This window comes from Barbus barbus, assembly GCF_936440315.1.
Source record: "Barbus barbus genome assembly, chromosome: 2".
In the NCBI taxonomy this organism is placed as follows: domain Eukaryota; kingdom Metazoa; phylum Chordata; class Actinopteri; order Cypriniformes; family Cyprinidae; genus Barbus; species Barbus barbus.
Window position 1 is genome coordinate 22,947,347 of NC_136730.1, and position 67,803 is coordinate 23,015,149.

The following is a 67,803-nucleotide window of genomic DNA, read 5'->3' on the forward strand; positions in this document are numbered from 1 at the left end:
CAAGTCAAATCAGAGTTACAGACCAATTGTTTGTCTGCTTTAAGACAGAGAAGCTTGGTCACCCTCTGTCAAAGGCTAGGCTTTCTCATTGGATAGTTGATACAATATGGCAGGTATATGATGGAGCTGGATTGCCTGCTCCCTCCCACCCTCACACACGCTCTACACGCAGTGTGCTCGCTTCATGGGCTCTGTTTAGGAGGGCATCCATGGGTGATATTTGTGTAGCAGCTTCATGGGCTGCTCCGTCCACCTTTACACGGTACTACAGGGTAAATGTGGCAGCAAGTACATACTTTTCTAAGTCTGTGCTAGGACTGGCTAAGGAATGATGCTTATGGCAGGAGAAGACAGCTGCCATGATAGCATCTGGTAGATAATTTACTTAGATTGGGTATGCATGTTCTCAGTGATTTGTTCAATACTCTTGATTGTTTTCCACATATATCTATGTTGGTGTACAAATTTATTTAATAAAGTTATACACCTCCTCTTCCCGACGTGTCTTACAGTCCCATACGTATGTATTCTGGTGGAGAGCTAGTCTCGATACGATAGAGAACGTGGGGAACCTTGGTTCTCTGAGTGAGAACCAAGTTCTCTCTCCACCGAACTGTCACTCAGAGACGCGTTCATTTAGAGGAAGTAATGCTCTATGATCATCCCTTATATACACAGGTGGGTACGATCTGCGTATGGGCATAATTAATGTTTTACAGATAATCCACGTCACATGCCACGGGTGGTGTCATAGTCCCATACGTATGTATTCTGGTGGAGAGATAGTCTCTCACTCAGAGAACCAAGGTTACACTGTAACCCCACGTTTTTTTTTTCCAAAGTATCATAGATGAACTCTTCGTTTCATCTATGAAATAAATGATTTCATAAATGACCCAAGAAATAAGCTTGGTAGGCTATAGCCTAGCCAATAAAGTTGCTTAGATAAGATAAAAACTCACAAGAATTTGTTCTAAATCATAAAATTGTATTTTATGGTGCTGTTGAATAACTATAGCTTAGGTTATCTCTGAAACTCTCAAAACAAGTAGTCAACATGTTCATTATCAATTATTAGCAATATAACATCATGCTGATATAAAAAAATTTGGTTTCAGTTTTTTGTTGTTGTTTTTTGTTTGTTTTTACTTATCTTTGTTTACGAGCATATCCTATTTCAAGAAAATTAAACAGAAAATGGAAAATACCTTGCATGACTTAAAACTTCAAATTTTTCTGTGCAAAGAACTTAGGAAAAGGGAATTTCCTCCTTTCTTTTTGTGGCTAACTCGTGATACAGCACTTTTGTCTCCCAATCAAGCAACAAGTGTTTCAGACCACAAGCCTTGGAGTTTGCTCAGTGATGTATGTTTTCCACAACAACAGCTCTGTGTCTACTGACCAAACCATGTGAAACTCTTGCTTACTTTCTCTGCTTTTCTTCAGTTTTAATTCAGAACATGAAGGATATTTTATCTTGAGACCAACAAGTTGGTCTCAAGATAAAAAATATCCTATGAGTTTTTAAATTACATTGATTATTGCTTGTATGTGTTTCAAACAGCCATTGTCAATCCAAAGGAAACCAAACTGCTGAAAAAGTAAAATAATTTGATGATATTTCATACAGACAGACAACAATAGTCAACACAGGCATATATAAAAATGCAGACAGTTATCTAGAAACAGAATAAATAAACAGAATAGAATAGAATAAGGGAGGTAGTTGATACAACATTGTATGAATAGTAGTAAAATATTTTAATGGATTCAGACCAATGTAGATGTATTGGTGAGATTAATCTATGATGTGTAAGACCACAAAAGTTATATAAGGGATGTGGTGATTTTTGAAGCAGCCAGAAGATTATTTCAGCCACTGAAATAATTTCAGTCCTTCATGTTGCACAATCAATACAGTGAGTCTGCATATAATGCAGTTGCAGACAGTGTCCCACACTGTTGGAAATGGGCCATATCAAGTACTGCCGTTTGTCTCATTTATTTTATGGAGGCTTATATATACATATATCACGCTTTTGTTTGCACAGTATGGACAGTAGGACAGTTGGTGATTGGAGGTTACAAGATGTATGTTTTATCAGAGAATTTTATTTTACAGTGGATCATAATTTGGCAAATGCACTATAAAAACACATAAAACAGCTTTTTAAGTACTGATTGTGTCAGGAAATGTGACAGTTTAAAGCATTTTTCTCAAGAACTGTTCATGTTTTCTGTTAGTTTAGATAAATATCAAACTGGTGTTGCTCGAGAACATCAGTATTAATATGCATTAATTGCTACACATAGTATAATGGTGGTATTTTTATTTAGCAATTAAACAGACCTTTTATAAGCTGTTATTTGAGGAATAACATTGATGCATGCTGAGACCATTATTTATACAAAATATAAAAATGAATCTGAATCTTAAACATTAGCTTAATTTGACCACTTGAGGACGCTGTAAAACAAAAGGCTTCTGATTTTAGCCCTATTATTATTGTATTTCTACCCAAGTTGCAGGTGTTCATAAGTGCCTTAATATAAATTTCTAATTTACAGAATTACCTAATTTTGCCATAAGTTAAATATATTAAGGTTCTGCAATATATAAATATATTGTGGAAACTTAATTTCCCGTAGAGCTGCTTTGCAACGATTTGTATCGTAAAAAGCGCTATACAAATAAACTTGAACTTAATTTAGATAACGGGTTCGCATGACATTATGTTTCACAGTAATATGAAAATATTTGAAGTAAACATAAACTGTTTATATTGTGATGAATTTAACATTGAGACATTATGCAAAGCAGTAGCCTGGAGAGAGAGCAAGAGCAAGGCAGGAAATCTAAGAAACAATATTCTCAGCCATTTCTAGTAGAGACATTAGCTTACACAAAAGATTAGGGGCCATACTGTATCTGCCAAACTCATTTTAGCAACAGTCACAAGACAGGAAGCATGTTGTGTAATGGTCTGCAAATGAAACAAACAGATAAGCACTGGTTTCAGTATTTATCACCAGTAAGGCTCTTCTGTGAAACAATACTTTGAAAAACAGTAGTAATGAATGCTGTGTGTTGAGAAATGTTCAGTCTTTGTGGATTTTGCCCTTTGTTTATCATTCATAGTTAATTTATTACTCTGTGGTTCAAGGGTGTGTTATACAGTCCCCTCATTTTGCAGACATTCTTTCTGAGTATTGCGCTTCCTTCAGCTCTCACTGGATTCATCTTAAGGGTAGGATTTTTTAAATTCTAAAGAATTTTCTTTATTGATTGTTGTATATTCGGTATAGGCTACTTTTGCCATTGAGATGACTGGGAAAATGTCCCAATTAAGCTGAATTCACCCTGTTATGTCTCAAAACAGAGCTTGAAACTAAATTACCTGCATGGCAAATATATATATATATATACTGTATATACTGTATAATTATCATTATGTTTAATATATACAAAAAGGCAAAACATAAGCTGATATAGATTTTTCAATATATTTTAGTTGCCTAAGATGTACAGTTAATTAAAGAATTTCATAAGTCTGAAATGTATTTTTAGATTTAAAAAATATTATCTTGCTCCTATATATATTATGCCATTTGAAAGATTGCATGTGAAAATAACAATAAAAAATGTATTTCCTTGAGCCACCATTTAACTTGCTTGTAAGTCCTGAAATTATATATTTTCATATACTGTATAACCATATAAAATAACTAGATATTTTATGTTAAAACTTTGTACATTGTTGCTTGTAGGGATATAATGGACCTGAGGGAGTACTTGAACAGGATTGGGTTTACTGGCCAATATGACAAAGCCGACCTGGACAATTTTTTCACCATCCACAAGCTGCATGTTATGAATATTCCATTTGAGAACCTCAGCATCCATTCTGGCGAGAAGAACACTATGGACCTGCACATCATCTATGATAAAATAGTCAAAAGCAACCGGGGAGGCTGGTGTTGTGAAAACAACCTCCTGTTCTCATGGGTCCTGAAGGAGATGGGGTACAAATTCACCATATTAGGCTCCAAAGTGTTCAACTCACAGGAACAGGAGTTCCTTCCCACGGACTCTCATCTCATCAATCTGGTGGAGATTGATGGGAAGCAATACATTGCAGATGTGAGCTTTGGAGTGTCATGCCAAATCTGGCATCCCTTAGAGTTGATCTCAGGTAAAGACCAGCCACAGCCTCCAGGCATATTCCGCCTCCTAAATAATGGGATGCAGTGGGTTTTGGAGAGGACCAGAAGGAAGCAATTGGTCCAAGATAAGGCCTTTGCTAATTCTAGCCTTGTTGATAAATGGCTCACCAAAAAATTGTACTTCTTCACATTAACACCCCGTGATGCAGATCATTTCCAAGAGACATCAGAATCCCTGCAGACTAGTCCAGACTCTCTGTTCATGCTCAAATCCATTTGCTCCCTTCAGACGCCCACAGGCTTCAGAGCTCTGATTGGTTGGACGTACAGCGAGGTCACATTCAAAGAGGACTCAGACTTGGTGGGCATGAAAGAAATCCCCGACTGTGAGATAGGGGCTTTACTGAGGGAAAAGTTTAACCTGGTGTTAGTAAATAAATTCATACCCAAAAACAACAAAGCTGATTATTGCATCTAGTACTCAGCTCATCTAATAATTTTAGTTTGCTTGAATATTGAGATAAAATGGTATTCTCTGAAGGCTCTGCTTCTTTGTCTTTTATTATGTTGTTGATGCTCTCTATTATATATTTAATCATTTTTAAATATTTTTGTTAGTTAGGCTGTGAAACCATGTCTCCATTTTAAGGTTACAAATGTCATAGGATGATGTGGAGGAATAATTTTCCATTGCATTTGTTTGACATAACAATACTCATTCACAGTCGTTGGATTTGTATTTGTCAGATTAACTACACCGAGAAGGACGCAATTAGCATATTCAGTAAACTGTGCTCATTATTACCTTTGTCTACTGCTTTCAGCTCTTTCCTTGCATATATTCTGCTTCACTGCTGGGCAGGTATAAATGATAAAACGATAAATGTTTGAATATCAGATCAAATTTTATATTTAATGATGGAAAGAGGACTAAAAAGAGAGGAAAATACGGAATCTAACATACGTGTGAAATTTTCTTAGTCCACAAACAAATAAACAAATAAATAATATATATGATGTCAGATCCATTTCTCATGCTGATCTCACAAGCCACATGACTGTAAAAGAGAAAGATGGGGAGATAAAAACTTGTAGAAGAGAGAAAGAAACACACACAGGTTTTTTCTCAAGTTTTTTTTTTCTTCCAAGACTAATACAAGGGGAATAATTAAGGGGAAAACCCCATCAGCACATCATAATAAGAAACTCAAAATCTTAAGCTTACAGATGTTGAATTGCTGGAGATGTAATTTTGTTTTCAACAATATACTTTTGGTATAAAATTTCCTTTGAACACAGAAGACATGCATTGTAAAAAAAATCGACCCACTTCAGCTTGAAAAAGTAAGTTGAGTTGCATTACAGTTTTAAGTATAATCAGATTGGCTGTCCTTGTAACAATAAAAGTAAGCAAGTAAACCGTCTTGACAGCTTTTGAATTTATTTAAATAAATTAATGCATCTGATTACTGAATATTCTTAGCTGAAAAATAGTAGACAACTAAATATCGAAGCATCTACTTAACAAAATAAGTGAACCTATTTCCTTAAGATGACGCCCTCTTTTCTAGGAGCCAATGAGAAGAGAGCTTCCGCGATTGTGTGTTTGCAGGCCTACACTCGGCGACTTCAGCACTTGGGGGAAGAGCAATGAATTCATTAGAACAAGCCGAAGGTATTTTTCAATAAATCGATTCTCAGTTTAGTGTTCTCATCTCCAAGTGTCATATCCAAATATTAGCGCAGCGTCCATGTGTTTGTTATGGCAAGTTAGATGTAAAGTGTTGACACAGGGCTGCTAGCATCTAAGCTAAGATTCTAAGACCCTTCAGTTGTTAAAAGCGTGGTTTATTTTATTGAAATGCACTGCAGCAACATTATGAACGTAAGTATGTGAAACGAAATCTCGCAAAACTGGTGCCTCAACAAGGAGTGCAGCTCCTCTGTCATTGCAAAACCCGGTCTTGGTTTTTAAACATCGTGTTGGCCAATCATACTGCCAGCATATCAGACACTGACGTGTAATGCATGCAAAGTAGTGCACATTTTCCCGAAAATATAAAAGCTATAAAGCTGCCTCTGCATTGATATGCCTGGTACAGCTGATGTTTCTGACCATATAAACTCAAATCAGTGTATTTGCCCATCTATATTTTTAGCTTTTCTTCATTATGCGTTTTTCAGAGTGATGTGAAACACAGCAGCGTGGTGTCTCAAAGGGGTGATTCACCGCTTACAATATGGTGTTTAAATAACACTTGGCTGTCTATACAGTAGAAAGGCGAAATGTTTTTGAAAGAGGTGTTAAATGACTGAAAAACGGAGAAAAGGTTTGTGGCGTTCACTTTCGCTAGAAATATAGGAAAACTCCAACACCCATAATGCTCTGGGCTCGATTCAACTGCTCATAGTCGGGAATACAAAATTGCGGAAGTTCCATCTGTAGTTTTAATAAAAGCCCTGCAGCTGTCAGAAAATCACTTTAGTTGATAAATAAATTGGGAGATCTGGGTACAGGTCACATGGGGGAAAAAAATACACATTGTACATTTATGTGTACTACCAACATTGTAATGATACAAAACTGTCTTTGAACTTGTCCTGGTGTTCGAATTCTTTGTAAATTAAAACTAAAATGTGTTCAAATTAGAAAACAGATGTTGCTTACCTCACTGTAAGTCCTGTGCTGATACAGTTGTTTTGCTCCTTCGCAGACCTGAAGGCTTTTGAGAGGAGACTGACGGATTATGTGTCTTGTTTGCAGCCGGCTACAGGTCGTTGGCGCAGTAAGTCAGTCCAGCTTGTCTGGTCAGATCTTTATTGAATCGTTTCAAGCAGTTTAAAACCTGGACTATGTGTCTGGTCTGAGCCAAGATCTGTAAATGCTTTCCACGTGTCCATAACATGTTAATAAACAAGGACTGAAATTAAGCATATTGTGCCTTTTGTGTTTTAATTAATCAATTCTGCCTTCTTTTTGCAGTGATTCTGATTGTGGTGTCTGTGTGCACAGCCACAGGCGCCTGGAACTGGCTGATAGATCCAGACACTCAGAAAGTATGTCAAATTTGGAGGTGTCAGATTAGCATCAAATGCCACACTCTGCCTGTTTGCCCTTATAGTTGTTAGTCTATCTTGTTCTCTTTTTCCACAGGTTTCTTTCTTCTCATCTTTATGGAATCATCCATTTTTCACAATCAGCTGTGTGACTCTGATTGGGCTTTTCTTTGCTGGAATACACAAACGAGTTGTTGCACCTTCTATGTATCCTTTTTAATACAATAAATTTGTACTGTCTTCATTGTATTCAGCCAGTCTGTTGACTATTGACAATTACAAAACTGCAAATGATCAGTGACTACTAAATCTCTCCTTAACCTCTTGCAGTATTGCAGCACGCTGTCGGACAGTACTAGCGGAATATAACATGTCCTGTGATGATGTGAGTACTCGTGTCCTCTGAATTGCCCTTTTGATCTCTCAGTTTCACTGGTTTATGAATGCAAAGTAATTTTTCTTGTGCAAACATTTCCATTTTTCCCTCTCTCCTACTAGACGGGGAAACTTATACTGAAACCACGGCCTCATATCCAATAGCACCTTGAAGAGACAGAAGTGGAGAGTATTTCATATTATCATATTATTCATCAAGATTGCACATAGGCCTCAATGCCGGGAGATTATCCAAAGTGTGTGAAGGTCGACCTCCCTAATAGGACTCTAACTTCCCTCTGCAATTTATGAAGAAGCAATGGGAGCTCAAACGGAAATGCCCATTTTGAAGAAAAACATAGTTTCTTCTATTTTTAGATAACATCCTTATATTTCTTTTGGAAAATTTGAGTTTTATTTGATTGTGGATTTTGATATCCTCATTTGTAAAGCTGTTGTCCTATTTTAGATGCATACGGTGTATGTATTTTTAAGTAAATTGCTGAACACATCATAAACGTTAAAGTGCAGATATTTGTTCACCTTAAGCTGACCTTTATATATGTAGGTAACATTTGTATAATGTCAATGCCTATGACATGATACGCTGCTTTTTGTTGTTTTTAAAAAGTACTTTTATGCGACCAAAGGCTGCACTAGATGTTTAACATATAAGGGAAACAGGCAAATGCATCTTTAATGAGTGTCATGGCAGGCTGAGATTTTATTTACTTTCACTCGAGAGTAAAAGTCTACAAGAAAATCTTTAAATAAGCTTGGCAATAATAAAAGATGTTTGTTGTACATTGTTTCTTGCCATTTATTATTATTAATGTCTCTTAACCTGAAAACCAGTTAACAAGACAGACAATGTGTCTGCTTATCAAATTCCTATAGCCCAAATGGTACAGCATTGTGCTAGCAATACAAAGCTCATGGCGGGTTCTGTTTCCAGGCAATGCATGTAATGATGAAATGTAAACCTTGAATGTAAGTCGATTTGGATAAAAGTGACTACCAAATGCATAAATGTGAAGGTATTATGTCAAATTTACACTGCAAATGTGCTTCCCCTGATAGCACAAGTACATCTCGGAGACGTCTATCTGACATCTGCAAGACGTATTTTTTAGAGTGTTTGCTCATCTGCAATACGTCTATAGGACGTTTCCTTTTAGATGTCAAATAGATGTCTATTAGATGTCTTTAAGATATTTATGATTTAGAATGTATGTAAAACTGACAAATGAAAGACGTCTGTCAGATGTTTGAAGACAGCAGATGCTTTCCAGATCAAGAGATCTTTCCCAGATAGCACACGTACGTCTGCTAGATTTCTTGATCTGGAAAGCTGTCTACAGACGTCTTTCAGATGTCAGTTTTACATACATTCTAAATCATAAACATCTTAAAGACATCTAATAGACGTTTATTTGACATCTAAAAGGAAACGTCCTATAGACGTATTGCAGATGAGCAAACACCCTAAAAAATACATCTTGCTGATGTAAATGCAGACATCAAATAGACATCTCCGAGATGTACGTGTGCTATCAGGGTTATAGCTGTCTTAACATTGCTGCTCAAAGATGGTATAAATGCACGTACACAGCAATTACAACTGTATAATTTGATACTGAGGGCTAAGGTGGGTCTGGCTTTTATGCAGCATTTTACACTGTATTTTGAGCAGACACAAAGCAACCTTATTTCGCGTAAAGACATCTTAAAAGTGATTTGAAGTCTGAGCCATTTCAGCAAATCGGTTCTTTCGAACTTAGTTGTGTCGTCTTCCTTTACATATTTAAAAAACGATTCGAAAATCCACATTTATATACATATTTATGTTACAATAACAATAAGGTTTATAAAACGGATAGTAGAGGTTTTATTGCAATTTCGTGTTTTCCAACCAGGATAATGCTAATAAAAAAACCGCAAATACTATATCAAAACGCAATTACACACCATTCCAATATTTTTTTTTTATTTACACTATTAGTCAAACGTCTTATCAATTCAAATTCTCTTTCTATCGGCACATTGTGAATCATTGTGAGGTGAGAACCGCTCGGACCGATTCAGTCAGACTCGTGATACAACTGTTCAGAATCAGACCGGTGAACCGGTTCAACTGATTCATTGAAAAGATCCGAACCAAAAGAGCGATTGGTTCACGAATCAGACATCGCAGGAGCTCATGCGGCCACCGTACGTCTTGTAAACATGGCGTCCGACGAAGATAGCGATGAGGACTTCGTGAGTTATGGAACTCCTTTAGAGCCTCTGGAAGAAGGTACTAAAATGTGTGCAATGAAGCTGTCATTTGTGTGAATTTGCTGGTTTTTGACACATAGGAGCTGGGAATGTTTTAATAAAAATGCAGGCGTAGAAAGCGCACACTTCTCTACGCAAATCCACGGTGTTCGTATAACGTTATGTGTATTTCAGATGAACCCATCAGAAAGCCGGTGCCTGTGCACGAACAGACGGTTAAGGATGAGAAGGGCCGCTACAAGAGATTTCACGGGGCTTTCACTGGTGGCTTCTCCGCTGGTTACTTCAACACAGTTGGCACTAAAGAAGGTCAGTGGCAGCCTTGCTCAGTGCACTGATGCTTTAATTCTGTTAACCGGGTCTTGTCGCAGTTTAACTAGTCTGCTGTGTTCTTTAGGCTGGGCTCCATCAACATTTGTATCATCTCGACAGCAAAAGGCAGAGAGACCGAATGCTAGACCAGAGGACTTCATGGATGAGGAGGTTTGTGTGTGGATCTCGGTTCTCCACTTCAATAATACTGTGCTACCTGTGAAGTTCTTGACATGTTATATCTAATAAAGAATATGCTTACTTGAAGGATTTTAGTGAGCATGGTATTGCCCCTCAAGAGATTATCACTACAGATGATTTTGCATCTGAGAGGAAGGATCAGTTAAAGGACAAGGCAAGAGCAGTCAGCTCTCTTGCTGCTTTGATACCTGGAGACACTGGACTGCTGGAAGAGCTTATTGCCCCTGCAAGGTACTCATCACTCTCTAACTATATTTATTATCTAACAAAAATGTAGTTGTAAACTGAAGTTTTGTGTAATTCCAGGTCATCCACTGGTGTGGAGCTGCTGAGAAAAATGGGCTGGAAAGATGGCCAGGGAGTCGGACCAAGACTGAAGAGAAAGCAACGCAAGCAAAACACTGGTAATGAGACAAAATATGATAAATGTTTTGTTTTAAATGTAGTGCCATTTTTAGGTTTTGATTTGGAAAGGCTACATGTTAACATTTGCTCTTTCTCATCTTTCAGATGCGGTTAAACTTTATGGCTGTGCGTTGCCGCCCAATGGATCAGAGGAGTCAGAGGTGGGCATTGTTTAGTGTATGGGTTTTCATCAGATTCATTTGAAGCTTATTATGGCTGTGTCTGGAATCATATACTTTCATGACTGTTTAAAAAGTCTGTTCTGGATAGTATAAATGTAATCTGGATGTACTACATTTGCTATGGTGTCGTCATTGTTATGTGACTTACCAGGTCATTTGCATGACTTCCATTCACAAATCCCCTCCCGTGTCTGGGTGTCATGGCATAATAAAGTGTCCACTGGATGCGCAATTTAGAAAGTAGTAGATCACCTGAGTACTTTTCATCTACTGTCTTATGAATAATGTGAATTCAGATACACTACTCTTTTTACACACTGTTTTTCATCTACCGTTTAGTAGGGAAGTATAGATATTCGGATGCAGCCTATGTGATTATAATGTGAAGAATAGACTTACTGCTGAACTTGCTTTAGTCAGACTGAAAAACATATACCCAATTTTTTTAAAGGAGGATGATGATGAATTCGCTCCAGAGAATGTGACCTTTGCCCCCAAAGATGTGGTCCCAGTGGACTTCACCCCTAAAGTCGACTCCCATGGTCTGGGTTACCAAGGGCTGAACCCACTTCAGGCCTTGGGTGGCGGATCAGAATCAGCACATTTAAACCTCTTCACGCTTCAGTCTGACAGAACAAGCAGCTTATTTGGAGGCAGAAATTCAGGACAGCAAGGCAGGGGTGGGATTGCAGGACAGGTAAGGCCAAAGTACAATCAGTAATGGCCTAAAAAAATAAATTTGAGCACTTATATTAGAAGATACATGCTGACATTAGTGTATACATGTGTGTAGGCGTTTGGTGTTGGTGCAATGGAGAACGAAGACGCCGATATTTATCATAAAGACTCCATGTCCAACTATGATACTTTTCTGGGAGGAGAAGAACCAGGGGATGGACTCTACGGATGGACCGCTCCCCAGCAGTACACCAGGAAGAAGAATGGTTGGTGACAGGAAGTACTCTTCTGTGTTCTTATAATGTCATGATACTTCCAATCACTTTAGTTGCTTCAGGATGTCAGAAAAGAATGCTATTTGAGTGTTTTAGCAGGAAAAATGGTTTCGTCATGACAAATGCATTTGTTTTTGTTCTAGACTCAAAAAGAGATGTGGTATATTTGGGCAAGATTCTGGATGGGTTTACACTGGCCTCCCAAGTCACAGAGATTAAAATAGTAATACACTCGTTATTCACAATAACAGTGCTAGGCTTGTAAGTTGTGCAGTTAAAATAGGCTAATTGGTTTTGTTTTCTAGGTCTATCCTCCCCCTGATTTGCCCCGTGATTATCGGCCCGTACATTACTTCCGTCCTGTGGTTGATTCATCCACCGTCAGCCCCATCGTTGCCCAGGCACTGCAGACTTCACGTGGACACCTATCACAGGAAGCACCGCAGCAGGGCCGTCACAGCTTAGACTCTTCTCTGAGACGTGACATGCTGGGAGAAATGCCTCTACAGGGTAATGATGTCCCTGCGTATGTGTTGAGATTGTTTAAAAATAATTTAAATGATAGATTTGTAATTGCAATTGAATTCAGATTAAGGCTGATTTTCAATACAAGATTATCAAGAGTGAAGTAATTCAGAATCAGAATCAGAATGAGCTTTATTGGCCAAGTATGTTTACATATACAAGGAATTTGTTGTAGTGACAGAAGCTCCACAGTGCAACAGAAAGACAGTAACAGGACAGGACACAGGTAATAAAAACAAAATAACATGAAATAGACAATAACCAATGTACAAAGCAACAAAAACAAAACAAGAAAAAAAACACAATATATAATATAGGCGACTATGTATGTACAGGTCAAGTATGTGCAAATTAGAAATGAGAAAAATAAAAATGAAATAAGTGAGTGTGGTGAATGGATAATGTATTAGTTGTGTGTTCCACGTTTATTGTTGAGTGTTCATGAGATGTATTGACTGAGGGAAGAAACTGTTCCTGTGTCTGGTCGTTCTGGTGCTCAGAGCTCTGTAGCGTCGACCAGACAGTAACAGTTCAAAGAGGGAGTGTGCTGGATGTGAGGGGTCCAGAGTTATTTTGCCAGCCCCTTTGCTCACTCTGGATAAGTAATTCATGATAATACTATTATTGTGATATCTATAGAAATATTGCAATCAGTCAAATTGATCTTTTGTGTTTTCTCTCTTTTTGGCTGATTTTCTCTTTTTGAAAGAATGTAGGTAGGCAGAGAGAGTTAGTAACCATAACTTTACAAAAGAACTTGCTGTACTTATTGCACTCCCCAACTTTTTACCAGAATCCAAAAAGCTCCCAGACTGGGAAACTTACTTTATTTTGAAAGTGGGTGGAGTGGCTCGCTTTCATCTATCATCTCCTCCATCATGATTTTGTTCAGCAGTAGAAGCTACACACTGTTGTCATCTTTTTTTTTCTGTTTTATCACTAGTGACAACCGGCGTCAAGGTGCAATACTGTGTTGAAGTGTCAACCAGATAGTTACAGGCATTTGATGATATTATTGTAAGTTTAGTATTAGCATGCTATAAAGATTTCATTTGTCAAATATCACGATTATTGTCAATACTGGTATATTATGAGAGAGCCACACAACCCCTTCTGTGAATTAAAATGTAATCTATATCTAAAATATGTTGTACAAAATCAAGGTCTGTTTGTTATGAATGTGAATAAATTACAAATTTCCATTTGTTTTGAATGTGAGAGAATCTTAATGAATGCACTTTTTTAACCCAATAATGTATTATGGGCAATTTTTAACCCAAACTTAATTTAAAATCTGTTTGTTTTGTAGGCCCAAGCTCTGTGTTTGAGCTGCTTGCCAGTAAGGACAGAGAGCGGCTGAATGAGATCCGCAGAGCAGCCGAGGAGCAGAATAAGTCCGTGAGAAACCTTTCCTCAGCTGAAGATCGAGCTGCTGTGGTGGCTTCGGCTAAAGCTGCCGCTCTACAGGCCCTGTCCTGCCGTTTCCAGTCAACCACCCCACAGACCAATTCTCTAACCTCTCAGGTTTCCTCTGAAACACAGATGGTTTTGAATGCTTGGTCCGGTCCCACTGCAGATGCTAGCAAAACCTTTAAACCTTTTGCAAATAATCCTCAGAAACAGGCTCGCTATGATCTGTACATCAACAAACTCAAAAAGGGCGATAAAGGTGAATTTGATCAGTTATGGTTGGTGTGATTTATCCTAGACTTTGCTAATTTGGATTTAGCTAAATATCTGATTTCCACTCTGTGGCGGTGATTTGTAGATGCCCTGGAGTCAAGTCTGGACTGTTCCATGACGGAGTGGGAGAGAGGGAGAGAAAGGGAGGAATTTGTGCGTTCTGCATTACTCTATAAGCCCAGCAACTCTTCTCTCTCTTCACGTTTCACACGTAGCAAACATGAGGAGGATACAGACAGTGTTGAGGTCACACGAGATCAAGAGGTATGGAGTTACCTTCAGTTCAATCAGTTAACTTTTCACATTAAACTTTAGTAATAAGTTTAGGTAATTTGTTCGGTTAAAATGGAACTAAAAGGCACTTATGGTTCAAGAATGGTCCACTGTTTATTATAATTGTACTTTAATATTCACTTTATTTTTTTTTAGAATGATGTGGATGACAAGCAGGCCGCTGTGAAGATGAAGATGTTTGGAAAGCTGACCAGAGAAACATATGAGTGGCACCCTGATAAACTATTGTGTAAAAGGTTCAACGTTCCAAACCCTTATCCAGGGTAAGACAGACTTTCAGTTTTGGTGGATCAAATCATATGCTGTATCTGAAGATATTCCTTTACTATTTGAGTATATTAAGGACAAAGATTGTGCAAATCAACATTGTGATTTGCACTAATTGAAAGAATACACAATGCAATTATGATCATTTTCAGGCTCAAAGAAAATACAGGTACTTGTTAATGCAATGTGTGTTAAGTAATGTGTACTTTCCACCAACTTTTAAATAAAATTAAAATAGTTAAAAATTTTATCAAAATTACTACATTTAAATTTACATTGTCACTTTTATTGCTTAGATATTTGTTTTTCATTTTTCTTTTCATGCTAACAATATTGTAGTAAAATTAAATAAAAATAGAACTATCATTTGTATTGTATTTTTTATTGACATTGATGCAGTGTCACTGTAAAATTTACAATTTTATTTTTGCTAATATTTTGTGAACACTTGTCAATGAAAAATGTAACTGGATTTTTGTCGTTCTAAAAATGTATTTCAAATTGGAAGAAAATGTGTGGGGGGGTTTTCTCCACTTGTTCCATTTATCTTGTCTGGCTTTTGCAGGTCCAGTACTGTTGGAATGCCTAAAATAAAGAGAGATAAGTACTCTGTCTTTAACTTCCTGACAATAACGGATAGCAGCCAGGTGAGCAGGGAGGCCCAGAGTGCTTCCAAACCTCCCAGCTCCAGCACAACCCTTCCCCATTTGACTCCAGAAGTCAATAAGAAATCCAGATGGGACATAGCAGGGCAGGTATCTGAACCTAAAGACCCACTTAGTGCGTTCCTCAGTGAAACGCGCAGTGAGGTTTCAGTGGCCAAGCAAATCGAAGCTGGGGAAAAGAACCAGACCGACTCTTCACATGCTTCTGCCAGTCCAGAGGTACCAGTGGATACTTGACTGTATTAATTTAACTCTAATTATTAAAAAGCCTCCTAAAGAATACATTTTGAAAATTTGTCTTTTACAGAAATAAATGTTACGCTAAAGTATTTTTAATTTAGTACTGTATACAACGTAATCTCAATGTTACAATCCCACTTTTATGCAGGTAAAAGTGGCACAGTCTGATGGGAAGCAGACTGAGCCAAAGACTGAAGAGGAGGAAAAGGAAGAGGATGAAGAAGAAGTGAGGCCTCCTATGGATCTCTTTAAAGCCATCTTTGCCAGCTCGTCAGATCAGAAGAGCTCATCTTCATCTGAAGAGGATAGTGAAGAAGAAAAAGAGGTGCCCCCTCCAACATCTGAACCAATCCAGATCAGTGCAGAGACACTCAACCCACCCATCTCTGCTCAGATCACTCCTGCTCCTGACATTAGCAAAGTGCCAGGTATATTCTGAAGATAAGCTGTTCCACAAAAATCTTTCATTGATTCAGATGTCATTGTCAAATTATCATAATCATTTATTGACTGTTTTCTCTTCCCCTCAGATTTAAAGCATCTTACAGTCCAGAGCAAGCCATCTGCTGAAACAACTACAGCACAAAATACCCAGTCCTCCTCATACAGTGCTCCTGATGAATCACAAGGCCTGGATGAAGAGGAGTTTGGCCCCAGACTGCCACCTCCTGGTCAGTCACTATAACCACTGCAGTCACCATCCCCCTCAATTTATCATGTGAACACGTGTTAAACCAATGATAATAACTTGCATTGGAGTAAATGAATGTCTAAAGCATAAATGTCACTTGAGATCCTAAAATTATGGAATTGATTCCAGCTAAAGTCTTGAATGCACTACACGATTTTTACTCCAAATTTACAGTCTGGAGTAGTTGACGCTAGTTGATGAAAGTCGAAGCCAGTCTGCATATTTGAGTTGACAGATTCAATACAATTTCACGGTGTATAATGGTCAGAGACTCATTATACACCATTAGACTCATTTTTTATTTTTAAGCTTTAGTCTATAATTCCATCCAGTCGGTTAGAATTTGTTTGATATTTTCAGCCGATTTTAGAACACATCGTTTTCATTTGTCAATCGTCTCGTAGCAACAGTGCGCTTGTTTCTGCGTGAGTTTGTTGTGATTGGAACAACTTTACAGTCTGGTAATGATCCTCAGTCGTTTAGTGTATGATGGCCAGTTTTCCTTCCTCTGTCACTATTTACAAAGTCAGTAAGTGTATGATGCCTAGTGTTTTAAAAACATCTGTTCAGAATTTAAAAGTCGTGTAGTGTATTCCATCCTTTAATCACACAAGACATAGTTTCTTTAATATCTAAGACTTCTGAATATACAGGTGCAGTAATATAGTTAATATTTTTCTCTTTTCACTAGCCTTTCTTTTATATTAACATGACATTTTACATTGAGTGTCTCTTTACCAGGGTTTATTCCATCTGCACACTCGCCGCAGCAAAAGAAACAAAAGAAGAAAGATAAAGAGAAACACAAAGCCAAGAAACACAAAAAAGAGAAAAAGGTGGGGTCTTCTGGAGCAGATGAACCCAGTCTGAGTCCCAGACATCTTTGCAAAATTTGATAATACATTTAATTTAACTTTTCTTCTTTTTTTCCAGAAGAAAAAGAACAAGAAACATAAGCATAAAGGGAAACAGAAGAAGAGGGTAGAGGAGTCTAATAGCAGCTCAGACGACACAGACTCCAACAGTGAAGATGAAAATAGAGTTGTGTCTACTAGTGAACTGCTCCAGAGGTCAGAGCTCATTTTTAATCGTATAGATTTTTATAATGCATTTTGTAAATGGTAAGGTTATCTTGGTATACATATTAGTCATTTATATGCTTGAAATATGATTATTTCTCTCTCTCTCTCTGTCTTAGGTTAAAAAACATCAGAAACAAGAGATAGAATGTGTCTGAAGAACTGAGAGTGTGAAGATTTTGTCTTACAGAAACTTCAAGATGAATACTAATTTTGTGTGCGTGAGAGTGTGCGTGTGTTTTGTGTGTGTGTGTGTATACGCACATGCGTGTGTGTGTGTGTTGGTGCATTTAAGTGTACCTGATGGCGAAAGTGTTATGATTGCAGATATTTTTTTCAATAACAAATTCATAAAAACAAAAAGATGAGTGATTATTATAATAAAATGTCAACCAACTGTACTCTAATTCTGTACTCTGTTTCATTAATTGAATTGAAAAGTTGCTGACAGTTTAGGTGCCCAGATGAATAAAAATATTCCTCACCCATACAGTACACCCGACCTCGCCGAGATGTTAATTCTCTATTAACATCTGAATCCGAATCAGAAAAGACAAGTGTTTACACAAGGAATTTGTCTTGGTTGACAGTAGTTTGTAGAGCTAAAAAAAAAAGTACAGACAGTCCAGACTTACATGTAATCAAATTAAATATAACACAAATAATAAAGAGAATAGATAATAAATGTTATATATATATATAATAGCTATATATATAATTGCACTTTTCTTGGGGTTTATTCTTCAGGATTAAAAAACAATCTACCTGATGAGATATGTGAAATTATTTGAAATCTCTCAACAGATTTGGTCACGATCTGCTTTGTGTTCTGTCAGGACGCACACTGCAAAAGTGACAAGGATAGGTCGGGCACAGACAGTCAGCAGCTCTTGTGTCTTAAAGGGATAGAGCTGACAAAAAATGACTGTCATCACATTTGTACAGTGTACTGTCTGAGCATCAATCTACACCAGATCATAGCGCGCATTTTGATCTGCAAAAATGTTGTGGGAAAAAAAAATAAGCGAAACCTATACAACCTACACAAATAACCAAAATGTGTCAGTACTATGATGTTTCTTCGCGCTGTATTTAGTTCAGTAACAGATTCGTAACCGTTCTGTCCTTTATAAATATACTGTACTTCGTTTTGGATTAAGTAGCCTATATATACATTGAGTAGTGACCAATCACACAGTGGCGCCGTGGCTTAGTTGGTTAAAGCGCCTGTCTAGTAAACAGGAGATCCTGGGTTCGAATCCCAGCGGTGCCTTTTCCACCATACAGGCACAACAATACTTTTAAGTACATAAAACAACAATGTAATAAAACATTGCATTCAAAATGGACTAATGCGACTGGACATGTATCGCCAAGACATTCTAGTCGCATGTACGGTATAGAAACTCAGCAAAAACTGTTGAATTTTGAAACCAGTCGGTCCATAAATCATTCAAAATGACTCTAACACGGTATTGTATTGCTAAGCATGTAAATAATAAAATGGTGCACACGCCATGATTTCCAGCGATGCGTCCCTCCGTCCACAAGAGTGCAGGCTTTCACTGCCAGCTGCGAAGTCTCCTCCAGACAAACCATGAAAACAAACCAAGGCAAATTCTATGAAAAAAAAACTGTTTACATAAATTCATCATAAGATCTTGCACGAATGCATCCAGTCTTTTGTATGAAGATGTAAAATTTAAGTTTAACACTGGCGTTTACATCAGCATCATGTTATCTTGGTGTTTTGAATAATGATCTCAGCGTTATTTTGCAAGAGATGCGCTCCAGTAGTCTGCGATGGACAGATGAAGTCTGCATTGCCGCTATTACTTCACCATACATCTTATTACATTATTGGCACACTGTGCAACTCTATGGAAGTAGTGGAACGATATTATAACTCGTAAAGATATATTGCGAAAAGAAAAAAGCCGTAGTGATTAATAAGTAAATGAAACAGGCTTAGTGATCGCCTTAAGAAGAATTGTGTGTCCTGTGCTGTCCCCATCTCCTCTGAAGGTCTCCAGACAGCGCAACCAGTCTCTCGGAGAGAGGGAGAGACGCTGCCTTTGATGCTCGAGCACCGACACGAGATGCTGCGAAATCAGTCTGGATTGTGAGGAAATGAGCTGAGCTGCGAGAAGAAAATGATGGAGAGGATCGGGGCGATTCGGCTTTACCTTATGAGATGGATTTGTCTACGCTGGGCTTGGGTTTGTGTGGGTAAGTAGACTTCTTAAGGATTGTGATATTATAATTTGTCATGTATTTAATAGAACAAAAGGTACACGGTTAATTTAAATTAGAGCACTTTTTAGTGCATTTTACCTTTTTCAGCCCACGTGTCAGAATAATATTAAATATTTAATTCAGAGCATAGGCAGGTGATTGCATGTTGAAGCGATGACGAAGAAAGGTTTTGCAGCATTCATACCGGGAGAACCGAGGAGGACAGATCCGCGTTTGGCTTGTTGCCATGGCAGTTATAAACACGGCAGTATCAGCCTCATCTCCAAGACCCACTGACTGATTGTGTGTTTTTCTACAAAAAAAAGAAAGAAAGAAAGAAAGTGCATTATTGTGCAGCTTTTCGAGGATATAAAGCAAGTGGAGTTGTTCACGTGCAATTTCTCCTGCACACCTTCTCGTAATTAAAATGTAAACATTACCACTTACCAATTTTGATAAAATGGTTTGCTGGTTTCCCTAGACTGGTCTATCAGTTGGTTTTAGAAATGTTTGGGACACTTTTCAGTAGGTCAGACTGGTAGCGCACCTAAACCTACTGAGCACCAGCATCTTTCAGGTTTAGACATCAGTTTAAACCAGTCCAACAAAACATAACTGGCTACTAGATCTGATCATGTGTTGTATACTTTTTCGACCTCCTCAGCATTGGTTCTTTTGAGCATAAAATCTATGTTCACCACTAGACAGCAATGCTTTCACGATCTGCCAAGCATTGGGCATCTGATCTCTAGATAGCACTCTAGGCTTGTTTGAGTAACACATGATCTGTTGAGGTCAGCTAAATGCTCAACAAACAACCGCAGATAAAAGAGAGTGAGAAAGAGACGCCTGCTTTTGCTCGAGCAGAAGCTCTCGTACCAGAGACAGAAGCACAGAAAGGGAACGAATGGCTGTGGTATATTGGGGGTGGTATCCAGTGAAGGGGTGGTGACAAAAGAGGGTTTGGTTGGGGGTGGGGGCATGTTGATAGTACCAATAACACCTAGAGCTCTTCATCTCTCACACATGAGACAGACAAAGGGACCTTCTTCTCTGTTTCTTTAGCACTCGCACACACCCAAAAACAAGCCTTTCCCTTTGACTATGGATATTCCATGTTCAGACATGTTTTCCTCACTAAATGAGTGTGAATCACTGATATTTACACAGTGTTTCCCTGTTGAGGATGTCCCATCTGGTAGATGAAGACAATGAGGATGTTCATTATATTCAGCTGTAATAGTTTGCAATGGTTCTGAAATTAAAAACAACAAATCCAGGTATCTCAATAACAGCACAATGTTCTCCTTTGTGTAGAGGTGATTTGATAGGATTTCATTTAGGGAAAGTAACAAAAGCAGACACAGAAAGAAAATGGGGAAGACTGTTTTGAGTTCAGGTCATTTAAGCCTCACTGCCTTATTTTCATCTGTGTAAAATTTGATGCGTTGCCCAGATTAAGGTTATAGTGTTTGCTGTATGTACCTCGGAAAGTAAAAAGGATGTCAGTGAGCCTTGAGACTCAACATCATAAAATGATTTGTGCTCATATGCTGGGATTCCCCTGATCTCTGTCCTGTTCTCTCACACGGAGAACAGGATATTATTAGCTGCTTCTTTTCAGCTTTGCCTAAGATATTCAGACGCTCCTAGACATCATCATATTATAGAGTAAAAGCAGTCACTGGGTGTGTGAGAGATGTGTTCATCCTGGAGGGTAGTTAGTAAGTAAGTAAGCTGAGGAGAGAGTTACATCACAACATCCGCTGCCATCTATATTCAGGGATCTCATGTCATGCAAAACATAGAAATATCAGGGAATTTTATAATTGTGCTTTCTAGTTCTTAAAAGGTCATGGAACTATTAAAGAGAATATTTTTGTTGTTGTTCAGCTCTAAATGCATTACATATTTTAATATATATTATTATATAAAACCCTTTAATCCCTAATGACCTGAAAAGTCAAGGACTATTATTATTAATAATGATAGATTATATTTTGATATTTGTATATATATATATATATATATATATATATATATTAGTATAAAATATTTTTAAATCCAGTAATCACAAGATTAAGTCAAAGATTATTATTATTATTATTATTATTATTATCTTAAAATCCAGAAATAACAAATGATTGGAAAAGTCTTGGAAATTCATGTGTCCAAAGGTCCATAAATAGACAGTTCTTTACTGTTGTTTTTTTCTCTTTCAAGAGACTTTAGTATAAATAAAAGGAGAGAGAAAATGCTATAGAAAACAGTTAATAGTTTATACGCTTACTTGGACTCTCTCTTTCTTCCTGGACTATTTCTGTTGCTTCCCAGGCTATTTCTGCCTTGTCTTATTGTATTTCTGTTGAGATTCGTAATCATTAGCACACACTCTCACACACTTCCCCACATAAATTGAGTATTATGTGTCAGGCTCTCTCTTATCCTTCTTGAGTGAGTGGATCATATATACCTCATGAATCCATAAAGCCTGGTGTGATGCGTCGATGTCATCTCAATCACAGTGTGTCAGCTGTGGTCACTCATGAGTCACTCCGCCACACACAAACAATGCATATGTCTTCTGTGTGTGTTCCTCAGCTGCCTGTGGTGGGAAAGTGGAGTTACACACCGAGAGGAGAGGAGTGATCTACAGCCCATCATGGCCCCTCAACTACCCGCCCGGAGTGAACTGCAGCTGGAACATACAGGGAAGCCGCGGAGATGTGATCACAATCAGGTAGAAGCACACAAGCAGTCGCTCACAGTGGTAATTAAATGAGTGGTGACTAGATTTATTTCTATTACCATGATACATTACAAGATGTCCCACCAGCATCTGTCCTGTTCATGGGGTCTGTCCTGTTCTTGTGCATTTGTATTTCTCCTCTGTGCAAGCAAGAAAGGCTGCTTTTCATGAACATGAGTTAGTCGCAGAAACTTTCACACTGTTAGAGACCCCAACAGCTTGTATTTATTTACTCAATTGTATGACTGTATGGTATTTCCAAACAAAATACCAATGTTAGGGTTTTTCAAACTAATTAATATTTTTTTTTACATTTCAGTGTTTTTTAGCCTGTTTGCAAATGCATATTGGTTTGTGCATTCTTCCACACGAAAGTGCTTAGATTGCTGTAGGACTAGAGCTGACTGCAGGGATTTTATAATGTACTTTTTCTTGCCTCTCCTGCCACTGTTGTGTGTGTATGTGTGTGTTTGTGGGCTTCGTCACCGCTTTAATGATATTATCTAAAAGCATGACATCATCTCCTCAGAGATTTGTTGTTAGAGGAAATCTGGTTCTTAGTGGAAAAGGATAATAGTTCTGATAAATTGAATTTTAATTTCTTTTTAATCCATACTGGCTAATTACTCATTGTCTAAAAGCTGAAGTAGAGGCATTTATGCAACACTTAATCTCATTTTCTTAAATTGCCTCAGACAGACTGACATGGGAATCTGACTCGTTCATCTAGTACTGGGATGAGATTTCTTTTGTGGGTTCATTTTTTTTCCTACTGATATTTTCTCTATTCCCATTGCAAAAATGGGAAATGTTACAAAATTACATGTTAAGTAAAAAAAAAAAAAGTTTTACTTTTTAAAGGTAATTAATGGGTTTTGTTGTTTTTTTTTTTTTTTAAGTAAGCTTTAATTTAGTCCATTGCAATAATGGAAAGTAGACTACTATAATGTAATCTCATATATCTCGACGTTAACACATTTTTGCTGGAAATTGATGGTACTGAATGATTTGTTTATAATTTCCCTAATGTTTAATGACTATCACAATTTATTATTGACAAAGCCTAATCTTCGTCTGTCAGCCAGCCATTGTTAATCCTAGTGTTAAAACCTTGATTTAACTGTTCCAATTTTAAGACAATGTTTAATACATCATAAAATAAATAAATAAAATAAACAGTGCATAAAAACGCTAAATATATATATGTAAGATCACTAAATATAAGACACTGTAGCAATGCAGCACTGGCCTGGTAGGTAAATAGGCAGTTATGCCAACTGGCCCAAAACTGTCTGGCACTAGCCCCAGGCCATCAGGTCATCTTTATTGTTGAGACCTGTCTGAAATATTCAGAAGCTTTGCATAATGTGTGTGTGTCCATTTGATTGACAGCCAGAGGAGATTTGAATGTCTGTATTTTAACATGTATAACAATACTGTGAAAGTGCTGTTTAATAATGTGTATTTGATCATATAAATGAAAATAGTTTCTACAGAGTTATTGGGTCACACAGTAGGGGTGAAAGTAATATCTCTGCATTCTGATGAATGAACCATTTACTTGTGCAAAGTGCTTATTCTTGATTATGGCTGTAATATTTGTGATATATAAATATGATATAACAAACATAAAATCATTAGGTGAAATCTGTTCAAGAACACCAAGAACATGTCTTAGTCAGACATGTTCTGCCACTCAAATAATAATAATAATTCATTACATTTATATAGCGCTTTTCTGCTTATTCTAAGCACTCAAAGCGCTCTACATTGTGAGGGGTGGTGTCTCCTCGTCCACCACCAGTGTGCATCATCCACCTGGATGATGCGACGGCAGCCATAGTGCGCCAGAACGCCCACCACACACCAGCTTACTGGTGGAGAGGAGACAGAGTGATGAAGCCAATCAGTGTAAGGGGATGATTGGGAGGCCATGAAATGGTCACAAAACATTACTAATTTATCATAAAACAAACAGTAGAGTTTAAGTAGAGTTTTGTTTAAGCAGCGAGATTTGGAGAGTATTTGAGGAAAAGAGAGGTAAGAAAGAGAACAGAGCAATAGATGTGTAATGTTGTCAAGTTATTGGCTGCAAATAGCCCATTCTTCTGTAATGGTACTGGATGCTGATTTTATCTCTCACTCTTGAGTGTGTGTGTGTGTGTATGTGTGTGTGAGAGAGAGAGAGATTGTGTACTCTGTGATAATAGTTCCACTGCCCATATTCTCTCTCTTTTGCTTATGTCCTCCCATTCCGTGGTATCACTGGAATGTTATTAGGGTCGTTCCTATTATGTGGAAAAATCAATATGATTGTGAAATTTAAGGAGCTATCTATCACAGGAAATAATATGATATCAATTAAAACAATTCCTGAGGAAAATGATTAAGAAGCACCTGTAATATTTCTTAATACATTGACATTTTTTATTTTAATGGGATGGCAAAAAATGGCTCAAACCATCCATTTAAACCAAAGAATTATAAAACTTGTTGTGATTATAAAATGAATGATTTTTAAATGTAATATAAATACAAGTCACATGATCATTTATATTAAGATCTTATATTAAAATAAATATGATGGGTAGATAAAAATATGCTGCAAATATATTAGTATATTAAGTATATTTTCCAATTTACCCAAACAACTGTCCTATTTTGTCACAGCAGAAGGGGTTGGCGTGGTTCCAAATGTAACCTAGAAATGAAAACGAATCACATAAAAGGGTCACATAAGGAGAAGAGAAGAAATGCTTTGCTATGCTTGGAATAAAGTTATTTTATTTTTTAGAGTGTTAATTTGACTTTTTCTTTTAATCTTCTTTTTACCGATTTATTGTGCCTCTGACACTTCATTTGATGATATTGTTCTGGATTTTTTTTTATGTACCTATACATTATTATACAGTGGACATGCTGAAGCAGCTGAGATTCCATCCCATGTATTAAGCACTGTGTGTTTGCTGTGTCCAGTTTTCACAGCTTTGATGTGGAGGACACAAGGGATTGCAGGGGCGACTGGCTGCTGCTCGGCCCCACATGGAAAGCTGAGTATCGGTTCTGTGGCTCTGTTCTTCCTCCTCCTTTCATCTCTTCCAGAGGACGAGTCTGGGTCTACTTCCACTCTCAGGCTAACAGCTCTGGACAGGCACAGGGCTTCAGACTATCCTACATACGAGGTGAGTGAACTCAGAGTGTGAATATGTTCCATTAGAGCCCCTTCTGCTCATTTGTGACCGTGGACCACAGAACCAGTCTTAAGTGTACATTTTTTTTAAATTGAGATTTATACATTATCTGAACGCTGAATAAATAAGCTTTTCATTGGTGTATGGTTTGTTAGGATCAGACAGTATCTAGCTGAGATACAACTATTTGCAAATCTGGAATCTGAGGGTGCAAAAAAATCTAAATATTGAGAAAATCGCCTTTAAATTTGTCCAAATTAAGTTCTTAGCAATGCATATTACTAATCAAAAATGAAGTTCTGATATATTCACAGTAAGAAATTAGCAAAATATCTTCATGGAACATGATCTTTACTTAATATGCTAATGATTTTTGGTATAAAAGAAAAATCAATAATTTTGACCCATGCAATGTATTTTTGGCTATTGCTACAAATATACCCCAGCGACTTATGACTGGTTTTGTGGTCCAGGGTCACATTTGTGTTTTATAGTAAAAGTGGTTAATACTTGTGCCCTATATTCCAAGTCTTCTAATATGATAACTGTGTGAAAAACTAATTTTCTGTCATTTTGTCTACTCCCAATGCTCACAGATTTCATTTATGTTTGTACACATTCAAACCTGGTGCCTCACAATGCATCAGATGTCATTTGTTATTGTGTGCTTATAACTAATTGTCATGCAACAAGTTATAAATACAGACAAGCATAGACTAGCATTTGCAGTCACTGAGATTTTTTAAATATTTTTGATCTAAGTGCTCACAAATTTTGCATTTATTTGATCAAAATTAGTGTAATATTGTAAAATGTCATGAATAACTATTTTATGTAAATATTTTGGCAAAGCTGAATTCTCAGCAACAAAGACTGTTGCCGTGTTGGCATATAGATTAACTGTAAACACAGATTGACCAGGCGAATGCAGGCTTAGCAGATCAATAGTATATGGCCATCGAGCCGTGATGAAACGCTAATGCTTTGCAGCACGTGTTACATAATGATCTGTGAAAACTGATGTGCATATTTGGATTGTACTACTGTCAGTGTGTATTAGACAGATCTCGGCTGTGGATTATTTAGTTAGATCTAATATGTATCTAATGAAGATGAAGGAGATAATTGGCTGTCGTTACTCAACTCCACGGGGCATGAGTGTGTGTGTGTGAGAAGTGAAATGCTGTGATTGTGCGTTTTCCTCAGAGGTGTAGTTCAATCAATAATACTGAACGGCTGTGTTTGTTAAGCTGCCACCAGGCAAACACCATCTGCAGAGTGGGTAGATTTGATTGGCTTGTTTCAGCAAACTGTCAGTGTTTATGTGTGCAAAAGACTCTCTTTGTCTCTGTCTGTTTTTTTATTCATTAGGTGGACTGGGTCAGAGTAGTTGTGAGAACGATGAATTTTTATGTGGGAATGGTAAGTGCATTCCACGTTCCTGGCGCTGTAACGGATTGGACGAGTGTGGAGACGATACAGACGAAAGGAGCTGTGCTGCCCCACCAACACCCGCCCGGGTCAGTCTGTGTCCACCTGGTACCTTGCAGTGCTCTGATATCCAATCTACCCGCTGTCTGCCGGTGTCTCTGCGCTGTAATGGAGCCCAGGACTGTCCTGATGGATCCGACGAGGCCCACTGTCCCGACACGTCCTGTGGAAAACGCTTAGCCAACTTCTATGGGACGTTTGCCTCACCTGATTTTTTCCGTCCAAACAGGAGCGCTGGCACAGATCTTCACTGCACGTGGTTCCTAGACACACAAGTATGATAAGAACCTCATTTGTTCTAATTTTAAGTTGCATTAAATCACTTATGATTGAGCATTGTGCTTGACTGTTTCTGTTTCAGGACCCAAAGCCGCTGGTGCTGCAAGTGGATCTACAGCTGGGTATGGGAGATTCTGTCCGTGTTTACGATGGATTGGGAGAACGTGCAGAACGCCTTCTACAGAGTCTCTCTCACCATAATAACCACAGACGAGCCCTGCTGGAGTCATCCCAGGGACAGATGAGCATCTTCTACCACGCCAAACCACACAGCCTTGGACATGGATTCAACGCCACCTACCAGGTCTCTCTTTCTTGGTGATGCGGATAAATTGTGATATGTTCTCCATTTGCATTGACATTGTGTGTCTTGTTTGAATACTTTGCAATAGTACTGTAATGGGTCATTGTAGCAAAAGCTCACTGAGACCATGAATAGGTAACGAGTATTTCATCTAAACTTAGGGAGAAAAAAACACAACACACTTAGCATAAACAGAGACAGGACGAATTAACTCAGGAAACATAGAACTATAAATACTAAACCAAACAAGGACTAATGGGCTAATTAATTGACAACAGGTGAACAGACAAAGGAAAACTAGGTCAAATCAAGACAGGAGAACAGAAACACACAAAAACACAAACTAGAAGTCCGTAACTGTAATAAGTACAGTGTAGAATTGTCTTTTAGTACATTGTTAGTACAAAACATATTTTAGTACAAAAACAGCCACACATATATTCACTATACTCACTCATACCATTCAACTATTAACTAAGAGTTTTCCCTAAACAAGCTCTTAATTTGCTGCTTATTAATGGTTAGTAAAGTAGTTGTTAGGTTTAAGTATGGGGTAGATCATGCAGAAAAAGGAATTAATATGTGCTTTACAAGTACTAATAAACAGCCAATATGCCAGTAATATGAAAGCTAACAAGCAACTAGTTAATGGTGCGAATTGGTCGCTTAAACTTAATTAAGTTTTACCAAAAAATCTTACCTACCTAGTTTTTGAACAGTAGTGTGTATAGAAAAAAATCAGTTCAAAAAGTGAAAAATGTTGTTGTCAAAATGACGTGTTAATATGGTAATTATGGTATGAAGCCATAGAGATACTATACAATGGCTATAGAGAAGCCAAAATTCCACAGTGCAGCTTTAACTAGATATCCACAAGCAAAATGTGAAGTAATCTGTACTTACTGCAGTTTGTGGTTAGGATTGATACACTGACACTAATACTGTTTAACTTCCATTTCTCTCTCTGCAGGTTAAAGGGTACTGCTTTCCAGGTGAGCATCCATGTGGCACAGACGAGGGCTGTTACTCTGAGCTGCAGCGCTGTGATGGCTACTGGCATTGCCCTGGGGGGCGAGATGAGGAGGACTGCCCTCTGTGTCAGCCGGGAGAGTATCCCTGCGAGGGTGGCAGTGGGGCCTGTTACTCAGCCTCTGAGAGGTGTAACAACCAGAAGAAGTGCCCCGACGGCTCAGATGAGAAAAACTGCTTTGACTGCCAGCCTGGAAACTTCCACTGTGGAACCAACCTGTGCATCTTTGAGACGTGGCGCTGCGATGGGCAGGAGGACTGTCTCGACGGCAGCGATGAAAGAGACTGTCTTGCATCTGTGCCCAGGAAGGTAATCACAGCGGCTCTGATTGGCAGCTTGGTCTGTGGGCTGCTACTGGTCATTGCACTGGGTTGTGCCTTTAAACTCTACTCGCTCAGGACAAGAGAGTACAGGTGAGGTGATTTCCATCGTCTTTATGCCTGCATTTAAACTCAGAGAAAATGTGTTAGGAAATGTATAGTGATTCATGAAATTTTCTTTTGTTTTTAACCCCAAGGTATATGGTTTTTCATGCTTTACAATGTATCTTTATATTATATGTGTATATGTACTGTATATTACTTTTTATATTTACTTTTATCAACGACTTTTGCCTCAATAAACTCCTGCTGCTTATTAATAGTAAGATAATTGTTAAGTTTAGGTATCGGGTAGGATTATGGATGTAGGCTATGGTCATATGTGCTTTATTTTGAAGTACTAATCAACAGCCAATATCTTAATAATAGGCTTTCTAATAAGCAACTAGTTAATAGTGAGAATCGGTCCCTATACTAAAGTGTTACCTGTTTTTCTTCTAAATTTTGTTTTTGTTTAAAACAAGTAAAAGTATGCTCACCAAGGCTAAATTTATTTAATCAGTGTTTTTACAATACAGTAAAAACAATACTATTTTGAAATATTATTACAATTTAACATAACTGCCTTCTGTTTTGATATATTTAAAAATGTAAATTTTTTTTATTTTATATAGAATATCTTTTGTCTAAGTCTTTATCTGTTTTGTTTAGAAACTATGCTATGACTTTTGCCTCAGTAAACTAATAATTTGCTGCTTATTAATAATTAGTAAGGTAGTTGTTAAATTTAGGTATTGGGTAGGATGATGGATGCAGAATATGTGCTTTATAAGTACTAATAAACAGCCAATATGTTAATAATTGGCATGCAAATAAGATACTAGTTAACAGTAAGAATTGGTCCCAATACTAAAGTGTTTCAAAAATTTGTACTTTTAAGTATTATTTTTACAGCTTGTCATTCTTAATTTTATTGGTAACTTACGCTATTTTCTGCTAAATGGATTTATACTGTTATCCAAATCATTTTACTTCCATAGTAAAACCATTGCTAGAAAAGCACACGTTTGTCCCAACGAGATAAAGAAAACATGAGGAGAAAGAGGATTTGCTCTCTCTTGTTTCACTTCAAACATAATTGGATCTGCAGTAACGGCCCATATGCTGCTCTAGGAGGTGATGCACAGTTTTTCTCCAGTTAGCCTTGTAAAGACACAGCAGCACCCAAAATACCTGCACTTCATCAAACTGTGAAAGTACTGTTGGTTAAGTAACAGCTCTTGGAGATTTCTCAAGAGATACCCTGCCTGAATGTGTTCAGTAGCTTCCCTTTGTAAAAAGCCTTTGTTTTTCTTACATATTTAAACAGCATCTTTATAAAACAGCTCTTTTTGTGTTCCTCTTTCTCGTAGAGCTTTTGAAACCCAGATGACTCGACTAGAGGCAGAGTTTGTTCAGAGGGAGGCTCCACCCTCTTATGGTCAACTGATAGCTCAAGGTCTCATACCTCCAGTTGATGACTTCCCAGTGTATAACCCAACCCAGGTGTGTGAATATGACACTGAATTTGAATTAAGGTAGCAAATAGGATTTCAATTCAAATTTGAAAACTATTAAAATGGAAATTAAACTGTGGTCACATTAGAAAGAATTCTGCAAAATAAGGGGCAAAAACAGATCTGTTTTCCATTGTCAATAGTGTAATAATGCACGTAGCACTGCTCACACAGAAGTCACTTTAAAAACAAACAACTTTCTATTGGTCGATGCAGTGAATCTACGTGAACAACTTGAAAACAAGCTAAATCTGTATGGCAACTTTTTTGCACTGACGAGAAAATTCCCAATTCCTATTGAAATGGCAGGATTTTGCTTGCGAAATTATGCAGAGCAATGGTAAATGTGACTGGACCACTTTTTTCATAATTTTTTTTTTTGTCTCTACCAGGCATCTGTTTTGCAGAATCTCCGCTCAGCTATGCGGAGGCAGATTCGTCGTCACTCTTCTCGTCGTTCCTCGTCACGGCGGCGACTTGGTCGTCTGTGGAATCGCCTGTTCCATCGTGGCTCTCGTTTACGGGGTCAGATACCTCTCCTCACACCTCCAGGCCACACACACACAGACACACCCCCCGATCTGAGCCTCCACAGCTACAACACAACGGACGATGGCATCGAGGATTCACGTGAGAGTGCGGGACAGACTCCACCACCCTGTTCGACGGTGGCGCTGGGACTGGCCCTGCAGGCTCACACTGAGGCCCTCTGCCTACCTGACAGAGAGTCTCCATCCTCTCCTCTCTCCATGCCCTCCCCCAACTCACTCCGCTCCACCTCTGACACCCTGGAGGACGAAGATGATGAAGATGACAGAAGTTTAGAGGGGATCAGAATGAGATCCAAACAGGGCATTTCCCCGAAACATAAAGATGATGACAGTCCTCCTGGACCCCCTGATAGCCCCAAATGCAGCACAAGCCGGTCGAGATCCTCCAGACGGCTGGTGCAGGAACTGGCTGCAGAGCTCAGAGGAGTCTCTCTCTTACGGTATACCTCTGTGGGCATCTCGCCGCTTTCTTCCCCTGAGTCACCGACGTCCTCCAGTGGTCAGTCTGAGGAGCAGAGAAGCCTTCCTACATTCAGAAAACCACATATGGACACACATACAGACTCGCTCACAGATGCTCATGGACACGCCAGGAAATCTTCAGTAACAGAAGAGGTCCCTGGTGATAGTGTCAGGCTTTGCAGACTCACAACTAGCGAGGAAGAGGATGATGAGATTTTGTTAGTGCACTGAATAGCCTTTATCACATTCTTGTTCTGATTTTGTGCCAACACAGTGAGCCTTACAAGGTTCAACCAACAGCCTTCCATCCAGAGTCATAAAGTACAGTACGTTTACATGCGCAGTTTAATCAAGATTTTTTGCGTTGTCAAGCTACATTCTTTATATAAGTATACATAATGAAATGTGTACGCAGATATTTGAAGGATTAAATACACAACTGCAGTATGATTAAAGGGGTAGTTCACCAAAAAATTAACATTTTGTCATTAATTACTCACCCTCATGTCGATCCAAACCCATAAGACCTTCGTTTATCTTCAAGATTCAAGATTTTTATTCGTCACATACACAATTATACAGAGTATAACCAGCAGAATTCAGATCACAAATTAAGCTATTTTGATGAAATCCGAGAGCTTTCTGACCCTGCATAGACAGCAATGCAACTACCATGTTCAAGGCCCACAAAGGTAGTAAGGACATCTTTAAAATAGTCCATGTGACATCAGTGGTTCAATCTTAATGTTATAAAGCTACGAGAATATTTTTGTGCACAAAGTAAACAAAATAATTTTATTCAACTATTTCTTCTCTTCCGTTTCAGAAATTGATGTGCGTTCAGGACAGTACCATGATGGTGGGTGGGTGAACTATCCCTTTAACATGTATACATGCCGGACAAAATCAAGCTACAATTACATCTGAGTCTGTTAGTGTGACTTTGCACAAACCAGACTGGTACTATTTTAGTCAGCATTTTAAAAAGACAAATTATTGCTTTAGTCTGACTGAAATCGATCTTTGTGTAGGTAAATATATGCTACCGTTCAAAGGACTGGGTTCGGTAAGATTTTTTAAAAGAAATTAATGTAAATCAAAAGTGACAGTAATGGATTCTACATTGTTACAAAAATGTCCACTTCAAATAATTGCTGTTCTTCTGAACTTTCTTTTTTACCAAAGAATCAAAAGCAAAAACTGACAGTTTCCACAAAAGAATGAAGTTGCATAACTGTTTTCAGCATTGATAAGAAGAAATAAGCACCCAATCAACATATTAAAATGATTTCTGAAGGGTCATGTGACACTGAAGACTGGAGTAATGGTCGCTGAAAATTCAGCTTTGCCATCACATGAAATTAAAATTCAACAGTTATGTTAAACTCTTATAATATTTCATAATTTTGCTGTTTATGTATTTTCATAAAAGAAAAGGGCATTGGTGAGCATAAGAGACTTCTTTCAGAAATGTTAAAAAATCTTTGAACGGTAGTGTACTTCCAAAGTTTTGAGTCTTGTACTTGCAGAATGTTTGGCATTAATTCCGTCATAGTACAAGATGGAGGATTCAACCTCAGCTCAGACACTGTAGTCTCATGCTTAATAAGATAATCTCACAGTTCAGCTCCAGATTGTTCACTTGCTAGAAATCACCAATAACCTTATGAATGTGACTATAACTCTATAACAATATTTGATTACCAAGGACTGAGCATAAATACTTTCCTCATGGAATATCATTATAACACATAACTTAATTTGCCTGCATCTCTGTGTTTCATCAGTAACATTCTGTCATGACCTTCAGAAGCTCTGAAAAGACTTCAGAGATGATCTCTCACCTCCCCAACGCCTTATAAGAGATTCACCGTGTCGCCCGCCGAGGGAAATGTTCCTGCGCTCATTTCATTTCTATCTGAACCAGCCAGTTGTCTCAGAATTCTACTTATTACATTCAGATCTGAATGTTTGAATGTTGGTTGTGCTCTACATTAATAGATTTTTACCTCTTATATTATACATACACTACCGTTCAGAAGGTTGAGGTCGGCGAGATATTTTTTTGAAAGTTGAAAGTTTTTGAAAGTCTTTTATCCTCACCAAGGTATTTATTTAGTTCAGAAATACAGTGAAAACGGTAATATTGTGAAATATTATTAGAATCTAAACCAGCTGTTTTCTGCTTTAATATAAATGTAATTTATTTCTGTGATGTCAAAGCTGATTTTTCAGCAGCCAGTACTCGTCTTCAGTGTCACACGATCATTAAGAAATCTTTTGTATATTTGCTGCTCAATAATTATTATCGGTTGTGCTGCTTTCTTGCTAAATAAAATAATCGATTTCTTTAAAAAAAAAATGTCCTGACCCCAAACCTTGCAATGGTAGTGTAGTTTTATACCCTGAGACTACTGGAGCTGTTTGCTGATTTAGTGATGATCTATATGAGCTTTTTGTATTTTAGGTTTGTTTTGTTAGTCTGGCTACCAGACTGTAATATCATGGCAGGTCCACCATTGGCATTAATGTTAAGAAGCTTATTCCCCATGCAAAAGACGGTGGGTCTTTCTTGAAGGGAAGCAGAACTCAGGGATTGTATAATGGTTCATGAAAGATAAGCAGTTAACCTGGATGCCCTTGTTAACAGCTGTAGTCTATAGTTGTACTGAGAAGTACTGCTGCCTCAGTTGAGTTCTGAAGCCATCAGGACATCACAGAGTCGTGGGAAAATGGCTCAATAATCACATTTGTGCTTGAGCTCACACACATTGGTGTCTTTGTTTTTCATATCAGCCGTTAAAATTTAATCTGCATTCATGCATTTTGTACTTGAGAGACTTATTTGCCAGTAAAATTACGATGCTTCCATAGACTTTTCATGTATGTTCTGTTAATAAATGTAGTGCTACATCCTCAGTGCAAGTCACACTTGCTGCTTTAGCACATTTGGTCCTGGTCCAAGCTTGGAAATAAGAACTAATAAAACTAAACTAAAAAGCTGGTCCGATCTCTGAAGGGTCAGTCTGTTCCTTCCTTTCATTCTGTCTGTTGGCTGACTGCCTGTTATTTCACACATTTCCATTCTCCATGTTCTGAAAGCAGGATCCTCTTGTCTGATCCCATAGGTTTAAGAATGTGCCATTTCAGAGATTGACAGATTTTAAAGAATCGCAGATGTTTTAATACATTGTGAAGCCTTTAGATTCAGTGCCATTATAGAGCACTTTCTGTCTTGTCATTTGTTGGGTTCAGTTGAAATGGCTGAAGATTAAAGCACTTCTAAGAGACTTTACTTGCGACATCCATCATTACTTATTTGACATTTTTTAATAGTGTATTTTATGTTCTGTGAAATTCAAGTAAAATCCAATAGAAGAGATCAATGAACACATGCCACACTAAATTATTTTAGCATTATTCGGCCAGCAGCTTGAAATCCTAGAGACCAGTGGTTCTTAACCTTTTTGACTCGAAGGCCACCCATTGTTTGACCACAAGAATTGACCATGATTGATTTTGTGTTTAAAATAGTTTTGAAGAACTGTATGTTATAATGTATTAAAATAAATTATTTAGATTTTTTTTTTTAGCATTTTAATTGCGTTACATTCATATATTTAATTTAAATAATGGTAAGTCATCCCGTGCCCCTCTTTGAAGTTTACTGAGGCCCCCTGATTGAGAACCACTGTCCTAGACTGACTTTTTTCCTCTTTTTAATTTTCATTGCAATCTATGGTTGCCTTGAATATATTTTGTAAATTAGATTTTTTTTCCTCCTCCAATCTGGTGGTGTGTGGTTGGTAATGGTCAAGGTTGCTACGTTTGAAAAGGTTTTGATGTATTTCATTTGCTGGAAGGATGAAAAAACTGTTTACCTTTCATTAAATCCACATTTCTTCATTAGATATTCAGACTAACTTATTGTTATCGGGATAAAGTGTAGTCATTCATAAACCTAATCTTCCCCAATGTATGCAATTACCCCCTTTGCATATAGACCAGGGGCCGTATAACAGAAACGTCCTGTTAAAAGTATGAAGATCCTAGTTACTAAACAGATATGATTCTAGAGTTAGTGTATTTAGTATGTTTCTTCTCCAATGGTAATTTCTGTCAGGGGATATCTCATTTCATAATTTCTTTCTTGCAATATAATGGCTACTTTTCTGAAATGAGGCAGACTCAATGATATATGTGACCGACAAATGTAGCCTCATGTCTTTACTCAAACACACACATAGTAATACAATTATTTGCAACCTTTTCCAGAATTAAATTTAATGTGCTAATATTGTTATTGATAAACACCTTTTAAGTTTTTTTTTTTTTTTTACAAAACACAATTATATCGGCATACATATCTGTAGTGCATACAATATGAAACATATGTATAATTAATACAAACGCCTAACAGGAATGCGATCTCACAATGAATCCTTGATATATTTGAAACTTTAAGCAATATTTACATTAAGATTCCCCTGTGCTGTGAATTTCAACGTGCCGTGAGCCATGTGAGCATGAACACTGCTAGTCTGACGGACATCACTGACACTGAGCTGGACCCATGGAAAGAGAAGAGCACTGGGGTGTTCTTAATGGTTGTGAATGGGGGTCAAGAAAGATATAACCAGAAGAGGGCGCTCAAGTGACGTTCAAGTGCAAAATCGCTAATCACAACTTCAGATCCAAACTCAAAATCTGTTTGAAGGACTTTGGGGTTTTGGTGGTCAGTTTAAAACGAATAAATGGATATTATAGCTGTTGCATAGTTCAGTGGAATGTCCATGGTAAGTGCCCAGAATAAATGCATCCCAGTCAAAATAGACAAATGCCTTGGTTATCTAAAGGCATTCATCTCCTTTTTGGACAACAGTTGAAAGTGTCTGGCTAAGAGGATTTTTTTTTAAAATGTAAAGCACCTTTTATGTAAATAACGTTATCCGAGAAGAATGAACTTGGAACATCCCATGGTTCCTATCATTAGCATAAGGTTAAGAGATTGGCAGTGCTAATAAGTGCTGGGGCAGAGCCTCTGTTAAACAGTGGCAGGAGATTGTTGCTTATTCAGGAAGCAAGGCAATAAGTTTATTGTGCAATATGAGCTAAAAATTTGTAAAGTAAATTAAAGTGCCTAGACTATTCTTGCATAGACATTTTGAGCACAGCTAGACGTTCCTACTTTTTTGCTTGAGGGAGTCAGTAATTATTAGGAGGGACGAGAGGACAAGGCCTAATCTTCAAGGTGAAAAAGTTCAGACTCACAAATGGGAGTTTAGATTTCAGACTGGGTTAAGAGGCAAACAGGCTTCAACAAGTCCCCTTCTGCTCACTTACAGGGGGGTTACTATTAAAAAGTCTACTTAAAGTAAAGATAAAAACATAAAAAACAGAGCGAGATCCTGTAAGGCACATGAGAATACACCAACAGTTCTCAAAAATTGAACAACTCCCAGAGAAAACATGAAGAGGTCAAGGGAATTCATCTCCTACAGGACAGGAGGAGGGTGCGTTCAATAACAAGGTGATGTCCGAACAAATGTATGTGAGGGAAGAACAGTTACAACTAAGAAATGTGACGTCTGAGCGAGAAAACATAAAACTTCTGTTTCTTCTGCTGTGATGGCTGAGTCTCAGAGGAGTTTCTGGGGAGCATCTCCTCACGCACAGCATCAGACAAGGAAAACACTCAAAAACGGATGGAAAACAGGTCTTTGCTATTCCAAAAAGGAGTGCGAGGAGTCCTCTGCCACTCACAGCTCTGATTTCTCTGTAAGAGGCTGTATTTCAGAAGGATCATCCTGAGGGAACACCACATAACACAACTTCTGCCCCAGATAGGTGACTCTCTCTAAAAAACATGTAAATTTACAGATGTCAGATGGGTTTTCATTGCAGAGTGCTAACAAAACAATGCAAAGCAGTTTTGGCTGGTCTTACTCACCCACTGCACTGGAAACACAGCGTGGTTTGTTCTTCCACTGCACTCCAATGAAGTAGATGGGGACTCCAGTGAGCATGATCACCAGGCCCATGCCACACACCACTGGCTCCGAGTACAGACTGAAGCCCAGTAACACTGCCCAGAACACTAGATAGCTGCAAGGGACCAACAAGTTTACCTGCGCGAAGTTAGAGAAGAAGAGGGAGGTGAATACCACCTAAACACTGACCAACCAATCTACATCACTCTTCCTGATGAGGTCTGTAGGTGGCGATTGAAGTACCTTGATGGGTCGGACCAGTTTGGGTTTCTTCCATCTGTAGTACAGCAGCCCAGCTATAGTGACTCCATATGAGAGGTAGTTTATAAATGACACATAGTTTATGAGGTTATGCGTGTCCCCAATGCACAGAATCACTATGGTCGCCGTGCACTATGGAGAACAAGAGGACACTATGGACATATTGTATGCTGCAGTTCTCAGTCTTTTTGACTCAAAGGCCCTCACTGTCCAACACAATATTCGAAGGGCCATATTGGCCAGAGATATACTTTCTCTGGTATTTCTTCTGTAATTCTGACAACATTTTCAACCCATCCAGGTATTTTTATGCAAATTTTAAGATATTGCTTAAAAAACTGGAAATAGCAAGGAATGGAAATGTCAATATGCGCATAAAATCGTAAAATGTGCAAAAATTGTCTATGTTCTCAATTTAAGCGGACGTTATCCAATAAGATGTATTTCCACCATTGTGAAAAAACAACGATGGAAACAAGATGTTTTGGGACATATTTTAATCTATATGCTATATTAACTAAACTTTCAAATGCGCTTGATCCGAGTCGTTGAATGTTGATGTCAAGCAAATCTGTTAAGTATAAACGGGCTTTTCCCAAATGTTTCAACTGGACAGTTATTTTCTTGTAAAAGGGGCACATAACCAGCAATGTTTAAACCCTGTTTTACTACTGTGGTTGATTGACAGGTGAGTAGGCGGTCCTTTACTGTTGTCCAGAACACAACAGGACAGATTAGCTAGTGTTTATACAACAAATTCAGTACAACCACATGAGATTTCTATTACCCCTAAATGTGGTTTGTGTGATCTGTACACAAAACATTCTGGACCCGTTTAGACCTGAATCGGATCAACCAAATCTTTCAGACTGAAAGCAGTGTTGTGTTGCATGAGCTTTGTGTGCGAAAAGCTCTTTCTCTCTCACACAAATGAGTAGGGCAGGGATTGGTGTGCAGTTCTTAAGGTGAATCATAGCCAGCAGGTAGGGCAGGTGACCCTCTCTGGCACCTGAGAAACACAACCTGTGGAGGATGGACAATGAAGCCAGTTTTAGTTTAAAGTTTTAAGGGTTGCTGTATTATGCCAGTTTATGCTCAAATATTTCTGTACCTAGAAGATGTAAACAAGTATCCATTGATCCCCCCAAAGGTGGAAAGAGCTACAGAGATGGGCATCACCCAGGAGAACACTCCCAGCAGCTTCTCTCCAAATGTCTGCAACACAAATTTAACAAAGCACCTAATAGATGGTACGTTGTTTTAGCAGAATATGCCAGAAGAGGTCAGAGAACTCACCACAGCGACAGCGTTTGACTCCAGCAACTCTTGAGGAGACATGGCGGAGAAGTACGCAATGTTGGTGAGAGTATAGACGAGCGTCACCAGGGGGATGGAGATGTAGATTGCACGTGGAAGGTTCCTAGAACAGAAACCACACCATAAAATATATGCTGAAAGAGTTACCTAAGGTATTGTATTTCAAGTAGCATTTGTTATGTGCATACTATATGGGAAAGTCATGGCCTAATGGTTAGAGTCGGCCTTGTAACCAAAAGGTTGCGGGTTCGAGTCTCGGGCCAGCAGGAATTGTAGGTGGGGGGAGTGAATGTCCAGCGCTCTCTCCACCCTCAATACCACGACTGAGGTGCCCTTGAGCAAGGCACCGAACCCCCAACTGCTCCCCGGGCGCTGCAGCATAAAATGGCTGCCCACTGCTCCGGGTGTATGTTCACGGTGTGTGTGTGTTCACTGCTGTGTGTGTGCACGTTGGATGGGTTAAATGCAGAGCACGAATTCCGAGTATGGGTTACCATACTTGGCTGAATGTCACTTCACTTCATAATGCATACTTTTAGTTCAAGAGAAGGTGCCTTGAGAGTACCAACATGTTTGATATGTAACAGTATCATTTTTACATTACATTTTATTATTATTTTTCATATTTAAAATTTTAATTTTTTTATATTTTCATTACATTTACATTTTTGTTGACTGTCTTTTAATTCATTGCCCAGATTATTCTTGAGAAAACATGGCTAGTGTTTGGCAACAGAAGCGCTGTTTCTGCCATCCAACCGTGCTTGAAACACAGAAAGCATCTCAAATAGCCAAGTAATCCTTTCTGTGACCTATTTTGTGCATTTCTGACAACTTGAGAACTTTTGAGGATGGTTTGGAATCTGTGAACAATACGGTACTTGAAGCTACGCGACATGAATGTATTATGCAGATTACAATACTTTTTTGTTTCACTAGTGGCTGCTTTTACAGTTGCTGTATTTATTGTCACTTGGTGATTGAAGGTATTTGTCAGTTATTTGCGATTTGGGGATTGAAAGCTTCTTTTACATAGGCTTATTTAGGCTTACGGTCACTGTGGTTTGTGTTAAACATGGCCCATGCATGTGTTCCCGTTTGTGCACTATGCTGTGCGGCCGTTGTTCGACTGCACTTTGTTAACGGAGAACAAAGATTATTTACTCTGTAGTAACCATACTAAAACACGTACATCTCCTCACCAGGCCCCCTAGGCATGTTGGGGCCCCAGGCATCTGCCTCTATTGCCTGTTAGATGGGCCGGCCATGATTGTGATATAGACTGTAAAAGACTTACTTGCGAGGCTCAACCACCTCTTCAGTGACGTAATTCAGGAAGTTCCATCCACTGTAGGCAAATGAGGCCTGCAGGAAGGCCAGAGCAATCTGCCCCACCGACGGATCCTTTATGAACTCAAACGCTGTCTGGGGCTCCAATGCATCATAGTGTCCTAGAGAGAAAATACAGAAAATATGCTTATGACCTCAGGGTTGTAATTGAATGCTGTATATTTCAGATGCTCTTGGAAATAATCTGTTCATATTGACACTCAAGTGTCATCAATTTGATTTCATTATTCCACTAGATAGTCAAAGCCTCCAAAAAGCCTTTCTCTCTCCTGTCACTCAAGTGTGAAACTGTACTGCTTAGCTCTCTCGTTTATTCAATTCCTTCTCTTGTCAGTTTAGTGAATGTCTCCAGACAAGCTCGCCAAAAAAAAATAAAGTCTTCCCATAATTGGGTCATAGCCATTACCTGCAACTCTAGACTCAGAACAGTGCACAACAAAGCATGACTAAGCACCACTGCTTTATTGTAACAGCACACAGTTGTGTTACAAGTCACACAAAGATCACATTGTTAAAACTATTCTGCAAATTGAGGCGAAAATTGCCATTTTGCTACGGTCTTAGCTTAGTTTGTTGTGAACTGCCTAAAGTATAGGAGTCATCTTAATAAGCTATCATTTTCTGATTCAATTAACTAGAGTTCATTGCATTGACTAAGTTTGAACCTATTAGAATGCAAAATAAAGGTTTTAATAGTGAGTTTTCTAAAGGCTGGAATGCAATACACAACTTTTGTTGTGTTTGGAATGACTTGAAAGTCTGGTGCAACCCGAATTCCGGAAATGTTAGAACGTTTTTTACATTTGAATAAAATTAAAACTAAAAGACTAAAATCACATGAGACAATATTTTATTCACAATAGAACATAGATAACACAACAAATGTTTAAACTGAGAATTATTTACAATTTTATGCACAAAATGAGCTCATTTCAAATTTGATGCCTGCTACCGGTCTCAAAATAGTTTGGACGGGGGCATGTTTACCATGGTGTAGCTTCTCCTCTTCTTTTCAAACAGTTTGAAGACGTCTGGGCATCGAGGTTATGAGTTTCTGGAGTTCTGATGTTGGAATTTGGTCCCATTCTTGCCTGATATCGGTTTCTAGCTGCTGAAGAGTTTGTGGTCGTCTTTAACTTTTTTTTGTTTAATGATGCAACAAATGTTCTCTATAAGTGAAAGATCTGGACTGCAGGCAGGCCAATTCAGCACCCGGACTCTTCTACTATGAAGCCATGCTATTGCAATAGATGCAGTATGTGGTTTTGCATTGTCCTGCTGAAATACACATCATCTGGAGGGGAGCATATGTTGCTCTAAAACCTTTATATACCTTTCAGCATTCATAGTGCCTTCCAAAACATGCAAGCTGTCCATACCATATGTACTTATGCACCCCCATACCATCAGAGATGCTGGCTTTTGAACTGAACGCTGATAACACGCTGGAAGGTCTCCCTCCTCTTTACCCTGGAGGACACGGTGTCTGTGATTTCCAACAAGAATGTCAAATTTGGACTCGTCTGACCATAGAACACTTTTCCACTTTGAAACAGTCCATTTTAAATGAGCCTTGGCCCACAGGACACGACAGCGCTTCTGGACCATGTTCACATATGGCTTACTTTTTGGATGATAGAGCTTTAGTTGGCATCTGCAGATGGCACGGCGGATTGTTTACCGACAGTGGTTTCTAGAAGTATTCCTGGGCCCATTTAGTAATGTCAATGACAGAATCATGCCTATGAGTGATGCAGTGTCATCTGACGGCCCGAAGACCACGGGCATCCAACAAAGGTCTTCGGCCTGGTCCTTTACGCACAGAGATTTCTCCAGTTTCTCTGAAACTTTTGATGATGTTATGCACTGTGATGATGAGCCTTTGCAATTTGACGTTGAGGAATGTTGTTTTTAAAGTATTCCACAATCTTTTTACACACTCTTTCACAGATTGGAGAGCCTCAGCCTATCTTTACTTTTGAGAGACTCTGCCTCTCTAAGACATCCCTTTTATGTTACAGACCTGATATCAATTAACTTAGTTGCTAGATGTTCTCCCAGCTGAATCTTTTCAAAATTTCTTGCTTTTTCACCCCTTTGTTGCCCCCGTGCCAACTTTTTTGAGATCTGTAGCAGACATCAAATTTTAAATGAGCTAATTTAGTGGATAAGTGTAAAATTTCTCTGTTTAAACATTTGTTATGTTATCTATGTTATATTGTGAATAAAATATTGGCTCGTGATTTGAAAGTCTTTTAGTTTTCATTTTATTCAAATTTAAAAAACGTCATAACATTTCCGGAATTTGGGTTGTAGTTATGTAGTGCATAGGGTTGTGACGGTGAGGAAATGTTCTCACCGGTTAATCGGCGTGTGACAACACCGGTAATACCGGTATCACCGTGGTGGTGGGGGGGGGGGTCGTTTTCCCTCTTTCCTTCGGTTTTAAATAGCTTGTAAGCTCCGTGTGCATTTTACTTTCACTTTTAAATTAGCGGCAATTCAGCATCAATTGCTTATTCAAATCAAAAAACAACTAAATACAACGCAGAACATATAACTTTTAATAGCAAAACAAATAAAACTACACCATGCTATATGCCTAATATAAAATAACAAATTCCAGAATAGGTAAATCTGATCTGTGATGCGCTAATTTTAATGTCTGTTCTCTAACTGAACTAAATGATTTTTATTACTATTAAAAAAATCTAAATGACGGTGAGGGATGGTGTCGTGGTGGGCAAGTGACGGTGTTGACCGTCTATCACAGCAAGCCTAGTAGTGCATGGTGTCCAGTTTTTCTCTGTAGTAAGGTGTCCAGATGTGCCACTTTCTGGGGACACGTTCAGCACAGGATTTCTAAGTTTCCTAAAATAACCAGGTGTTTACTAGAGCTAGAGAGCAGACCAGACGGCTCCTTATGTCTTCGAATCACTCTTGCATTACTTTGATGTCATACAACGATAAATCGGCACAGTGCAAACAACCAACACCTGGTTATTTTAAGCAATTTAGAAATCCTGTGCACGTCTGGTCACCTTAATCTGCAGCCATTTCCAAAGTCGGCAGGTGTATGATGTCTGATATCGGCAAGTTTTTTAAAACCAGATTAGATTTTAAAAGTTGTGCCCTTGAGCAAAGCACTTAACCGCAGGATGCTTCACTGTAAATCACTTTGATCAAGTAAGTATCAGGAGTGCATTTCCCTGAAAGCAACTATGGTCACAAGTTCTATCCTCACCAATAGAGTTCAATGGAATTAACGACCACAGTTAGCTTGCTTTTGGGCAATGCACCCTTGCATAATAACGCATAATACAAGATCTACCACTAGATGTCACTATTGAAAAAAATTGGAGTTAAAGGAATGGTTTTCCCCAAAACCTGCAGAAGAATAAACAACATCAGGGTGAGTGAATAATGACAGAATTTTTATTATTCATGAGATGTTAGCATATTCCAAGAGGGTTTAAGCTTTAGAAGCAATGGGTTTAGATGGATTTCTTTTTTTTTTTTTAAATAGCCTATTATTTGTTTGTTTACTGTATTATATCAGTGCTCTGTGCCATTTAAGGTGAATACTTATCAATTTAATCTGGAATATATAAAGTTTTTTTCCATCGTATTTTGGACTGAATGCATCTGTTCATTTGTTCAGGAAACGCGTTATATTGCTTATCTGTGCTACAGTTTGGCCAATCAATTGAAAGTGAAGGGAAAAATCAATACAGTATAGAATTGTGATAGCCTTAATTTTAATAAGTAATGTCACTGCACATTTATATAATTTAAGATGCTTTGATACTTACATACTGCATCGATTTTAATGTTAGACAGCACAAACCATTTTTTTCAGATAAAGTTGCATGTTTCATTTAAAACAATGGCTGGCAAGAACGTAAGTGTTAAGTGTACTTGACACACCTTTGCCAATCTGGATCATTCCCACTACAATGATGAGGACAAGGGCCAGCAGTTTCCCCACAGTGAAAATATCTTGGATCCGTGTCGCCCAGCGCACACTGGAGCAGTTCACCCAAGTCAGGAACACTGTAAACACACAGTGAACACACAGTTATTCATTCACATATTCCAGACTCGCAGTTTAAAAAATGTTCAGATGTTTTAACAAAGAGCTTTTTCACCAAAAAACAAAAATAAACTCTTAAGTGTCATGGGGACAAATCAGGTTGTGACACAGCAATGGAAGCAGTGTGATTTTGTTGGCACAGCAGCACTAACTGGTCACATGGTCCATTTTCATTAGTTTGAAGAGGGGAAATAAAGATCACATGCAACTTATTTTACTGCTGCAGGCAAAACGCTAACCCACACTAAACGCTAAATGGCTAACCCATGCTAAACGCTAAACGGTTCTCGACTAACGGCCAGGGCCCACTCAGCACACTTCCAAGGGAACCTCAAGATAATTTAATAATTGAAAATAAGAAAAAGTACACATTAAAATCAGCTAAAACAACTAAAAATATTATTTTAATTCAACTTCTCAGCAACTTTATTTTTGTCTTGGAATATCTTATAGTGTGATTTCTAGACCTGAAAAAAAAATCAACTTACAAAAATCTTAAAATCCTGTAGGCAATTTTTATAATAAATATAAACTCAGAAATAAACAAACGTCCCTTTTCATGGTAGTTCAATGAACCATAAACAATTATTGCACACGCACCTTTGAAACATTCCTAAAGACACTTATAGTTTACAGACGATAGGCAATGAAGGTCACAGTTATATTCACTTAGGACATAAAAGACCATAACTACTGAGTCTGAAAAACACCAGAAGAAAGATCTTCCTGATCGCCTGTGTGAACATGCCATAGACCTGCTGCAGGGAGGCATGAGGACTCCAGATGTAGCCAGAGCAATAAACTGCAATGTCTGTAATGTACGATGCATAAGACAATGCTACAGGCAGACAGGAAGATCAGCTAATCGTCCTTGCAGTGGAAAACCATGTGTATCCATGTGTCCCTGTTCGCGAACTTGCAAATGCATTGTTGGAAGAGCATGTAACATCTCACATCAAGAACTGACAAATCTGGTGAAGTCCATGATGATAAGATGCACTGTTAATGCAGCTAGTGGCCACACCAGATACTCACTATCAATTCTGATGTCAACCTTTACTCGTTAATCCATTTCTGTTTATCAAATGCCTGCAAGACTTTAATTCAGTTTATGAACTCAGTTGTTGAAATGTTAATACAATTTTTTTCACATGTTAAGAAATTTGCACTAAATAAAAGCAGTTGAATGTGGAAAGACGTTTATGGTTATGCTTGTCAAGCTCTAAAATATTTAATAAGGTAAGATTTGTAAATCACTAATGACTTGAAAAATAATGCAAATTCATTGGTTAAAAAAAATCAGAGCCTTGAAAAACATACAGCTTTTAAAACTTTAGGAATCCTGAAATGTAATTTACACAAACTAGAAGTGTCAGGTATTCAAATATTGTTGTGAACAATGAAGGGCTTCGGATTGATACAGTTACCTTACAGATTTATTTGATATCTTTACGCATTACAATTGGGAAACAAAAAAAAGAGTACCTTATCAAGGGGCATCAATACAAAGCAGACTAAAGCTGACAGATTAAAAAAGTAAAACTACACTATACATTCACGGACGGAAGTACAGGCGTTAGAGGCCATTGCTTGTCTGTACATCTGTGTTTGAGGTTAGGGGCTTCTGTGTTGAGCCGCATTGTGTAACAGCTCCGGTGTAGATCCGGTACACAGAGGTCCGTCTCCAGGGCTTGATGGCACAGTATACCCAGGCATGCTGAGGGAGACACTGGGCAAAGGGGAGACGGGTTACCCCCACTCATCCATCAATGGCCGGAATTACCCACCCACACATGCAAACACATGCAGGGCATCTGTCAGACCCCCCTAGACAAACAGCTTCCGATGCCCCACAACAAAACAGCCCAGACGCCAGCTGAATTTTTGGCGAGAGTAGGAAGTCGACAAGAGAGGCTCACGGCCTGCAAACTAACAGCTAACCTGCACAACTTCATCAGCTCATGTGATCCTGAGCTCAACACACACCACCTGTCAACCTTCATGCCCAGACAGCATTCAGTGAATCTTTTTAAAATTCAGTCTTTGGTGATGAGTTTTCTGCAGACCAGTCAAGCTCTTCCACACTGACTGAATCAATCATGTCTTTTTGAACCGTGTCTTATACACAGAGGCACTGACATTTTAGAACCGAAAAGGGTCCTGTCCAAACTGTTGCTATAAAATTAGAAGCACACAATTCCCTAGAATATCATTATATGCTTCAACATTAAGATTTACACTCATAGAAATTACTAAGGTAGTCAAACATTTTCATTAGAAGGGGCTGACCCAATACTTTTGGCAATATAGTGTAGCAACTTGTATAAGAGATAGTTCACCCAATAATATTGTTCTCATGTTGTTTTAAACTATGACCCTTTACCATAATGCACATAATTAATAATAACATACATTACTACAAAATATGCGGAGACAGGTGTTATCCATTTTATATGATAGGTTTCAGAGCACTACAGTGTTTGCCATGAGTTTTGTTTCCTCTTGTTTGGCTTTAACGGATCTGACTCCAGCTCCTTCTTGTTTTGTATCACAGTGCAGAAGTGACTAAGGGTGGCCAAATGAAGTTAATTGAACACAAAGCTAATGAGAGGAGAATTCTAATGAAGTGCTAACAGCCTTTAAATCTGCAAAATACAACCACTCACTTCAAACCCCCGAGAGGGGCATCCCTCTGCAGCTAATTGACCGATAAAGCCAACAAAAGATGCACTAAATACACAAATATGTGCAAACACTACAACTCTCTGTGCCCAAAGCCTGAAATAAGTGTTTTTCATGTTTACTCAGTATTGAAAATGGCAGGCTTTTTAAAGTTTTATTAAAAAAGACATTCATTTAAAAAAAGAAAAAATGAAGTGACCAGCATATGTGGGAATTTCTTAAAAATGCTTGAAAAAACATTGTTTTATTTAATCTTTTTGATGGTTTTTTGATTTGTATTGTCCTTTTACGTCTTTGGCAGGATTTATGTATTTATGAATGTTTTTGAAATAATATTGCAGACATGAGCAACAAGAATTGAGTCACATGAACAGGTCTTTCAATCTCTGGAGTGTGTGGCCTTTACAGGAGAAGCTTTCCACACACTCATAAACCAATAAAAAGGTACAAAGCATTAGAACAGTAAACTAACTGTCATTAAGGACTGCGTGTCCTCTCACAGCTCCACATCTATTATCAAATTCGCTGATGATACTGTGGTTCTGGGCCTCATCTCCAACAATGATGAGACTGCATACTTGGATGAGGTAGAGAGACTCACATCATGGTGCCAGGACAACTGTTTCTCTGTAAGACTGTACCCCCTGCGACAGCTGAGGAAATTCAGGGTCTCACAAGCAGTCCTGAAAACTTCCTATTTAGGGACCATAGAAAGTGTATTGACTCAGTGCATCTCAGTGTGGTATGGAAACAGCTCCAATCAGGACTGCAAAGCACTACAGAGAGTTGTGCGCTTAGCTGAGCACATCTCAGGGTCTGCTCTCCCCTCTATGCAGGACATCTACCTCAAACGCTGCAAAAGTAGAGCTGTTAAAATCATCAAGGACTCAAATCACCCTGGTAACCATCTATTCACTTTGCTTCCATCTGGTAAGCGCTTCCGTAGCCTGATGGCAAAGACTGAGAGACTTAGGAGGAGCTTCTTCCCCCAGGCCATCAGGCTCCTAAACTCTAACTCTGTCATAACATCACTTGACTCCATGTAATTGTAAATATCACTATATCAATAAGCTATTCATAATTTTCTCTACCTCATATTGCTGCTATTTAAATACCCTGTACAACTTTTTTGCACATTCTTTTGCACATTCCTCTTATATTACTATTTAAGTCAACAAGACCTGACTTACATTTCACTGCTGGTTATACTCTGTATAATTGTGTATGTGACGAATAAAAATCTTGAATCTTGAATCTTGAGAGCTTGTGACATTCATTCAGAACATTCAGAAGGGGAGGGCAAATATAACACATGGTGCAATATAGACAAATTCTCACACAGTGCAACTAAGACCACTCACTCGCACATAACTAGGGGTTCATGCAAAGGTTTCCAAATGCATCAGTTTACCATTAAAAATATCCACAGCTGCATCAACACAGACAGCTAGAAAAAACCTGTACAAACTAGGGTTGTGTATTTACTAAGCATGTTCCTGAATTTCAATAATCAATTGTTGTATTTGCCATTGCATTTGATATACAGAAGATTTAATCAAATTTCTTTCATTTTTTAGAGAATGGTGAAAGAACACTTAATTGCCCACCAATTCATATTGCTGTCAATATTTATTTTAGAATTTATTATTAAAAAATTAAAGTAGTTAATTTTGTGTAGTTACAAATTTTGTGTTACGGCTGCATTTTTGATTGAGTTGTAATCCAGTAAATCGCATGTCATTTTACAAAACAAATTTCCTGTGGGCATGCCCACTTCAATTCACATTCAAACTATGAACAGAAAGGGAGCTATTATTTTACAATGCAAGGGGCATTTTTGTGGAAACCGTATGTGAAAAATCGGTGCTAAGTGTGTGAAGACCTTAGGTGATTTCCTGAGGTCTTTGAATGTCTCATCTTATTTCAGGGTATTTACTTGGTCTAAAGGTTAATGGCAGACAGTGGGAGGGTGCGTGTTAGAACTGTGCCCTTCCTAAGCATGACACACACTCCAAGCGGCTTATCAAAAGATCATAATTCGCTCCTCATTTGTCAGGTTCAACGGTATTTTAGCGGCATTCACAAAGTCCCGCCTTTATGCTCTTGTCCATCAAAGAGCACTGGGGTAACTAGGGCAACCACAATGTCCCCAAACAATACACAATACTGAGGAGACGCCTACATGTTCCGCCAGCTCAAAGCCTGGCACCATTAGGGAGTCTGACGCCACACAGCCTGAGGATCAGGTGCCCTAATACCATGACATCGATACCAACCTCACCCAGCTATCCAGACTCAAACAAATGCGCTCCCCGAATATCTGGCTAATTGGAAGAGAGTGCAGTGATTTGGGATGCAGGTCTAGCATCCTTTGATAGGGCACATACATGAGGTGTGTTCCTTAAATAGAGCCACCGGCAATCGTCACTGTGCTCTTTGGAGTATGTTTGACTCAAAGCTTTTGTTGGCTGTTCTTCAGGAGAGCTTCTGGAGTCTGCTGCCAAAAATAGGGATGGATGGCTCAGTTCAGCCATTACTGTGTGCCATGTACTCTACATACAACACACACAAAATACAATCTGAAATATGTAAACAATAGTAATATAAGGACATCTTTGTAACTTATACTCAAAAAGGTGCACATTAGTACCTTAGAGTACCAATATGTACAACTATGAAACTTTTTGGGGTAAATAAGGTACAAAGATGTGCTTTTAAGGGTACTGTCCCAGTGACAAGCTGTTGTATTTCTTTCTTTTTCTTTTTTCTATCTTTCTTTCCTTCTATTTTACAATCATATATAATAATATAATCATAAAGTATATTAAGCAAAAAGGTATGATTAAAAATAAAACCTGTCAATTAGACAAGAGTTAACTGAAAAAAAACAACAACAAAAAACAGGGTTAGTCACGGGGCTCTACTGAAACAAACACACATTCACACACGCCTTGACATACATTTGACTGGTTTATCTCCACCAGCTCCAAAAATATCCTGCCACGTGCCTACCAGTGTTAAATTCTAGGATCAAGATTGAAGTGGTCTATATACACACAAGGTAGAGATTGAGAAAGAGAGAAAGACAGAATGAAGGACAAAGTAGACTCATCAATTGAATTCAATTCTAAATGCACTAGGGGTGAACTATACAGTATGTTGACACCATATTAAAGGTTTTTTAATTTAACAGCATTGATGGATATTGGATATATAATTGTTAATGCTCTATTTTTACATTTAGATTACCTTTGCTGTCATCAAATACTCATTAAAGGCAGGGTAAGCGATTTTTCAAAAACGTTTTAAAACGCGCTGCAACAGCTAAAGCCTGCCTACACTGGACGAGTGTATATCAGGCGAGAGTGTAGTTGTTTAAAACTCAAATCTGCGGTTTATTTATAAAGACAGCGCCTATTTGAAAATGTGCTTCGCCGATTTCGGAGACGTGAGCTCCATGCGATCACCGGGCGCTCATTGCTTATGTATCCCGAAGAGAGGAGCATAACCTCGGCTAGTCCTTCTGACATTTGCTGCTGGCTCTGATGTCTCTGTAGTGGTTGAACATAAGATATAATTTGTTTTGGGTAAATCTAACAGGTGATCTTTGGTCTTTATTCTGTTGTTCTATTAATATGTTAAAATGAAAATAAAACCGGCAATGTTTGATATAATATTTTGTTTCATTGTAATGTATGTATGTCCCCTGAACTACATTTCTGCGGCTGTTAATATGTTTAAATGAAAACGAAATGAGGCTGTGGTGTTTAATATATTTTGTCTGTAAATACAGTGAGGAAGATTGCAGCAGCCAAGGCGAGCTGACTGACGTTATCAAGTATGCTGCTCTTTGCAGAATTACCGGACTTGTGTCGTTCCATCCGCGGGAGTTCACACTCCAGAGTCTAACTCGTTAAGTCCGAACTACCAAAGATGCAAGGCAGAAATTTGCGTACTTGGTATTGAGAAACGCGTGCAGACCTAACGTTAAGTCACCAGACTATTTGCCTAATCTTCTCAGTAGTTTAGACCACGATGGAAACGCAGACAGCAACAGGTCTGGGGGGAAAAAAGTTCCTGGGATATATTGTTCCAGGTAATTTCAGTGGAAAAGTGGCTTATGTTTCACAGAACTAATCGTTGCCTGGGTTGCGTAGGCTACGTATATGTGGGGCGGATCTGTCAAAATAGGGGCGATACACTTTTGGGGTAGGGGTGTGTTTGTTTTGGTGATTTCAAATATCAACACTGGCTTCCCGAAATCGCTTACCCTGCCTTTAAAGATTATCTTTAAAAACACTAACAATTTTGATCCAAGATGACGGCGTGGTCAGACGCAGCGGCTACTCCAGGTTCCAAAGACGGTGCTTTTATGTCTTTTAATGTCGCCTGTTCATCTCCAAATAGTGTCAGTTTACCGCTAATTCATAAGGAAATCACTCCAAAACTCATTTATGATCGCTAAAGTCTTTTGGATATCGGCAACGCATACAAACACCAACTCTCGCCGGCGGCTACTGAGAAGCTACGAGGACTTTGTTTACTGCTGAAGCCGGAGCTCGAGACCGTGGCCTCGCCTACTGACGCTACCCGCACAAGGCAGCGTCGCAAGCGGTGTGAGAGAGGACAGAAGCGCGGTAAGCGCGGAGGTATACGAGCTAGGCTAAGAGCTAACCCCACAAGACCGTCTCTTCCAACACTCATGCTCTCAGACGTTCGCTCTCTGGAAAACAAACTGGACCTAATTCAACTCAGTCGGTCTACACAGCATGAGGCAAGGGATTGTTGTGTGTTTGTTTTCACTGAAATATGGCTAAACGACAACATCCCGACAACTCTGCCATTCAGCAGCACGGGCTAACCAGCTTCCGAGCAGATAGAGATTCATCACTATCTGGTAAGACCCGCGGAGGTGGCTTGTGTGTAAAGACTGGTGTAACAATGCTGCGGTATTATCAAAACACTGTTCATCGCTACCTCGACCATTCTACCTGCCGCAGGAGTTCACGGCCATTGTTATTGTCGTGGTTTACATTCCCCCGTGTGCAAACGCTAAGGACGTGCTTCGTGAACTGTATAGCGCCATTAGCGAACAACAAACAAATAACCCTGACGGCTTTTTCATCATAGCCGGTGACTTCAACCATGCAAACCTAAAGACAGTTTTACCAAAGTTCTACCAACATGTGAACTTTGCAACAAGGGGAAACAACACAAACAAAGAAAAACAGAGAAAAACACATACAAAGCTGAACCCCGCCCCCCACCTCGGGTACTCTGACCACATCTCTGTTATGCTAATACCAACATATTAGTTTCACTTCTCAAACTTGCCAAACCGGTTCAAAAGCAGATCACAGTATGGCCAGACAATACCACCTCAGCACTGCAGGACTGCTTCCAGGACACAGACTGGAACATGTTTAAAGAGGCAGCCACCTACAACAAGTACACTGAAACTTTGACTGCTTACATCAAAAAGTGCATAGATGATGTGACAGTCACCAAGACCATTAATACACGTGCTAACCTGAAGCCATGGATGACAGCAGAGGTTCATGGGCTGCTAAAGACCAGAGATGAAGCATTCAGATCAGGAGACAAAGCAGCCCTCAAAACAGCAAGAGCCAATCTGTCTCATGGCATCAAGAAGGCAAAACAACAATATGCTAAAAAAATCAATGCAACTTCATAGACAGTAAAGACACTCGGTCGCAAGCCATTCAGACCATCACTGACTACAAGCCCCCACCACAGGCCAGTGACGATGACACATCCTTACCAGATGCACTCAACCACTTCTACTCACGATTTGAAATACAGAACGACACACCTGCACAGAAACTACTCACATCTCCAAACGACCAGGTACTCTGTCTCTCTCCAGCCGATGTAAGGAAGACCCTGTCCCGGATTAACCCACGAAAGGCTGCGGGCCCTGACAACATACCTGGACATGTACTGAGAGACTGTGCTGCACAGCTGACAGATGTCCTAACAGACATCTTCAATACCTCGCTGAGCCAGGCAGTCGTCCCCACGTGTCTCAAATCCACCTCCATAATTCCAATACCAAAGAAGTCACCCATGTCCTGTCTGAATGACTATCGTCCCATAGCACTGACCCCAATCATGATGAAGTGCTTTGAGAGGTTAGTCATGCATCACATCAAGTCCAGTCTCCAAAACACACTGGACCCATTCCAGTTTGCATACCGTCCAAACCGTTCCACGGACGATGCAATATCCACCACTCTCCACCTAGCTCTTACTCACCTGGAACAGAAAGACTCTTTTGTAAGAATGCCGTTCATCGACTTCAGCTCAGCATTCAACACTATAATCCCACAACAGCTCATCCACAAACTAAACTTGCTGGGCCTTAACACCTCCCTCTGTAATTGGATCCTGGACTTTTTAACTGCAAGACCTCAGTCAGTCCGTGTCGGCCGCAACTCCTCCAGCACTACCACACTGAGCACAAGGCTGTGTGCTCAGCTTGCTGCTCTTCACGCTGCTGACTCACGACTGCACTGCCAAGTCCAGCTCCAACCGCATCATCGAGTTTGCTGATGACACAACTGTGGTAGGCCTCATCAGCAACAACGATGAAATGCTCTACAGAGAGGAAGTGGCACAGCTGGCGAAATGGTGTGGTGCTAACAACCTGTCCCTCAATGTGAGTAAGACAAAAGAGGTTGTGATGGACTTCAGGAGAAACTCTGTTGACCACCCCCCACTGACCATCGATGGCTCAACTGTGGAGAGAGTCGGCAGCACTAAATTCCTGGGGGTGCACATCTCAGAGGATCTCACCTGGACCACCAACGTCACGTCACTCAACAAGAAGGGACAACAGCGCCTCCACTTTCTCCGCCGGCTGAAAAGGGCAAGTCTCCCGCCACCCATCCTCACCACTTTCTACAGGGGCACCATTGAGAGTGTGCTGACCACCTGCATCACTGGCCTTCAGCATCGTGAAAGACCCCACCCACCCCTCCCACAACCTCTTCCAGCTCCTACCATCAGGTAGAAGGTACCGGAGTATCAAAGCTCGCTCTGTCAGATTGCTCAACAGCTTTTTTCCCCAGGCTGTGAGAGCTCTTAACTCCTATCTCCCTGTCCCCCTCTGACCCCCACCCCCCACCCAACTCATTAATACAGTTGACAACTTTTCCTAAGTGCAATTCTGAGTGTGCTACAAACAGGTGAGTGGGCTATACAAACCACCTGTAGTAACGCACTCATCCCACTACATTCACACTAGACACTTTCTATGAACACTCTCTGCTACAAAGACTCAATAAGAGAATGTTTACTTGAGCATTGCACTACAAATCTTTTAGCACTATGCGCTGCTTCCCACAAAATCTCTCTTTAATCTGCACAACAATTTAATGTACGAAATATAATTTTTTTTTTTTTTGCACAATTTCATGTACAGTATATATGTAAAGTTCTTGTACAGTCTCAGTTTGCGTATGTCTAGGCAACTAGGTATAGTAGTTATAGTATTTATAGTATATGTATAGTCAGATGGTCTATTTTTGTGTCAGATGCTCTATTGTTTTTAGAGTTTGTTTTTTCTTATACTTGCATTGTTGTGTGTTTATCTTATGTTTAACTATGTAGCACCGTGGTCCTGCGAGACACGACATTTCGTTCCACTATATGTCCACACATGTAGCAGAATGACAATAAAGCTCAACTTGACTTGACTTGACTTTAATAACACTATTACAGGTAATCACCACAACCCTACAGAGGATAAGCAGTTTGGAAAATAAATGGATGGATGGATTACATGTAATCTTCAGCAAATCTTCAAATATAATTTTTTCATTTAAAACCAATAATTGTATTTTTTATGGGTTTATTTAATTTATTAGTCCAGAATTTTCATATCTGCTATTTCTTGCTCATCAACCATGAAAATAATTATTGGCCAAAATTTGAATTATCAGATACATTTTTTATAAAGGTGCATCCCTAGTATGTACATCATTTCTATCAACTGATTTGCTATAACTAGAAAATTTTAATTAAGCGGTCGTATGACGGTAGTACCAAATCAGAGCTGACCTGCAAAAGCAGAAAACTGCATTATTACTCATGGTGTGTGCTTTACTCACAGACACAGGTGGCTGAGAGGAGCCGGGTGGCGATGTATGGAGGCAGGCAGTTAAGGAAGGCAGGCTGCAGCACATAGTTGGAGAAGGTGAGCGCAATCACAGCCAGAGTTGTTGGGTACATAATCAACACAGCACTCCACAGCAACAAGAATCTGCGAAACATAAACAAATGGCCATCTTTATCATCACCAATACAAAACAGTTAGCGTTGCATCTGAGCGAGCAAGTAAACACATGTGAATCTCCCCAAGGAGAAGTTCTTCTATGTGTTTCTCACACAAACTGATACATCCACATTGACATTTAGGCATTTGGCAAACACTTTGATCAAAATAAATTAATATTGCATCTGTTCATGCATTTCCTGGGAATCCAACCAATGACCTTTGCATTGTTAGTGCCATGCTGTACTGTTTGAGCTACATGAATGCTGAGTGTAACACTATGGAGGCCAACAATAGACCTACCCCACCAGTCCCCCGAAGATCTCAGTCACGTATGAGTAGTCTCCACCTGATTTGGGGATGGTGACGCCCAACTCGGCATAGCAAAGAGATCCCAAGGCACAGATTCCTCCTCCTAGAACCCACACGATGAGTGAGAACCCCACACTACCTGCATGATCTAGAACCCCCTTTGGAGAGATGAAGATCCCTGAGCCAATGATGTTGCCTGAAAAAAAACAAAACAAGAATAAGCAAGGGGTTGTTTAGTCTTCATATATTGTTCAGTCTAAAATAAACTACATTACTGGACTGAATTACGAGCCCTTCACCTCAAGACATGATTGGTTTTCTGTATCAGAAATAAATAGACATAAAAAATCTTATTGCCAATTAAGTGCATGGGAATATTTAAGTGAGATTTTAATTATGCAGTCTATCTCTTGCTTTTATATCAGTTTCTTACTTGAAATATCTGTTTAAAAAATATTTATTAAAAATCTGCAATCTTGATGAGTTTTTTTCAGTGCAAGACAATGTGTTCTAAAAGATCTGTTCTCGCAGCTGTCAAAACGCTGCTGCACATTCCAGGCAAACAGACATGAAAAATAAGATCAACAATGTTAGAATCAACATCAGTTGTGAAATCCAAGATGAAAGTCCAGTATCCAGTAAAAGTTAAATGTTCTGTATCACTGCGTATACGTCTTAGTCAAACCACCCTGAGCATATGCAGTGCCTGAATGATTATGCCTCAGGAAACTTAAACAAAAGAGTTTCAATTATATGAGGCTCAGCCACAGCTATGGGCAGAAGCATTATGTAATCTTTTTGGGTTCTCTCTTTTGTCTGCGGGTGTTCACATTAAATAGAATTTGGTAGTATTGTGAGTGGATGTGAATGTTTGCTTCCAGCGCCTCAGAACTCCATAGAGGATAAGGCAATAAAGTTGACGAGACAGAGCCCAGCGCATCTCAAAAACACTCAGTCAAATAAAGCTCAAAGCTCCTGAATGAAGTTCATGGGTTCACACTACACCACACTTGACTCTGACTGGTCATACAACTCACAGCATAACAAAACTATGTCCGCTTGGCTGATTAACAGAAGTATTAACTCCGCCTTGTGTAGTGGTGGAAAGAATACAAAATAATTGTACTTAAGTTAAAATATTGCTACTTAAGGAAAAAATTAACTTGAGTACAAGTAAAAGTACTGAAAAATAAGTAAGAGTAAAAAAGTAGTTAGCTGAAAAACTACTCAAGTTACTGCATTATCTAGTTTTACCCAAACTGAGGCAAAGTGAGCATTATGGAGCATTAAACATTTTCATGCCATTTCCATTTTGCAAGAAGAATTGCGATTCCATTTGTGTTTTGTCAGGTTAGAGAGTGAAAATGCAAATGGTAATGCAAGAATTGTGTTTGGATTATGTCACTATTTGTTCATTCACATCTGAAAATACATTTTCAATTCCTTTGGAAAATAGATCCAATTATCCTTCCATACGAGTCAGACTGGTCTGTTTTTGCCTGAAGCTCAGGGCTCCACCCCAGTAATTTGAAAAGGGCTCGTCAAATACCAGCTTTTTTGTACTTTGTACTTTGGTGAAAAATAAAAATAGTGAAGTTGAATACTTTATTTTTATTCAACTCAAGTAAAAGTAAAAGTACAATTCAATTTTACTCAGGAAAGTAAAAAAAATGTACTAAAGTATTTGTAATTAGTTACTTTCCACCTCTTGCCTTGTGTCAGTTCCAAAATTTGGACACACCCCCTGGATATTAAATCATTTTTTGTCATCTTAAAAAAAAAGATTATCTTAAAAAACTGATTTCAGGCCATTTGTTACTCTGCTCTCTAGATACGACTATTGACAAACTAATTTTAGTCAACCACTAGTTTAATTAAGCTTTAACTCTACAGAATTGCTAAGGGTAAATGAGGTTTCACTGTGTCCACATTACTTAAAGAAGAAAATAAACTGCACTGGCAAAGAAATGTGTTAAGTGACTGATAAAATTTGTTATTGACCTTGAGTAATATCAGGAGGACATTCTATCACAGAGAAACTTTCCCATGGTCAGGAGGTAAATAAGTCACCAGTTAAATTTCAGCAGTTATTTTGCCTCTTCAAAATCCTTCACAAGCTGAATCTGCAATTCTATACTCTATACTTAAAGGTCCTTGTCAGATCAATGTCAAACATTTAAAGTAGTGAAGGGCTGTGAACAAAACTGTGTCAGTCCTACCTGTAAAGCCACTAAACCATAAACATAACTGAAATCAACAGCTGCACCTGCAGTATGTTGATGTTCCACAGGGAAACCAACCTCAAAAAAGGAATCACTTTCACCGGATCGTACTACAGTGAGGTCAAGGCCATAATCAAACAGTTAACATTATATCTTAATCCCTTAGGCCCTGTTTCACAGACAAGGTTTAGACTAAACCAGGATTAGGCCATTGTTAGGAAATTTAAGTAATTTTTATTTACATGCCTTAGAAAAAACATTACTGGTGTGCCTCTATAGACAAAAAAAGGCACTGATATATTTTAAGATCAGTCAGTGCAAGTTTCATTCAGTTAAAACAACTCAGACTTACACTTTAGTCTGGGAATAGTCTTAAACCTTGTCTGTGAAACCGGGGATTAATCTTGTTTATATATCTCTATTAAAACCTTGTGTGAACTGTACCTTTTATCCTGGACAATAAAGGTGGAACCCTGCTTTTGTTGCTAATTCTTTAAAGTAAGTTCCTGTATTGAAACTGATTTTTAACAAATAAAAATATGGCAAAAAAATATTCGCTGGAGTAAAAAGTGTGATCTCCTTGATACTATAGGGCTGATATAAGGCTTCAGGAAGAACAGCCAAATATCACTGTTATGAGAGACACATTACAAATTAAATTAACAAAAATACAAAGGCATAGTGTCAATCTTTTTAAAGCTTCCATTAGATGAACATCATCTGAATAACAAAATATCTCACACTGTTTTGTTGAAGATCATCAGCTCACATTCAAATGAATAGTTTGCATTACAATACTGTAAAATGTATTGTATACAGTGAATATACATACACACTGAGGATTATTCATCGGATGGATGTGCCTAGCACACTAATTATAAAATGATGCCTAAAGTTTTTGTGCTTGTGTTTAATTTTGAGGATGTTATTACATAAGAAAATCTGAATCTGAATTGTGATGTAGGATATTTTTCGGTCAAAACTCATTTAATCTTATACCATGATTTACTGACTACAGTAAACATTTACATCTTGCAGTGTGTGTAATCCTACAGATAGATGACATCCATAACACGAGACCGAAGGCAACAGCACGATTTTGCTTAGTCTGCACGAAAGTCTACTTTAATTTTATATTTTCCACTGCAGTGTATATAGCAACGGAGTCTTATATGGTGGGTTTGTTCAAGGCACGTGAAGGACAAGTGTAGTGGGCTGTAGCCACGTAAGCGCGGAGTTACATTTCAGCCTGATTCTCCTCCTCAATGATGCAATCCGCGCTCTGATGAACAGAGTCTGATGGAGACTACTGTAAGCAGCGGCATGGCACGAGGCGCTCTTCTCTACGGATACCAAGCAAGGTTTGGACTGTTGTCCTAACAAAGTAAGACAGCCGTACAGCGTGACGATATAAGTACTGAGACCTAGTTTTTAATACTTTAATTTTCACCACGAGCACTCAACGTTTAGAGCGAAGCGCATTACTGATAGCGGATGTGCACTGATATCATTAAAGATAAGGAATATCAAAGAGTGAGGGCTGAAGATGTATAGCGGAAAGAGAAACAGAGAGTGATAAAATGACAGACAAAGGAACATGCAGAGAGAAAGTTGAAGCTGGTTAGAGCGCACGCGCTGGCATATTATATATAAGGAAACATCTCACCAATAATTATGGCGCACGCGCTCAAGAGACCAATTTCTTTTTTAAGAGTCACTCTGTCCGTAGATCCACTTTTGTTTCCTCCGGAGTCTAACATCTTCTGTTGCTCCGTTTTCGCGCAGTTTCTCCGGTTCGTTTCAGTTCCATTCATTTGCGCGGCTGTTCAAGAAAACTGCATCTGTATCCGCGCCCGGTCTCATATAGCGAGGTGATGCAGGACGCAAGGCGCTCACGCATGCGCAAAACCCTTGCTGCCTGCCTCCATAGAGATCAACAGGTTGTGCTGTGCGCTGGCACGTGTTCACCTGCACCACATGCGAACAAAGAGCAAGCCTGCGTCCCAATGTGCATATACCGCAGGGCTAGACACCTTTGTGGCATTGCAGCACCTCAATATCACAGTTATCATATCCAGTTGTATTAGTGTTAATGTGTGACTGGCTTTATGTGGGTCCGTGACAGTGTAAATGGTTAGTTCACATGTAACATTTTTATTTTCTTTTTAAATTAAGGCTAACTAAAAAAAACAAAAAAAACAATACATTTTAAATTACCCTGCAATATTACAAATGCAAGTACAAATATTCAGTTTATTCTCAGTATTAATAATAGCCTAACTACATACAATATACAAATAATATAAAACAAAAATATATATTTTACTTTAATCATAGCACTTCCCACCACAACCAGCTGCTAAAACCAGAGTCATGCTTTCACTCACACAGTTTTTGCGTTAGATCCTGTGGCATGACTTCAGTACAGGTACACATTGTGTTAGATCTTTAGTTGGCAGTCCCACCCACTCTCCACTCTGTGGGGATTTGATGGTTTTATGGGTGTTAGAAGTGATCTCGAATGCCTTTCCATTGCTTCAATATACTGTATGTACTCATGTGTGTTCATGGATTTATGTTGAAGTGTGCTATGACGGTATGGACTTTCAGTCTGACTCTGTTTTTCATGATCTTAAAGAAAACAACTTTGTGATAAAGGTTTAAATGTTTTAAATGTTTCTGTATGGGTTTGATATAAATGGGTATCAAAATCATCAAAACTTTTGACTTGTAGAGTATATTCATCATATTTTTGCTCAGACATTGATTTTAATGACTAGGCCCACATGGAAACTTTTGCATTATTTGTGAGGAAAATTTGTACAAAATATTTCAGTATGAAGAAATTTATTAAACAGAGATTAATTTTTTTTTTAAAAGAGCCAAGAAATTTTTTTTTTTGCAGACAATATGAAGAACACTTAAATTCTGTGAAAATAACCTTCTTTGCACTCATATTCTGTGTGGGCCTTTTAATGACTCACTCCATCTCTCCCCCTCTCATTCTCTTTACTGAACATAAGTGATCTAGAGCAGGAAGCATAAGTTCATCTTCATTTAAAAAAAATAAAAATTTAAACTGAAGAAGAAGAAATATTAGTCATCATTAAACAAACTCTCTTCACTTCTCAGACCTTATTTGATACAATCATGCATTTTCTTTCTGAGTGAGTGGAAAACAAAAGAAATCCCAGAAGATCCTGTGGATGTGGCGAGTGTGTGTGTGTAAGGTGATACTGACTGTTATGGGGGTACAATGACACCTGAACAACAAATTATTCTCTTCAGCCTGATCTGCTTATACATGTTGAGATCTTTTGTAAAATTAATGTCCTGATGACATCTTTTTAATTAGTCTTTTGATATACAAATAGTATCAAAATTAAATTATTTCATCCCTCTAATTAAATAAATTAGATAGATTAAATAAAGATGAAGTCAAATATAAAGAGTAAAATTAATAATTATTGTTTTATAATATATTGATAATGTAATGACAGAAACAAGAAAACTATGCTGAGAACTCACTGTTATTTAAATGATAATGTGCAGAACATACTGTGCTGCTTGTTCACGGAGCTGAATTTGTTTAGCAAATTATGTGAACTGTAAACTTTGGATGTTCCGTAAAATGAGTGAAGACTAAGAGTTAAAAAATGGAAATTAAGGGGGTTTTATATGCCCATAAAACAAACCAATGCAATGTGAACATGATGAAAAAAGAAAACACATCAGGACACGTGTGTGATGGAGAGGAGTAGTCAGCCTGTAAACAAACATATCATAGCATTTGAAGAAACTCTCGTTCATAATCACCATGGGAGTCTGTGAGGACAGAAGCTCCACCCCATTCTCAAATATACAGTGGTCTTTTCTCTTTCCTTCAGGTTTAATTAAACCAGAGCTTATAGTAATTAAAATACTTTGCAATAATTAAATACAATAAAAAACGTATTACTTCATATAAAGTACATTTTAAAGACTGTATAGTAGTGACTGTAAAAACTTTAGAGTATCAAGAGCGACCATTTGGACATACAGAGTGGAAACCTTTAATCTACCGTCATGGAAAATTTTATCAGGCGTCTAAACCCGAATACCTCTATCTCCAGATATGGTTCATGATGTGAGCCAATTGATGGAAAAAAAAACAGAATGTATTTTTCCCTTTTCGCTTTTCCATCCTCTTGACAGTTTTAAGTGAATATACAGGGGCTGTTTAATTGTTGAGACACTTCCTGAACTCTAATAGTCTAGATTGCCAGTACAGAATGCATCTGTGCATGGGAGACTGGTGGACCCAACGATTCTGTCATCAATCACTTTGTCCAATGTTCAATGTAGCTGGTGTGGTCTTTCACACACAAACACTCTCACCCATACATGCTCACTTCCATACACACAGACACACATGCACGCACACATTAATTATACAATCACAACTTTCTATGCCAACCCCCTTCATCCCCCATTCTCACAAACACACACACACATTTTTTTTTCTTTACAGACCAAATAGGGATCCTTGAAATTTTACTCAGATCACTTCACTGCCTCGAATGGTCTGCCATTATGGATCACAAAGCATAATTTGTCCAGTGAGCAACAAAAGTTCTTGGGGTGAGGTCTATGGCTGCATAGCAACTAAACTCTGCACCAGCCATGAGCACTTCTCTGTTTCCACTGATCTGAGGTCAGTTTAACATGACATTTCTCACTCTCAGACCATTCAGAGCAGGAAAAGCACTGCCTCACACTCAGCTTTGTGCCTAGCCGAATAGAGGAGAGAAATGAGCGGAAACCTGTTGTTGTAAAAGTCATTCAGGCTCAGAGGAGGAACTCCTCTCTCTAAAAGTAGTTCGGCCTCCTTTACACTAAGTTGACAGATAGTCACTCTCACTCACAAACACTTTCTGATTCTGACTGATTATTTTGGGGTAAGAATGGTCATATTTGCTTATGCTTTGTATAAACACGGGTTGACTTTTTACTGCACATTAACATTTAAGTATTTTTTTATTATTATTTTACTGGGGAGGCATGCCTGATTAATGTCATTTTAATGGGAAATGTTCATTTGAATTCTTGAGTGCTGGTTCCTGTGATTCTGGAGTCTTCTGTACACTTTTTGCTCCATCTAGTGGTCTACTTTATTAGAATGGAAAGAACTGCACATCTAACTCTCAGCAGGCCTGGAGCTGGACTTAGTGGAATGTTCCACGTGATACACACACACACACACACACACACACACACACACACTGTAAAAAGTGGTATGTTGACATAACTTAAAAAATCTGAGGAAACCCGTTGCCTTAAAATTATCAAGTAAATAATAATTAAAAAAAATAAGTTAAGTGAACCTTACAATTCACTTAACTTCATTTTTTTAATTATTATTTACTTGATCATTTTAAGGCAAGGGGTTTCCTCAATCTTCCAAGTAGGGCTCGCTGCATCCTGCGGTGGACATCCAACCCCGCCCACATCCAAGTGTGACGTCACAAGCCGCCACGCCCATACCAATACAGTCACGCCCACGTCAAAACGTTACGTCAGAAACAACGCCCTATAATATACGTCACCTCTTGTTATTCCCCGAGAAACCCGGAAGTAACGTTTTGTCCAAGCAATTTACAGCCGTTTCTGGGATCTAAATAAATAATGTTGCCTTTCGTTTTACTAATACACGTTTTCTTATTTATTTAAAGGATGTCTAGGCTAAAATGGCACAACTTAAATGTAATATATTTAATATGTCTAATGTACAGAGCTGATTTCTCATCACAAGAGCCTGTAAAACACTTAAATTTGATTAAATGATTAAGGTTGATTAAATTAGGCTAATTGTAATAAAAAACCTCTACACCTTACCTTATTCAACCTTATTGTAATGAGATAAATTCTTATTTATTACTATCGATTTTAAACTACCTAAGACACCTTTTAGATTTATCAAATTTAAAAGGGATAATTCGATTTTGTTATTGTAAAAGTCACAACACATTGTTATAATTTATAATCGTCATTTAATTTTATAAAGACGTTATTGTAAAAGTCACAACACAGTTATAATTTATAATTGTCATTTAATTTTATAAAGACGTTATTGTAAAAGTCACAACACAGTTATAATTTATAATTGTCATTTAATTTTATAAAGACGTTATTGTAAAAGTCACAACACATTGTTATAATTTATAATTGTCATTTAATTTTCTAAAGTTGTGTTGTTCCACTTATCAAGTGTTAACATTTGAATGAAAGGATTGACAGTTCTCCATACAGTATGCAGTAGGAGACACATACATTTGCTGAACAGAGATTGCTTGCTTTGATAGATTATAACAAGTAACATGGCATTGACAGGCCTTGTTCATCAACAAAACTTCATATGAAGTGTGTCCAGGTCCTCCACATATTTAAAGATGAATAAACAGACATCCCTTTATTCATTAGGTATTTTTATATTTATTATTTTACAAAAATAACTAAATCAATTTTTTTACAAAAAATATGTTCTATAAGAGATATGTTTCAACTATCATAAATGAACAGCTGAATGATCAGATAAACAGTTCTTGAAATGCAGTACACATACATACATAAACTACACAGAGATTCCTTGCCTTGTTAGATTATTCACAGAAACATGACATGGACTTTCAAGCCTTGTTCAGCAACACAATTTGATATGAATGTGTCCAGCTCCTCCAGATACTCAAACAATCAGAATACTGTATTGTACAGGTGTGCTATATACAAATTATGCAAGGGAATGTGGATAGATGTATGATATATTAAATCAAAAACATATGTATAATAAATATAAGTATGGATAATTTGATATTGCACATGTTTTATTGCACAGTGGGGAGAACATTTAACTGTTTGTGAGGTAGATATGGCCTGAGAGAAGAAACTGTTCCTGTGTCTGGTTGTTCTGGTGCTCAGAGCTCTGTAGCGTCGACCAGACAGTAACAGTTCAAAGAGGGAGTGTGCTGGATGTGAGGGGTCCAGAGTGATTTTACCAGCCCTTTTGCTCACTCTGGATAAGTACAGTTCTTGGAGAGTGTGAATGTGAATGTCCCACTTCAGGTCCTGAGAGATGAATAAAAAGACATCTCTTGCTTCATCCGATTCGACCCCAGGTAGTCTTTGATGGCATTTTGTTGATTTTTACCATCCATCTGGAGTAAAGCAGGCCCTTTCACCTCCCCACAGAATAACTCACGGTGACTCTGTATCCAGCACAACACTGGGCCAATGTCTCTTACAAACTTCCACTTTATGTCCTCTTGGCACTCCTGTTAAAAATACAGAATACATGTGTGTTGGTCCACTAAATATTTGTCATACTAAATAGTATTTACCTCATCATTTTGCATACAAGAATATTTATGATTTTAAACCACAAAAATCAATCACTACAGTATCTAGAGAAATGCTCCCACCATTCCTCCAGACCTTTCTTTACTGGTGAAACTGCAGCAGGAACACCTCATCCCGGCAGAACTGCTCTGCATCAGGCTAGGAACAAAAATGTGTAGAATGTTGTAAAACATGACAAAGATTGACAATCATTATGTGATCTTTCCATTCATATAGAATAATACAAAGATAATATGTCACAAACACAGAGTTATCCTGAAATTCATAGTGAAATTATGTGGTTGCTCAACCAAGTTACTGTGATCTGTGTATATCATTAAAAATATCATCTGTATGTGAGTGAGTGTTTTTGTGTGTGTGTGTGTGTGTGTGTGTGTGTGGTGTGGTAAGTACATATCTGTGAGTGGGTGAGATGAGTGTTATAAAAAAATTGCACATTAACTCAACATTCATTATATGTTGTAAGAATCAGTGCACTAATAAATATATAGTGCACTGTTTTTTTGTGACATAAAATGAACTAACTGAATGTGCAATTTTTTTAATAACCCTTTTTTTATAATAGCTAAATAACACTCTTACCTACTCATATACACACTCTATCCCTCTCACATATGTATTCATCTCTCCCCACACACATGATATTTTAATGACTCTGATTACAGTGCCCTTCCACAGTATCTTGGTTGAGGAACCACATCATTTCACTTCTTGCTGGATAACACACACGCACACACAAACACGCGCACACACAAACAAACAAACACGCATACATATATATATATATATATGTCATAAAATATATTAGTGATATCTAAGTAATAACGTGCCTGTGTACAGTTAAAAACACATAAGCATGCTGAACTGTTGTTTACATATGCACACAAACATTCAAGTTGTCAACGTTTTAAGTCTTCCTAAAGACAAAATATGTTTTTTTTTTTTACTTACCAACACAGCAAACTTCTTTTGCTTCGGTTTGCAAACAATTAGGCTTATCTTCTTGTCGATGCTTTTTCCTGGTGCAAAATAATAGGTATGCGACATTGCGACGTATTTGGACACAGGCGTGGCTTGTGACGTCACGCTTGGATGTGGGCGGGGTTGGATGTCCACCGCAGGCTGCAGCGAGACGCTCTTCCAATTTTTTATCACTTTTTGGAGTGATTAAGTTAAGTCAACTTCTCACTTTTTACAGTGCTTGTATACACTTTGATGTGTAATCTACTCTAATACATCGGAATTCAATGTAATGCTGTGCAAGTGCAACTTTAATTATGAGAACATTAATAAAGCCCAGGAACATTTAGTGCACAGAAAAGACACAAAGAGGTCATAAACATCTTGTATAACATCTTATTCAATCTTATTCAAAGATGAACTAAAAGAAGAAGAAAAAACATTTAATTTTCTCTCAATTTTGCAAGCAATCAACAGGAACTTTTTGTATGACCTTTTTGTACTAACTCTCATTCATGTCTAAATTGTTTAATTTAGTTTTTAGTATCTGACATAATTTTTTTGTTGAAGCCCTGTGGTGTGGGTTGTGGCAGATTTAACAGATGTGTTATAAATTAAACTTATCTCTTTCAGGGACTAATTATGCATTCTCCTGGGTTGGAGGTCTTGAAGGCTAAATATTGAAAAAAATAACACATTAAATTAATTAATCAATTCATATATAGAATTATGGAATTAAAAGTAAAACATTTGAAAATGGGGTGCTATGATATTTCTTTTTGAGGCTTGACAGATAAAGGCATATGTCCCCTTTCAGACAGATTTATAAACTTATCCAGCTAATTGCCCTGATGGTGAAAATGTACATTTTCAATGCTTTAGCTATTTTGTTATAGCCACTCTCTATTTGATGGAGCTCAACAATCTTTTGCTGCACATCAGAACTATACTCTTTGGTTTTTACTCATTGTGATGGATGATTAAGGGAATTTGGTCTTCACTCCAGTACAACAGGGAGTCATGGCTTGGCATTTTTATGTTCGTAGTCACCCTGGTGTGCTAATAAATGCAAATGGGAATATACTTCATAGATATTTTATTCCTAAGAATGTCTAGGGGTACTAATAATTGTGGCTATTGTGTATCGGAGAAAAACATTTACTTCATAATGTGATTTCACACCCACTTTTAATTGTTTTACTTCAATGAATGGTTAGATTTTTTTTGAACAAAAGATTACAATAATAAACAATTAGCAAAAATTTTAAGACACGTTAAGCACCTTCTTAGAGCCCTGAATATTGATCATGTAATCAATAGGATATTCAATGATGTGCTTAACTTGAGAGGTGTAGAGCATCAAACGGTGGAATGCAATGTATTTCAGCTG

The 67,803-nt window shown here is 38.3% G+C and overlaps 5 protein-coding genes across 5 annotated transcripts; 4 read left to right on the top strand and 1 right to left on the bottom strand.

Moving 5' to 3' along the window:
• Positions 1 to 3,001: 3,001 nt before the first annotated feature.
• LOC306877812 (arylamine N-acetyltransferase, pineal gland isozyme NAT-10-like) lies at positions 3,002 to 4,701 on the top strand. Its single transcript, XM_079429789.1, has 2 exons — positions 3,002 to 3,248; positions 3,769 to 4,701. The coding sequence occupies exon 2, from the start codon at positions 3,776 to 3,778 to the stop codon at positions 4,640 to 4,642; it is 867 nt and encodes a 288-aa protein (XP_079285915.1). The 5' UTR covers positions 3,002 to 3,248; positions 3,769 to 3,775; the 3' UTR covers positions 4,643 to 4,701.
• Positions 4,702 to 5,749: 1,048 nt separating this feature from the next.
• LOC306885517 (nuclear envelope phosphatase-regulatory subunit 1-like) lies at positions 5,750 to 8,621 on the top strand. Its single transcript, XM_079442091.1, has 6 exons — positions 5,750 to 5,839; positions 6,879 to 6,950; positions 7,148 to 7,221; positions 7,319 to 7,428; positions 7,552 to 7,606; positions 7,720 to 8,621. The coding sequence occupies exons 1-6, from the start codon at positions 5,815 to 5,817 to the stop codon at positions 7,759 to 7,761; spliced, it is 378 nt and encodes a 125-aa protein (XP_079298217.1). The 5' UTR covers positions 5,750 to 5,814; the 3' UTR covers positions 7,762 to 8,621.
• Positions 8,622 to 9,785: 1,164 nt separating this feature from the next.
• Positions 9,786 to 17,767, top strand: LOC306883361 (G patch domain-containing protein 1-like). Its single transcript, XM_079438557.1, has 19 exons — positions 9,786 to 9,892; positions 10,048 to 10,182; positions 10,271 to 10,356; positions 10,454 to 10,617; positions 10,693 to 10,790; positions 10,897 to 10,952; positions 11,425 to 11,670; positions 11,767 to 11,917; positions 12,070 to 12,149; positions 12,232 to 12,436; positions 13,761 to 14,120; positions 14,220 to 14,398; positions 14,564 to 14,691; positions 15,261 to 15,579; positions 15,749 to 16,028; positions 16,131 to 16,271; positions 17,033 to 17,127; positions 17,225 to 17,361; positions 17,490 to 17,767. Exons 1-19 carry the CDS (start codon positions 9,823 to 9,825, stop codon positions 17,515 to 17,517), a joined length of 2,958 nt encoding a protein of 985 aa, XP_079294683.1. The 5' UTR covers positions 9,786 to 9,822; the 3' UTR covers positions 17,518 to 17,767.
• A 1,191-nt stretch (positions 17,768 to 18,958) lies between these two features.
• LOC306880067 (low-density lipoprotein receptor-related protein 3-like) lies at positions 18,959 to 32,006 on the top strand. The gene is made up of 8 exons (XM_079433348.1): positions 18,959 to 19,599; positions 22,207 to 22,345; positions 25,331 to 25,536; positions 26,917 to 27,311; positions 27,398 to 27,619; positions 28,590 to 29,062; positions 30,382 to 30,514; positions 30,918 to 32,006. The coding sequence occupies exons 1-8, from the start codon at positions 19,524 to 19,526 to the stop codon at positions 31,767 to 31,769; spliced, it is 2,496 nt and encodes an 831-aa protein (XP_079289474.1). The 5' UTR covers positions 18,959 to 19,523; the 3' UTR covers positions 31,770 to 32,006.
• A 3,131-nt stretch (positions 32,007 to 35,137) lies between these two features.
• Positions 35,138 to 59,965, bottom strand: LOC306882348 (asc-type amino acid transporter 1-like). The gene is made up of 11 exons (XM_079436901.1): positions 59,728 to 59,965; positions 55,831 to 56,035; positions 55,364 to 55,515; positions 44,384 to 44,509; positions 40,404 to 40,557; positions 39,086 to 39,209; positions 38,901 to 39,004; positions 38,716 to 38,812; positions 37,772 to 37,921; positions 37,489 to 37,666; positions 35,138 to 37,395 (listed from the first exon to the last, which is right to left on the bottom strand). Exons 1-11 carry the CDS (start codon positions 59,873 to 59,875, stop codon positions 37,298 to 37,300), a joined length of 1,536 nt encoding a protein of 511 aa, XP_079293027.1. The 5' UTR covers positions 59,876 to 59,965; the 3' UTR covers positions 35,138 to 37,297.
• Positions 59,966 to 67,803: the final 7,838 nt, after the last annotated feature.

Coding starts and splice junctions, on each gene's coding strand:
- LOC306877812 (XM_079429789.1), top strand. CDS start 3,776: ATGGACCTGAGGGAGTACTTGAACAGGATTGGGTTTACTGGCCAATAT.
- LOC306880067 (XM_079433348.1), top strand. CDS start 19,524: ATGATGGAGAGGATCGGGGCGATTCGGCTTTACCTTATGAGATGGATT. Junction 22,346..25,330: donor GGAGATGTGATCACAATCAG/GTAGAAGCACAC, acceptor TGCTGTGTCCAG/TTTTCACAGCTTTGATGTGG. Junction 29,063..30,381: donor CTCAGGACAAGAGAGTACAG/GTGAGGTGATTT, acceptor TCTTTCTCGTAG/AGCTTTTGAAACCCAGATGA.
- LOC306882348 (XM_079436901.1), bottom strand. CDS start 59,875: ATGAATGGAACTGAAACGAACCGGAGAAACTGCGCGAAAACGGAGCAA. Junction 56,036..59,727: donor CGCGTGCGCCATAATTATTG/GTGAGATGTTTC, acceptor GTTTTTTTTCAG/GCAACATCATTGGCTCAGGG. Junction 40,558..44,383: donor AATGATCCAGATTGGCAAAG/GTGTGTCAAGTA, acceptor TTTTCTCTCTAG/GACACTATGATGCATTGGAG.
- LOC306885517 (XM_079442091.1), top strand. CDS start 5,815: ATGAATTCATTAGAACAAGCCGAAG. Junction 5,840..6,878: donor TTCATTAGAACAAGCCGAAG/GTATTTTTCAAT, acceptor GCTCCTTCGCAG/ACCTGAAGGCTTTTGAGAGG. Junction 7,429..7,551: donor CGAGTTGTTGCACCTTCTAT/GTATCCTTTTTA, acceptor AACCTCTTGCAG/TATTGCAGCACGCTGTCGGA.
- LOC306883361 (XM_079438557.1), top strand. CDS start 9,823: ATGGCGTCCGACGAAGATAGCGATGAGGACTTCGTGAGTTATGGAACT. Junction 10,183..10,270: donor CACAGTTGGCACTAAAGAAG/GTCAGTGGCAGC, acceptor TGTGTTCTTTAG/GCTGGGCTCCATCAACATTT. Junction 14,692..15,260: donor GTTCCAAACCCTTATCCAGG/GTAAGACAGACT, acceptor TGGCTTTTGCAG/GTCCAGTACTGTTGGAATGC.